The 72,089-nt window shown below is 37.7% G+C and overlaps 2 long non-coding RNA genes across 2 annotated transcripts; both read left to right on the forward strand.

Moving 5' to 3' along the window:
* The first annotated feature begins 2,687 nt into the window (after positions 1–2,687).
* Positions 2,688–6,185, forward strand: LOC131381037 (uncharacterized). The gene is made up of 3 exons (XR_009209451.1): positions 2,688–2,849; positions 4,258–4,346; positions 6,157–6,185. It is a non-coding gene; the product is annotated as an uncharacterized LOC131381037 (long non-coding RNA).
* Positions 6,186–17,135: 10,950 nt separating this feature from the next.
* LOC131381038 (uncharacterized) lies at positions 17,136–38,026 on the forward strand. The gene is made up of 2 exons (XR_009209452.1): positions 17,136–17,214; positions 37,748–38,026. It is a non-coding gene; the product is annotated as an uncharacterized LOC131381038 (long non-coding RNA).
* The last annotated feature ends 34,063 nt before the right edge of the window (positions 38,027–72,089 follow it).

Below are 72,089 nucleotides of genomic sequence, written 5' to 3' on the forward strand. Positions count from 1 at the left end.
CTCCAGTGGCTAGTGGACCAAACAACAAAATTTGACAAATCCGTGTGAGTCATCATGATCACAACTTGGCTTCATTTCTGTTTGTAACTTAGCCTCTAGTTTTAAGTCGATTTTTCCCCCAGATTTTAAGGTGAGCCTGCTGGCAAAGAAGACACGCATACATTTCAGCAGTATTAACTTTTCAGTTATCTCAAAACTCTTACGAATACATACACATACACACACAGCTCCACAATTTCTGTCATGGGAAAGTCTCTCAAAAGTGTTTCTCTTGACATCAAAGTAAACAGCAAGTTTGAAGAATAACACTATTTTGCTACAAATGTGACAAGAACTGCCTTTGCAAATAGTATTGCCTGTTCTCATCTATGGTACGTAATACAAAAGTTTTCTGTATATCACAGAATCACATAATGCTTTTTGTTCAAATGCTACATTAGTATCAAATTACCTGTTTGCCTAAAGTTATCATACCAAATTCTCAAAATTAAGTATGTAAAGATTCATATAGTTTTTTTCTTTTTGGAAGAAGCAAAAACATCCAAAGGAGAAATTTGAATGATACATGCGTGAACGAATATTGTCTTGTTCCTTTGAAGTTACTTTTCAAATAAGTCTTCCATGCTAGGTGTAATAAACAAATGTAAGTGAGCTCTGAGATCTAAAAATTAGGTTGCCCTTTGCTCTTGGAAATCAGTGATGATAATGTGGGAATTATGCCACAGGAAGGTATCATTCCAGTGAACAACCCTGGCTGTCGAATTCTGATCTAGTTGCAACCTGAGCTCAATAGCTAGGAAAATAGCAAACCAGTAATTGTGTGAATCCAATCAGGGAACAAAATCGCAGAATACTTCAGCAAGTAAGAAAATGGAGTTGTAAATATCAGCCTTGTTTATTTCCCATTACCACAGCTGGAGGCAAGGAAAGAACATGGTTTAGTATAATACAGTCAGGTAGGAATTATCACATACAATGAGGTTGAAAATTCTAGAGAAATATTAGAAAAGGAAAGCACAGCACCTTCATGAAACATATTTGGGTGCGGCTACCCTGTCGCATTGCCTCATTTAAAAATCATATCTAGTTTAAAGACAAAATTACTTTGAAGTCTATAACAGTAGCAAACCTGCCCTTTGTTGCCCGGGAGTAACTTCAGAACATCTCTGTGAGCCAATATCATTTTTTAAAGAAGGATCTATTTTTCACACCATATGTTTTGATGATAATTTTTGCAAAACACTCTAATAACCAGATAGTTATTAAACAATGACAGCTGATACTCCATGCATCTTGGAAATAAATTTGGGTAACAACCCATTATCTGTGCACCATTCACAAATGCTGACATGAAGTAGCTTGCATCAGCCAGTATTGGCAGCTCAACTGTGTCTGTAAGGACAGCTGCCAATGAGTGCATCCTGTGCAGCTTAAGGCCTTTCTATGTATACACAGGGCCTACACACTTCATTTCTTCAACCTTCCCCCAAAGCCTGTGTCTCTCTGTACCCTTCCTTTTTCTTTTTTTCCTTTTTCCTTTTTTTTTTTTTTTTTAAGAGACAGAGTCTCACCCTGTTGCCCAGGCTGGAGTGCAGAGGTGCAATCTTGGCTCACTGCAACCTCCGCCTCCCAGGTTCAAGCAATTCTCCTGCCTCAGCATCCCGAGTAGCTGGATCTACAGGTGCACGCTGTTACGCTCCACTTTTTTTTTTTTTTTTGGATTTTAGTAGAGACGGGGTTTCACTGTGCTGCCCAGGCTGGTCTCAAACTCCTGAGCTCAGGCAATCCGCCCACCTTGGCCTCCCAAAGTACCTTTCCTTTTTCTTATTTTTCTTCTGAAATGATCCTCACATTTCCTTTCTGACTTTTACACCACTGACATCTAATACTTCTTATGAAAAAAAGTCTAACTTTCATCTTTCTTACGAATAATGGCAATTAGAAGCCAGTTCAAGGTTTCTTTAAATCTTAATCAGTCAGTCTGACACCAAATGTTAATCTTTTACCGCAAATAAAGCAGTAAGAATAGCAATAGGAAGAATAATAAAGATGTCACTAGAACATTTGGTAAAGAGAGTACAAATTCAACTTATCAAAACCTTAGCAAAAAGTCCCACAGACCTACTTCATATATACCTGGGCTGCAGACATCATCTATTCATTGTAGTAAAGACCAGAAACTAGAAAGAAGAATGATAGTGTCCAAGGACTAGTTCGTTTATGGTTCGATTACAGTGTTTTCATTCCAGAGGATATGAATTGGCTCACAAAACTATATAGAAGACAGTAAGTTAAATTAAATGTAAATGAAAAGGAATAGAATAAAACAAAGATGTGGACATATCAATAACGTAAAACAGAAACCAGTTAGGAAACTTAGTCCTTTTGGGTTGCTATAATAAAGTACCGTAGACCGTGTGGTTTATAAATAACGCATTCATTTCTCAGAGCTCTGGAAGTCCGAGGTCAGGGTGCCAGCATGGTTGGGTTCTGGTGAGGGCCCTCTTCCAGGTTACAGACCGCTGACTTCTTGATGTATCCTCAAATGTTTGAAAGGAGGTGTTAGAGCTCTCTGGGATCTCATTTATAAGGGCACTAATCCCATTCATGACGACTCTACCTTTATGACCTAATTACCTCCCAAAGGTTCCACTTCCTAAGACCATCACATTTTGGGGGGACACATTTAGTCAATAACATTTCACCCCTTGTCCCCTCAAATTTATGTCCTTCTCACAGGCCACACCTTTAACACTTTGCTCAGACCTCTCTCTCTGAGAGAGTATCCAAGTTCATCACTCACAATTTCTACCTTCCACAAAACACCTAGGCCACAATTCAGCTAAGTTGTAAGTTCTTTTTTTTTCTCTCTCTTTTCTTTCTTTTTTTTTATTTTTATTTTTTATTTTTGAGACAGTATCACTCTGTCACCCAGGCTGGAGTGCAGTGGTGCAACCTCAGCTCACTGCAACTTTTGCCTCTAGGTTCAAGCGATTCTCCTGCCTCAGCCTCCCGAGTAGCTGGGACCATAGGCATGCGCCACCATACCCAGCTAATTTTTTGTATTTTTTGTAGAGACGGGGTTTTGCCATGTTTGCCAGGCTGATGTTGAACTCCTGGCCTCAAGTGATCCCCCCACCTCAGCCTCCCAAACTGCTGGGATTACAGGCGTGAACCACAGTGCCCAGCCTTCAGCTAAGTTCTTTGCTGCTTTGTAGCAAGGATCACCTTTCCTCCGGTGTCCAATAACATGTTCTTCATTTCTGTCTTATACTTCATATTTTTACTGATAATCTTTTTAAGGAAATCTGAGTTTCTTCTAACAACCACCTCCAAACTCTTGCATCCTCAACCCGTGATCTAGTTCCAAAGCCACTTCTGCATTTTAAAAATATTTGTTATAGCAGTGCCCTACTTCTCAGCACCAAAAATCTGGATTAGTTTGTTATGGCTAACATAACAAAATACTACAGACTGGGTAGCCTTAAACAAAATAAATTTATTTTATCACAATTCTGGAAGCTGAAAATCCAAGTTCGAAGTGTCATCAGGGTTGGGCTCCTCTGAGGCCCATCTCTGTGGCTTGTAGATGGCTGCCCTCTTGCTGCCTCTTCACGTGGTCTTTTCTCTGCTCATGTATGTGTGTCCCTGGCCTCTTTGCACATATGCTAGTCTCCTTTTATTCTTCTTCTTTTTTTTAAACATTTACCTGTTTAAGAAGTCAGTCAGATGAAGAGATACATAGGGTGAGGTGTGGGGGAAGGGGTGTGGAGTTTCCATGCCCTCCTGGGATGCCACCTTCCAGCAACTTCCACACGTTCAGGTATCTGAAAGCTCTCCAAACCTTTGGGTTTTTATAGAAGCTTCACTAATTTCCTCTTCTTCTAAAGACACCAATCATATTGGATTAAGGCCCAGACTAATAGTCTCATTTTAACTTAATTACCTCTTAAATTTTTAAAAATTTATTTTTATTTTTATTGATATATCATAGGTGTACATATTTTTGAGGTAATGTGATATTTTGATACAATGTGTAATGACTAAATCAGGATAATTAGAATATCCATCACCTCAAACATTTACATTTTCTTTGTATTGGACACATTTGAATTCTTCTCTTCTAGGTACTTTGAGACGTGCAATAAATTATTGTTAACTATAATCACTGTACTGTACTATCAACTGCTAGAACTTATTCCTTCTAACTGTATTTTTTTTTACACATTAACCAATCTTTCTTCATCTCTCCCACAGTCTGCTACCTTCTGCTTTTCCCAGCATCTGGTAACTACTAACTCTCTAACCACCATCATGAGATCCACTTTTTTAGCTACCACATTTGGGTAAGAACATCCAATATTTGTCTTTCCGTGCCTGGCTTATTTCACTGGAACCTCCAGTTCCAACTCCTTCTATGATTCTGCAAATTACAGAATGTCATTCTTTTTGTGGCTGAATAGTACTCTATTGTGTATATATGCCACATTTTCTACATCCATTCATCTGTTAATGGACACACTTATGTTGATTTTATTTCTTGGCTATTGTTAACAGTGCTGTAACAAACATGGGAGTGTAGATATCTCTTCAATATACTGATTTTCTTTCCTTTGGATATATACCCAGCAGTGGTATTGCTGGATCATATGGTAGCTCTATTTGTAGTTTTTTGAGAAATCTCTATACTGTTTTCCATAATGACCTTACTACTTTACATTTCTATCAACAGTGTACAGGTGTTCCCCTTTCTCCACATATTTACCAGCATCTGTTATTTTTTGTCTTTTTTATAAAACTATTCTAACTGGGGTGAGATGATACTTTATTACGGTTTTGACTTGCATTTCTCTGATGATTAGTGATGGTGAGCATTTTTTCATACACCTGTTGGTCATTTGTATGTCTTCTTTTGGGAAGTGTCTATTTAGGTCTTTTGCCTACTTAAAAAAAAAACAGATTATTTGTTTTATTGCTATTTAGTTGTTAATATTTCTTAGATATTCTGGTTACTAGTCCCTTGTTGAATGAATAGTTTGCAAACATTTTCTGCCATTCTGTAGGCTTTCTCTTCACTTTATTGTTTCTTTTGCTGTGCAGAAGCTTTTTTAGCTTGATATAATCCCATTTGTCTATTTTTACGTTTGTTGCCTATGCTTTAGAGGTTTTACTGAAAAAGTCTTTCCCCAGACCAGTCAATGTTCTATGGCATTTCCTCAATGTTTTCTTCTAGTAGTTTCATAGTTTCAGGTTATACATTTAAATATTTAATCCATTTTGAGTTGATTTTTGTATATGGTGAAAGACAGGGATCTAGTTTCATTCTTTTGCATACGGATATTCAGTTTTCCCAGCACCATTTATTAAAGAGACTGTGCTTTCCACAATGTATGTTCTTGGCACCTCTGTCAAAAATGAGTTGGCCGTAAGTGTGTGGATTTACTTCTGGGTTCTTTATTCTGTTCCACATGTCTGTTTTTATGCCAGTACCCTGCTGTTTTGGTTACTATTGCTCTGTAGTATAATTTGAAATCAGGTAGTATGATGCCTCCAGCTTTTGTTTTATTGCCCAGGATTGCTGTGGCTATTTGGGGTCTTTTGTGATTCCACACAAGGTTTAAGACTGTTTTTTCTATTTATGTGGAGAATGTCATTGGTATTTTCATAGGGATTGCATTGAATATGTAGATTGCTTTGGGTAGTATAGGCATTTTAACAATATTATTCTTCCAATCCATGAGGATGGGATATTTTTTCCCTTTTTTTTTTTTGATGTCCAACTCAACTTCTTCATCAGTGTTTTGTAGTTTTCCTTGTAGATATTTTTTTACTCCTTTAGTTAAATTTATTCCTAGGTATTTTAATTTTTTATAGCTAATATAGATGGGATCGTTTTCTTGATTTCTTTTTCAGATTAATCACTTTAGTGCATAGAAACACTACTGATTTTCGTATGTTGATTTTGTATCCTACAACTTTACTAAATTTGTTTATCAGTCTTAAAAGTTTTTTGTGCAGTCTATAGATTTTTCTAAAGATAAGATCATGCCACCTGTTTGGATGCCCTTTCTTTCTTTTTCTTGCCTATTTGCTCTGGCTGGGACTTCCAGTACTGCGGTAAAAGTGACAAAAGTGAGCATCCTTTTCTTCTTCCAGATCTTAGAGAAAAGGCTTTCAGTTTTCACCCATTCCGTATAATATTGGCTGTAGGCTTGTCACATATGACCTTTATCATGTTGAGGTAAGTTCCTTCTATAACCAATTTGTTAGTTTTTCTGATGAAGAGATGTTTAATTTCACTGAATGCTTTTTCAGCATCTATTGAAATTATCATATGGTTTTGTTCTTGATTCTGTTGATATGCTGTATCACGTTTATTGATTTGTGTATGTTGAATCATCTTTGCACCCCTGGAGTGAATCCCACTTGATTATAGTGAATGATCTTTTTAATGTGTTGTTGAATAAGCTCAATTACCTCTTAATGGCCCTATCTTTAAATACAGTCACATTCTGAGGTACTAAGCATTAGGGCTTCAAAATGAATTTTAGGGGAGCACAATTCATCCCGTAACATGGGAGTTGAGGGAAAAATTGGTCTGAGTTTCTCAACACTAAAATGAATAGGGAAAGCTGATCAATTGCACAATTCATGTGTGGGTAAATAAAAAACAGAACAACTCCTGAGGAGAGAACAATGCTCCCTGATTTTAACACTTGACAGTCTTGTGAACAAATGATATGTCTACCTCAGTAGACAGAAGATGGGAGCAACCTGGGGTAATATCACTAGGAGTATTTGTTTGCAGCAAACACTCTAAAAATCACTGTGGTGCCTGGGTGTGTTCAGGGAAATTCGAGTCAGGGGAAAAAGGAATTTTAACTAGATGCAGATGTGCTAATGTTCAGCTAATACCCTCTAAGAAGACATAAGGGTTAGAGACCTAGGAAGGAAATGGGTTTCAACAAGAGGGGATCTCTCTGTGGGAGTAGAACCTCTATATCACGTAGGTGACTGCTGGGGAGAGAGGCAACATTTTAAAGACTGGGGATTTTCAAGAGTGGAGAACCTTGGAGGTGCTGATTGTGACCAAATGTTCAGCTCAGAGGGCCAAGTAAGACACCCACTTGGGGGATTTTTGCTGATGGAGTTTGGGGCCACAATTGAGATGGCAGTTCAGGAGACTGGAGGACTAGCAAGTGCGGCCTGAAGCTGAGACAAAAGTCTTTTAGAAAAGTAATGAAAAAGGATCCTTTTTTCTAGGAAAATGAGTGTGTGTGTGTGTGTGAGAGAGAGAGAGACATAGAGAGAGACATAGAGAGAGAGATAGGAACGGGGAGAGAAAGAGAGACTGACTAGCTGAATCTGGAATCATCCTTCAAATAACAGAGTCCAGAATATTAGATGGCAGGAGAATAAGAGATTGATTAATACTTCAATTTGGAATTTCTAAATAAAACCGCAGAAACTGTGATAACAATACTTTGCGTTTGGCAGTTTCAAGCGTGTAGAATGCTTGTTAGTTCATCTGAGCCTTGCCAAAGTTTTTTGAGGTCTGCTGGGCAAAGCTGTATTCTCTTTAATTCAGACCTGAGACTGAGACTCAAAGGAATTAACTGACTTGCTCAAGATTATGAAATTGATGGTAGGATGGGCCTCCACACAGACTAGGTTTTCCAAGGCCACAGCCAGTGGTTGTTCTTCTGTGCCCAGCGATCATTCTCTTGAATACACTATTGGCCATATTGTGACTTGTATCACAGCAGTATGCTGGAGAGAGCATGCTTTTGGTGTGGCTTTGGGAAGAGCACCAGCTCTTTTACCATCTCTTCCCTCCATCTCCCCCAACCCCCATACCTTCTACTCATACATACATTTTGAGGCAGGATGGCTGCAGAAAATAACCCAAAGCGAGTGGCAGTTGGAAGACAGCTGGAAAGCAACTGTCTGAGGGGGCCTTGCTTCATCAAAATGACCACACTGGAAAATAAATACAATTAATCAAATGATATTTTTGAGGACAGGCAAAAGTAAGTAAGGAAAAACTGATTCAACTGTCTAACAATAAAGTGAAAATGAATAGCATCAGCGATCTTTTAAATCCAGTGTTCTGTTTTCAAATGAAGCTTTTCTGTTAGGGCCCAAGGCCCAGCCACCATGACAAAAGTCCAATGTCAAACAATGAAGAGCAGTACTAAAAGTACAAGGTCTTTAAAAAAATTGTTAGAACTTTTTAATTTAAACCTACAATCGTAATTATCTTGTGCCTTTGGAGAAGAAAAAAAGGCAAACTTTTAAACTATTACTTAATTTAATCAAGACTCAGATAAAGTTATTCCCATTTAAAAGATATGTAGAGATAAGGAATAGTTCAATCATCCAGAATGTCGGGCATGGAGCATAGATTAGATTAATTTTATGGAATTAGCTCTAGGTCCTGCTAATCCTCTTACAGGGTTGGACTTTATATAATCAATGGAGATTTGACAAACCAAGAATGAAATCAGATATCTGGATGAGGAATGCACCATCTTCATTTCACCCATTCTGGTTCACATGAATGAAAATTACTACACTAATTATAAACAGAACTCCCATGGCACTAAAAAAATTGGGAATGTTCCCCGTCTCTACTAAAAATACAGAAAATTTGCCGGGCGTGGTGGCGGGCGCCTGTAGTCCCAGCTACTCGGAGAGGCTGAGGCAGGAGAATGGTGTGAACCCGGGCGGCGGAGCTTGCAGTGAGCCGAGATCGCGCCACTGCACTCCAGCCTGGGCGACAGAGCGAGACTCTGCCTCAAAAACAAAAACAAAAACAGAAACAAAAAATTGAGAATGTCTGTGCTTCATCTCTATTACAGCCATATTTCTCCTCACATTCTGCTACAAAATCATGGTGGGTTAACGTAGTGAGTTAGGGAGCGCTCGAGACCATGTCCTACCTGGTTTTAGGAATGTTTCACTTCTATAAGATTTTCTGGCCTGGTTTACCACATGCTGTCCCCAAAGGAGACAGATGGCTCACTCAAATAGGGAAATTAAGGAGAGTGTAATGAAGGGAGTATTCACAAAGGTATGGACAGAGTGTAGGGAGATCAGCCAGGGATGGTGAAGAATTTGGGCGCTAGCAACAGCAGGGAGCTCTTACCACTCAGCCTGAAGGAGCAAGCGAAGGAAGCAACCCCAGGACTCCAGAGAGACTTGTGGCTACAACTGCAGCCTGTACACACAATCCAGGCACCTTGGCAATAGGAAACATTCCACTTCTATACCTAATGCATACATCTTTAATATATGCATGAAAGTTAAATGCGTAAAATCCAAACAACAGACTTAAATGTTATGAAGATCTCCTTTCTCAAAGAGCTAAAAAATAAATGTGTACACAAACTTCGGTGGTGTAATTTCTAGCATTGCACATATAGCTTGAATTTTGTTCATTTCCTTCACAGTTGAGCGTCTTAACTCAAGTATTCAATTGAAGCCAAAACTCTCTCTGACATGCTGAATGATTTACTTTTTATCTCTTTGACGTGCCTAATGATTTCCATCTTTTTTTGATTGTGCTTATGAAATCTATACATCTTATCACTAGCATCAGCACATTCACTTTTCTATTTTCAGGTATCTGAATGAAATTGTAAGTGCAAAATATTTTGAACATTAAAATAATTGAATAAATTCTGCTATGCAAAGATGTCAATGCAGGGGAAATTCAATTCTTGCTCAGTGGGTTCCATTACCACATGGAAATACTCATTCATTGCCTGAATTATGAAAGTCCAGATTAAGTATATATGGTCAATGTATATTGATAGAAGGTAGCAATTGTACAAATATCAAACATGACAAAACTTGGGAATTACTATATTTGTTTCTCAGCTTCACAGTAGATTAGAAATAAGAAGTAGCAGCTGGCACTCTGACATTACAGGCTGAAAGAGAGATGCTACAAAAATCAAACACTGGCCAGGTGCAGTGGCTCATGCTCATAATCCTAGCATTTTGGGAAGCCGAGGCAGGTGGATTGCTTTAGCCCAGGAGTTCAAGACCAGCCTGGGCAACACAATGAGACCCCATCTATAACAAATAATACAGAAAAAATTAGCCAGGGTGGTTATACCTTTGGTCTCAGCTACTTGGGAGGCTGAAGTGGGAGGATCGCCTGAGTCTGGGAGGTCAAGGATGCAGTGAGCCATGATCACGCCACTGCACTCCAGCCTGGGTGATAGAGTGAAACCCTGTATCAAACACACACACACACACACATGAAAAATCATATCAATCTAGGATTATTTTATAGAGAATATTTCCTTACAGACCTGGGGAGAGCACTAGTAATTAGTTTATAAGAATAATTCTGTTATAGCAAAGCAATTTATTTGTTTTTCTGTTTAAAATGCAGATAAATGTTCAAAGCATTTTAGAAAGATCTCTGTTAAAGAAATAAGATTGGTCACCTAAAAAGGTTAATTCTCCTTCTAAAGGAAATTCATGTAGGCAGCAGAAGAAAGAGAAAGATAAGAAGCAATTTCTAGAACTGCTAATCATACTTTCTGCATAGATACTTCTTTCTAATAAATTGGCTTCCTATACCTCAACTGTCCCAAAGATAGAGGAAAGTCCAGGAAGAAGATGTTGATTTGGGGCCACTTATGCAGGATAGTGAGGGTTAATTCCACCTATCTTTTCCCTACTCACCTTCCAGTGATGCGGGAAGGAGCCTTGGTAAGATCATTTACATCACAGAGGTCAGCAAAGGCTATGAATCAGCACCCCCAACCTTCGAGCTAGTTAAAAACTTACCAGCACATCCCTGATTGGGGCTCCTGTTTCTTTTCCTGATCTTAGCTCCCCTGGTGATTCTTTTAAACAAACTTTTTAATTATAGGAAATTTCAAATACATATACAAAAGTAGGCAAAGTAGGGTAATAAACTCCCAGTATCCATCACCCAGTTTTAATAATTATTAATTCATAAACAATATTATTTCATTTCAACCACACTCACTTCTCTCTTCCCCAGGTTATTTCAAAACATACCCCAGACATTATACCATTTTGTCTGTAAACATTTCTAAAAGATAAAGACCTTTACAAAACTCTAACTACATGCCGTTATCACTCAAAAAATGACGATACATTTTTTTTTTTTTTTTGAGACAGAGTCTCACTGTCGCCCAGGCTGGAGTGCAATGGTGCAATCTCGGCTCACTGCAGGCTCCGCCCCCCGGGTTCACACCATTCTCCTGCCTCAGCCTCCCGAGTAGCTGGGACTACAGGCGCCTGCCACCTCGCCCGGCTAATTTTTTGTATTTTTAGTAGAGACGGGGTTTCACTGTGTTAGCCAGGATGGTCTCGATCTCCTGACCTCGTGATCCTCCCGCCTCGGCCTCCCAAAGTGCTGGGATTACAGGCGTGAGCCACCGCGCCCGGCCGACGATACATTTTAATATGTTCAAATATCCATTCAGTGTTTAACTTCCCAAATGTCTCATAAAATTTTAAAAAATAGTTTCATATTTAATCAGAAACTTAAAATAATGCACACACATTGTAATTGATGTATCTTTCAAGTTTCTTTTAGTCTACAGGTTCCCTCTGTATTTTTTTTAATCTCCTTTGTATTTCTTTGTTGAGGAAACCAGGTTGTTTGTCCTGTAGAATTTCCCTACATTCCAGCACTCAGGATTTTGCCAACTGTATCCACTGCGTTCTTCTGTCATTTGTATTTGCTATAAATTGGTAGTTGGATCTAGAGGCTTGAAACAATTCAGTTTCGATTTTTATAGTAAGGATACTTCAGAGACAGTGGTGTATTATTCTGTCAGGGAGCACATACTGTCCGATTACCTGCCCTTCTGTCACCTTAAAAGGAATTGACATACATTGCTTATATTTGTTAGTTAACTAGAGATTGCAAAAAGAATATTCCAGTTGTCTTATTCCTTCTTCATTTCTTAGCTGAAATATCTCCATATATTGAGAGAAACCCTCTTTTAGTTCACAAGGAGTACAGTTTGTTTAGGAAAGTCAGGATTCTACCAAATACTTGATTCTTCCCAATACTTTGGAAAGTGAATAAGCCACTACCCTTCCCATTTCCTTGTTCAGATCAGAGGTACAACATCCTTATTTTGTTCCTACTATCCCTTAAAAACTTTTTTTAGCCATATAAGTGTTTCCTTTTTGTTTACTATTCTCCAAAACACTTAACAACACTCTTTGTTAGAAGAACATACTGAATTTAGAGGTATATAAGATGGCATGTAAAAAAGAATTGCTGTAAATACCCCAAAGTTAAATCGTTTATCTAAAACTTATGAGAACCAGTTAGTTAGGAAAGAGTACCAAAAATCACATGAGAATGGAGAGAAGTTCTGAATTGATTTGACGTATGTGTGGTTATCACTATATTAAATAACAAATTTTAAATATAATAAGAAACTAATACTTCAACTTAAATAACTACAAATATTCATTATTGGTAGAAATCTGTAAATACAATTCAATATTGGCAGAAAACCTGAAGGCATTTTTGTTTGAACTGGCATTCTAATTTCTAGTTAGGCTTTAGAAACACCTCATCTTTTTAAGAAGGAACAATTGTTCTTGCTCCAATTTCTTCAAAAATTCCTTTGTACCAGATATTGACCTCTTACCAGGTATTGACCAGCTTGCTTACTTGAAACAGTTGTTCTGAATGCTAATTCTCTTTAAACCCATGGCCAGGAAGCAGTGTCCTTGAATTTAAAATTCATGGGTAGCTTACACTAAACATCAACTTCAATTTCAAAGCTTGATAATATTCCTATTACCTTGTAAACTTGTTTATGAAGGAAAAGATATAGTTCATGGTAGAGGTAATTTAATTAATATCATAAATATTCAGCAAACAGTAAAGAGGTTATTTTTGCTGTTGGTCATATCACAATTCATCTTTCTAGTGTTTCTGTGTGTACTTATGTGTATGTGTGTGCCTTTTTCTAAAACAAGTTTTCTCTCCTTAATCTCACCAATCTGCTTATTTTAAGGAATTGTAACTTGTGCAGACCTTTTAATTTTACTGAGACCAGATACCATTTATATAAACCTTTTAAAGATCCACAATTCTCAGGTGAATAAGTCTTATGTGCTAAAAGGAGAGAGATTTGAGCTTTGTAAAGTCATTTTTTGACACAGGATAAATGCTCGAGCAATATTTATTGATTGAATACAATTTAAAATCTGATCGATTTCTTGATATAACATTTGGAGCAACTGTGGCTGCAGAAGTGTCATAATAGACATTTGGTTTTCAAGCAAACAATTCTCTCTTCTCTTCCTCTCTCCACCAACTCCTACCCACCCTCTCTTCTTCCCTATTCTGCCAATCTCAATTTTATCTTTCTTTCTTAATAAAAGATCCACACTTAAAAGAAAAAACCAATAACTAAATGTGATTTCAGTCCTTTCCCACCCCTCCTGTCAGCTTGGCATTTTGTTAAATGTTACTACTTTTCACTTTCAAAAAGATTTAGCCAACAGCATTCAATCTACTTTCTACCGGGTAAAACTTGCCCACCCCCTAACCTTTAGGTCATTTCAATCATGTTATTTCTCCCATAAAGCTAGAAGTAATGGAGTAGACAGGAAGTGAAAGTAGAAGTTATATAGCTCTTTCTTTTGTTTGCTTGTCTCTAACTACTTTAAACTACTTCCTTCTCATCTTTATAACAATAGGACAAAATGGTTCTAAGTGGTCCCAAAGCCAGCCAGACTTCTGTAACCTATTATTATGACCTTTCTCTCACCAGTAATTGTTCAACAATTTGTGCCTAAAGAAGCCTTATGGCCCCCAATGCCTGCATAAGATATGGTGAAACTTGCTTGAAGGCTAGCTCTGGCGATTATCACATACCAAGATCTTACAGGTCACCCAAATGCAAGAGGCTTAAAATACTTTAAAATATTTGAATAGTGAAGTGATGAACATGTTGTTAGAATGATCCTTTAATTTCATTTTAATGAGGATCCACTCATGGCCTCCTGTTCTCAGCTTTGCGTCTATTATGAGGATGTCTTTTTGGTAAGAAACCCAACTAAGAGGTTTTATGTATGCTTGGTGGAAATGAGAAACATCCATTCAAAAAACAAACAGAAGAAGAGTAAGAAGAAAAGAAGTGAAAGAAGAGAAGGAGAAGGTGGAGGAGGAAACACTGACAAGGAAACCCATATTGGTGTTCATCAGTTGCTTGTAAATGACAAGCCGTTAATTGCCTGTGCATGGAGATAGTGGGGGGCCAAGCACCAGAGATGGAGCAGTTATATAAAAGAGACATTAACAGGAAAATCATTTCTTCTTTATGTTCTCTGTGTATATTGTTTTCTTCCCACATACCCCTTTTGCCATTGCCTTCTCTCATGGTCAGAATTTTTAATAATCATTATGCCTTCAGGTAGCTTTATGCAGCCAGTGGACATTGAATAAATATTAATTAATGACTGTGATGTATCATGCATTATGGACTGTTGTATTTTTCTTGGATCACAACGCATTAGCCTAATTTAAGTCTTAGAGACCTTATAGAAAAGTACATTAGTAATGACAGCAAGCCTGTAAAGTGTTGCTTTTGGTTTCATGGTGTTGAACACTTAGGAAATTTCTCATATACTAGTGAAAACACTCAAAAAGCATTTGTTGTGGGTAGTTAAGAAGCAGATGGGTGATTAGCATGGATATCCTTCAAGTTTCACTTCTAGGGAAATTTGAGATTATTCTTTAGTTTGATACAAAGTACTATGCCTCCATTTACCATTTCCCTATGCTTTGCAAGCTCTTTTTTGCTTTTGTTTTGTTTTTTTAGTTTTTCAGAGGCAGGGTCTTGCTCTGTCACCCAGGCTAGAGCATCATCATAGCTCACTGCAGCTTCGAACTCCTGGACTCAAGGAATCCTCCCACGTTGGCCTCCCGAAGGACTGGGATTACAGGTGTGAGCCACTGTGCTCAGCCCCTTTGCAAGCTCTTCTTAATTCATTTTAATTGTGTCTGTTGCTTATGGTTCTCTGCCCCCCTCCCCCACCCCTCTCCACAACTCAGTTAGTGAAAAAGGTAAAAGAAGTCAGAAATTTTTCTTTGAGTCATAAGAGCTCTATCCACCAGTGACTGCTAAAGTGGGCTCTGTGTACCCCAGGGATATTCACAGTGATCAAGTAGTGGTTCTTTCATTTTTAGTTTATTTTAACTTTATTCTTTATATCTATCTTTCATGTGTATTTTCTTTTGCATGTAATATATTAGTATTATATCAGGCAATCAATAGACAAAGGTTTTAAGATGCTAGGACAAGACAACACAACATGATGGAAAGAGAATAGGTAACAGTGATGAGGAGATTCAGGAGATAATGAGGTAAGTTTGTTCGGACCAAGATAAATAATCCTTGCTCTCTTGAAACCCAGGAGAAACTTACATTGTACTAATAATCACAAAAAGAGAGAGAAAAAGGTAGCTGACAGGGACAGTCTTTCTTGCTCTGATTCTGGTTAGTTTTCTATAGACTTTTCTGTTTTCCTCCCAGAGGCTTGGAAGACAGAGATGATTATTATTATAAGCTAAAAAATAAATCTTCAGCAATTAGGTTTGGCCATGGAAGTTACATTATATCTATAAATATAATTTTTTTCAAAGATCCTCAGATGTCTTTGGATATATATAAAGTGCTTTGCTTAAGAATTTCCAATCTAAAAACATTCACAGACAGGAACCAGCCATGCTGCAGATGTGGGGATTTCAACTCTGATGGCATTAATGGCTCTGTGAAAGCAGCATACTGTATCTTAGTCGATGATTCACAATGTTTGTGCACAGCTTTGAGATGTTTTAGCAGAACTATTTACCCCGCAATGTCCAACTAAATGCAAGAGCAATGGGAATGTGGAAAGTGTTCATAAGGTGAGGTTTGAAAATAAAGTAAAGCTAGCCAAACAATTGGAAGTGGAAAGGAAATGTTGGTTGTTGCTTGGACATGGAATGAATTTTGTCCAAATGAATCATTCTACAGGACAAAGAGTGAATTACCTAAAACACAGTACCTATATGAATTACAATAATCATAGAGGAAATAATTATGTGAAGGCAAAATCTTTTGAGGGGGTGCCTGGGTGGTAGGTTTCAAGTCTTTCCAAACAATAAGCAATTGTTAACTGTATATCCCCAATACACTTATATTTATTGATTATATACAACATACATATACAACTATCACTAGCTAATATCTCAGGGCAAAATTCACATTTGGGGCAAGACAATTCATTAATAACAGTGGATATAAATTGATTGGAGGGGCACACTGTCTTGTCAGATATGATAAGATCGTTAATTTTTTCTCTGTAATGTGGTGAACAAAGAGCTTATATTAGGAGTGGGAGAAGTGTCATCTCTGCCATTTTCTTGTTGTTTATATATGCTTGCATAATTAATATTCTCTTTGATTCTCACAGCATCTTTGCAGAAAAAATTAAAAAGCCAGGTGCTCGTTTCGAAAGCATGAGCATAAACTAGAAAATATAGTCTGGAAATGCACTGAACTGGGGACACACTCCAGTAAGTTGTAGTGTGACAAATGAGGAAAGAGAGGCCACCACTGTTGATCCCTTCACACTGTGGGGGATCACACATGCCCTCTTCCCTCAGAGCATGCGGGCCAAGTAACTGTCAACTCCTATATTAAACACTGGTAAATATTAATTCCTTTTGACTTTTAAGATAAACATTTTTTGTTAATAAAAGTGCTGGTAGGCCGGAAGTGGTGGCTCATGCCTCTAATCCCAGCGCTTTAGGAGGCTGAGGCGGGTGGATGACCTGAGGTCAGGAGTTCGAGACCAGCCTGACCAACATGGAGAAACCCTGTTTCTACTAAAAATACAAAATTAGCTGGGTGTGGTGTTGCATGCCTGTAATCCCAGATACTCAGGAGGCTGAGGCAGGAGACTCCCTTGAACCCGGGAGGTGGAGGTTGTAGTGAGCAGAGATTGTGCCATTGCATTTCAGCCTGGACAACAAGAGCAAACTCAATCTCAAAAAAACAAAAAAAGCTAGTAATTTCTTCCTATACCCCAGTGAATCATCTTTTATGCCCCAATAGGTATGCCCATCTCATTTTGGAAACCCTTGATCCAGAAGATCAGCCCAGTTTCAGGCATCTATTAGCTTGATATTAATTCTGAAGAAGGGTAAGTTTGTCCAAATAATTAAAGGCTAAAATGGTGATAAAACCTTTAGTAAGCTTTATTTCAGACGTTCAAAACTTGTTTGAATTTGGGCAACATGGAAGTATCCAGATAATGAATGAATAATAAAGCCACTATGGGATTCCCTGTAACATAAACTGGGGAGAGTGACATCTGCCTTAATACATTTTGATACATTAAGGTAAAAATATTTAACACAGAAGAATTAAGGAAGAGAAGCATGTGACTGGTTTTAAAGTGTTGAAGGACAGATGTAATCTCCTACTTGGTGGATAGTTATTATAACTTCTATGTCTAGTGGCATGGCCAGCTAGAAGCACTGGCTGACTCTCTTGCTAAAGAAAACTGGATGAGTACCATATAATATACATAAATAATCTTCGTAAAGGCACTGATGAGCTGGCAAGAAGATGAGGATTCCTGAGAGGTCAAATACTGAGTGAAAGTAGGAACCCAGAGTGGCAAGCTGAGCACAGTGAAGCATGTTCACACAATGCCCTGAAGCTGGTTGAACGTCAGTGACTTCGAGTGTCAGCTTTCATACTGCTGACAGGAGGTAAAACATAGGTCCTACGTAAGGAGGGGAATTTAATCAGGGGACCTCCAACATAAAGCTAAAGCCCCAAAGGTTCATAGCCTCCAAGCAAGTGTGAAAAAGAAAAACCTGTCTTCCTAGGGGAAATTAGAAAAATGGCCTCTTTCAAGTCTTGCTGGTGGGAAGAGAATAAAAATATTTCCTGAGTATTCTCAGTCATCAGTGTGTCACCTAGGTTTGTGGCCCCAAAACATGCTATCTGGGTATGCTGAAAATCTAAAGCCAATAATTAGGTTGAAAGGGGTCCTAGGTGAGCTATGCTCATGTGTCTAGGACAGAAGACACGAATCTGGAGAAACTCGCTTAAAACTCAGACCAAAATAATTTCTGTGCATATTTAACTTCCAATAAACATGAGCTCATAATCAGGAAATCAAATAATACCTGTGAAAACAATACACCATGAACATGAGCCAACAGAGACAGATCTGCAAAGGCTTTCCAAAATTTAATTGGAAATATTTTTATTCCCATAATTGTATTTCACATACTGTCAAATAAATATGTTTTATGTATTTAAAGGGATAAAGTAAGAGAATATAATTAGGAGTAAATTGCAAGAAACTAAAAATTTTTCAAACAAATTTAAAAAAATTAGACATAATAATTGAAATGACAAATTCAATGGATGGCATTGATAGCAGATTAGACACAGGTGAAGACAGAAATTATGTAGAATGCAACACACAGAGAAATCTTAAAAAAATGAATAGTTAAGAAACATGTAGGTAGAGTTTCAGAAGAAAAGAGAGAGGATGCATGGGAGAAGGAACATATGAAGAAATGATGGCCGAACATTTTCCAGAAAATGAGAAACACACTTCTTAGATATGGGAATTTTAAAGAATCCCAAGAATAATAAGTAAAAATAATTCAGGACCAGGCACAATGCTCCTGCCTGTAATCCCAGCACTTTGGCAGGCCAAAGTGGAAGGATTGCTTGAGCCTAGGAGTTCAGAACCATCCTGGACAACATAGTGAGACCCCATCTCTATAAAAAAAAAGAAAAAAAAATAAGAAAATTGGCTGAGTGTAGCAGTACTCACCTGTAGTCCCAGCTACTTGGAAGGCTGAGGCAGGAGGATCGCTTGAGTCCAGTAGGGTCAAGGCTACCTACAGTGAGCCATCATTGCACCACTGCACTCCAGCCTGAGCAACAGAGTGTGAGCCTATCTCAAAAAAAAAAAAAAAAAAAGTAATTTCTGTCTACACTCATCTTAGTGAAACAGTAGAATAATGAAAACAAAAAGAGGATCTTAAGGTCAGCTAGAGACAAAAGAGGGGTTACCCATACAGGCAAAACAATTAGACTGTGACCAACTTATTAGAAACAACAACGAAAGCCAGAAAAACAGTGGAATGGTACTGTCAAGGCGTTCAGAAAACCAGGAAGTTTATACTCTGTGAAAATAATTTTCCAGAAGAAAAGGATGAAAACAAATTTCTAACAAATACATATTCAATGAGTTTGACATCTAAAGAATATACCTCAGGCAGGAGGAAAGTCATCCTAGGTGGAGAAATTTGGGATGCAATAAAGATTTTTTAGAGGTAGTAAATAATAAGTAAACTTAAGCAAAAGTTGACGATAAGACAAGAATGATAAAATTTATAAGGTTAAAAAGTAGAACTAAAAAGAGGGCAGTAAGAATATTGAGAAGTAGTTACTGGAGATAGCATTCTATGGTTTACATGGTTATCTAGTTGAAGATGAGTATATAACTATATGGTTAGATAGTTTAAGAAGATGATATATTAACTGCAGGCTTTGATAAAAGTTAGCATATGTGTTACTTTATTGGGATAATCCCTAAATGAATAGAAATAAAGTATGCAACATCTAAATTAGTAGAGGAAAAAAATGAAAAGAGAAAAATACCTAACATAAAGGTGTAAAGAAATAATAAAAAGAAACTTTAAAAGCAAGAAAAATAAGCATAAATAATACAGTAGAAATAAACCCAAATATATCAGCAATATGAAATAAATATACCAATCTAAAAATTGTCAATTTGGATTTTAAAAAATTCTTAACTGTATGATGTTTATAAGACATCTTTTAGCATAGGGATACCAAAAAGTTAAAAGTTAAAAGAAGGGATTGAAAATGAAACTCTCTGCAAAACCAAAAGTAAGCGGGGAAAAGAGCAATGTCCAGTAAAATGGACTTTACAGCAAAAATAAAGAGAGAAACTCGAGATAAAGAGGACAACTTCATTATGCTAAATGTTCATAATGTCAATTAACCAGGAAGATATCATATTTTAAAAATTGGATACATTTAATACTATATCCTCAAAATACATAAAATAAAACGATAAAATTGCAAGAAGATATAAATAAATTCATCATCATTAGTTGAAGAAACAATGCACTGTTCTGAGTAATTAATAGATCAATAGATTAAACAGACCAGAAAGAAGACTATGGAAAATTAGAATAGTATAAATAAGAAGCTGTTCCCAATGGGTATATGTAGAACATTATACTCAGCAAATGGGAAATGTGTAGTCTTTTCAATCATATATACTCAAAGTATTGAAGGAAACCAGACATTTTTTCATAAAATTAATTCATCAAATTCTAAAGATTAGTATGATATAGGACATATTCCCTGGGCACAGTAGAATTAAGTAAGCAGTTAAAAATCAGAAAATCCTCATGAATTTTTAAGGTAAGAAACATATTCTACGTATTATCCAGATAAGAGAAGAAATTTTAAGAAAAATTAGAGAAACTTAGAACTAAAGAGTAATAAAAATACAATACAAAATTTTGGTAGTCTAAAGGGAAATTATTAGCATTAAATTATTTATATTGGGGAAAGGAAAAATATTAATAGGTAACTAATTAACTCAGGAAGTTAGAAAAAAAACCATAGAATGAAATCAAAGAAAGCAGAAGGAAATAAATAGTAAGAATAAGAGCAGAAATTTAATGAAATTGTCACTTATTTGTGGGAGCTAAAAATTAAAAATTGAACTCATGGAGATGGAGAGTAGAATGATAATTAACAGAGGCTGAGAAAGGTAGTGGTGGGGAGAGTGGAGATGGTTAATGGGTGTAAAGATATAGTTAGATAGACTGAATAAGATCTAGTATTTTATAGCACAACAGGGTGATTATAGTCAACAATAATTTATAGTACACTTTGAAATAACTAAAAGAGTATAATTTAAATGTTTGTAACACAAAGAAATGCTAAATGCTTGAGGTGATGGATACCCCCATTTACCCTGATGTGGTTATTATGCACTGTATGCCTATATCAAAATATCTCATATATCCTATAAATATATACACACACTATGTACCCATAAAAAGTAAAAATACAGTTTTTAAAAGATTTTTTAAAATTTAATAAAATTAAAAACAAATATACAGTAGAGAGGACTAATAAAAGCTACCTAAAGGAGAACCAATCAAGAAAAAAAGAGGAAGATACAATGTGTGAAATTAAAAAAAAAATAAAGAATGAAAAAGGGGGCTGGGCGCCGTGGCTCACGCCTGCAATCCCAGCACTTTGGGAGGCCGAGGTGGGCAGATCACGAGGTCAGGAGATCGAGACCATCCTGGTAACATGGTGAAACCCTGTCTCTACTAAAAATACAAAAAATTAGCCAGGCGTGGTGGCACGCACCTGTAGTCCCAGCTACTTGGGAGGCTGAGGCAGGAGAATGGTGTGAACCCAGGAGGCAGAGCTTGTAGTGAGCTGAGATCACGCCACTACACTCCAGCCTGGGCAACAGAGTGAGACTCTGTCTCAAAAAAAAAAAAGTAAAAAAAAAGAATTAATAAGGGAACAAAATTATAGTTTCTTCAAAGATTTAAACAATAAGAGACCATTATGAAAATCTTCTCTACTAATTCATTTGGAAATTTATTTAAAGTGGAAAAGCTTTAAGGGAAATATAGTTTCCCTGACTCAAAAGAAACGGATACTGAGTAATCCAACAGAATCAAAGAAACGGAATCAGTAATGAAAATCTTTCCACAAAGAAAACACAGACCAGGTAGTTTTACTGGAAAGTTCTATGAAACATTGTAATGAACATAAATCTAATCTTATGCAAACTATTCCAGAGTAAGAAAAAGCAGGAACATTCATCAACTCATTTTATGACGCTAACATAAATTTATACTAAGACCTAAAAATGGAGAGTTGTAGGCTAACCTCATTCAGAAAGAGGTAAAAATCCTAAATAAAATAATAAGTCCAGCAATATAAAGAGATAATACATTATGATTAAGTTGGTTCTATTCTAGAAATTTAAGGTTGCTTTGTCATTAAGTTAATTAATGATTTTCACCATATTAAAAAATTAAAGAGGAAAAGTATATGATTATCTCAAAAATATTTTATAAAATTTGCAATAAAAATTTTTAGCAAATTAGAAAAAGAAGTTTCTCAACCTAAAAAAGGATATCTATAAAAGTTCTACAGACACTACCACACTTAATGTCAAACTAAAAGCTTTCCTTTTTATATCAGAAATAAGAGAAAGGGGCCTAAATAGCATTGATTTTATTAAAATTATACTGAAGGTCATATAAGCTGTGATAAAGTAAATAATATATAAAAGATGAAAAGGATGAAACAAAACTCTTTTTATTTGCAAATGGTATGACTGTCTAGTAGACCCAGAAGAATCTACAGATAAATAGGAAAAACTGGATTAGACACAGATTTTGGTAGATACAAAAATCAATCTACAAAAAAACACATTTTTATTAATGAGCAGAAAATGTTAAAATATAATTTACAATAAAATCAGAAAACAGAAATAAATGAATACTACTTGATTCAAAGACAGGGAGAAATACACCGAGTTTATATGTAGGAAGACTCAAGGTTTCAAAGATGTCATTTCGCTTTGAATTGATTTGTAAATTCTGATTTCTAGAAATTCAGACAAAAAATTCCAACTATTTTTTCCTGTAAAATTTATCAAACTGTTTTTTAAAATCATATGGAAGAACAAATGTCCAGAATACTCAAGATGCTCCTGAAGAGAAGACTAAGTAAAGTGAAAAGATTTGCCCTACCAAAGGTTCTAGAATTTTTTTAAAGGTATAGCAATCAGGAAGTATGGTATTGACACAGCATTGGACAAATAGATCAATGGTACAGAATAGAGAGCCCAGAAAAAAAAAGAATAACACATTTGGAAACTTGATCTGTTATAAAACTTGTATTACAGCTAAGTAGAAAAATGATGGACTTTTCAATATATGGTGCTGTGACAAATCACATGAAACAAAATTAAATTGAACCATTCTTCATACATACATAAAAAATTGCAAATATACCTACGGGTGAAAAACCTTTCAGAAGAAAATATAGGAGAAATCTCCCTGACCTCAGAATAGGGAAATATTTTTCAAAATTAGACAAATGCCACTAACCACAATAAAGAGATTCAACTGTATGAAAATTAAGGTACTATGTTCATCAAAATGCACAAAAAATAAAGTGAAATAATAAGCCACAAAGTGAGAAAGGATATTAGTAACACATATGACTGACAAAGGATTAATAGTACAAAACACATAGGAACTAGAAATTCATAAGTAAGACAAAAACATAGTATTAATATAAAAATAGATTTGAAGAGGTACCACATAAAAATGGAAATAGAAATGACCAATAGACATTTGAAAAGATGCTCAAACTTCTTAGTAGTTAGAAAATTCAAAATCACAATACATCAAGTGCTACTTGTCACATTTGCAGAATATAAAACATCTAACAACGCCAAAGATTTGTAAGAATCTGGAGCTTCAGGAACTCTTATACCCTGCAGGTGGGAGCCCAAAGTGGTAAAATCATTTTGGAAAACTATTTTGCATTATCTAACAAAATTTAAAATGTGCACACTGTGGAACACTCTCCCTCTGATATCCACATGACTTCTGCCTCATCTCCTTCAAGTTTTTGTTCACATGTCACGTGCTCACCACGTTACTCCTTCTGACTACCTTATGTAAAATTAGAAACTGCCCAGACACTTCCTATTTCCTCCCAACTTCATTTTTCTCCATGAAACTTATCACTTTCCAACAGATATAATTTATATATTTATTTTGCCTCTTTCCCTTTACTAGTACATAAGCACGTGAAGGCAGAGACTTCTGCCTGTTCTTTTTTATGGATGTGTGCTTAGAGTATAAAATACTGCCTGACACAGAAAAAAACTCGTTGAATTAAATACCTTATGGTCCAGCAATTCCGCTCAACACATACATCACGGAATAACACAAAACAGGAGACATGCACAAGAATGCTTGTAGCAGTATAACTTGTAATGGGAAAAAACAAAAACACAACACAACAAAACATTTTTTTAAAAAAAGTCCTTAGCTGTACATCAACAAAAGATTGAATAATACATTGTGGAATATTCACATAAAGGAATATTATATAGCAATTAAAATAGACGATGTATAACATCAATTTGAAAACCTAACACTGAGCCAAAAAAAAGTATCACAAAAATATAAACAGCATGAATCCATTTATTTAAATCATAAAAACTCGCCAAACTAAGTAATGTATTATTTAAAGCTACAAAAAACGTAAAGATGAACAGGGAGTTATAAGTAAGCGATTCAGTGACATTTACTCTTGAATGAAAAGGAATGCCCATAGGTAGTATTGGTCTTCATTCTAGTGATACTCTCCTACTTTACACTCTACATATGCATGCAATTGAAGCAATAAGTTTATCAGAGCCTGTAAGTTCCTACTGGGCTTATTGTGCTGAAATATTTAAAAAGTAGATTTCACCCACAGGTTTTAATGTGTTTGGAAGTAGACTAACTTCTGAACTATGTAAATATTCCTTGTTGAATTGAGCAGCCTTTAAGAAGCAGGGTGGCCACAGGGTTATTTGATTCGTTGGGGTTCCCACAATCTCTATTATCTCTAGACTCCCACAGACCACTGCACTTTGGGATGGAGAGCCTGAATAATTCAAGTCCCAGCTCTGATGATACTAACCAGTTGCTGTCATGTTGGCAAGAAGCACTTTATACAAAGGAGATTTACTAAATTTTACAGTGATCCTACTATGAGAGATAGTATTATTATGTCCATTTTACAGATAAGAAAACTGAAACAGAGAAATTGAGAATCTTGCTCAATATCCATAGCTGATAAATTTTAGAACTAAGATTCATGCCCAGGTCTGCCTGACTCCAGACATATTTTTTTCCTGTCAGTCAGTCTCCTCTTAGCTCCCAGAGCTTTTGCTGTTCCAGCTAATTTGTTCCCTCTGTATCTCTCAGTAATTTTCCATATATAAAGTATTTTACAAATTTGACCCAAAGGAAGAAATTGGGTAGAGAGGAAATTCACTGTTTCTGCAGGAGAAGGGCTGCAGCACACACCCATCTGTTGTTTACTGAGGCTGAGAAGGCTGAACGGCTCCCAATAAGCAGTGTCTGCCTTCTGCATTTTGCTCTTTGGAAGATGTTTCTTGTCCTGCCCCTCACCACCCACTCGCTTCTGTCTGGTTCCTCTTTTGCTGGCCCTCTTCCCATAGCAGTTAATGTTTGCCCTGCAAGTGCCAGAGCATTCATCCTTTCTTCCTTGAATGATGTGCCCATTTGCATATCATGCAAACAGCCCAGCTGCTGAAGTCCCAGTTAGGGTAAATAACGGTCACAGTGTTTATGCTGATTCCTCCTGGGGCCTTCTGGAACCTGCTGCACAGCTCCAGGGGAGAAAACCATTTTGTTGGAATCTCTGCTCTGATCTTGTGACATCATGAATGAATACTTGTGCTAAAAATGCACATGTAACCCTTTCCGTGTAAATATGTGCTTTTGAGCCTGATGACGTAGGAAGGTTTGTAGATGGAGACAAAATGGTCACTATTATTTTTGCTTTGTCTAACTTAATTGATTTTTACTTTGGAATATGTTTTCTAAGTATACATTCATTTTAAAAATTCAGTAAAAACAATAATTTAACATAATTCCACAAACATTTAAATATTGTTTTCAAATGTAATCAGTTATACTCTTTATGTATCTAATATATCAATTTTATAGTAACTTAATGCATGGCAATGATAAAAGAACTTAACAAATGGCAATGAAAAAAGAATCAGTAAACTTATACTGAAACAGATTACAAGGTTTCTACCACCATTGATTTGTTTTTTACTTTCTTTATTATCCTTTCAATTAAGTTTTTTCTCTCTTATTTCTTCCCAGGAGTACAGCTTACACACCAAACCTAGAGTGAGAGTAGTCGTTTCTGGACCAGCTGAAGCTGTAGATTATCTAGTGGGATACACTCCTGGTTACAACTACACTTTTTCTGTTACTGTAGAACCATTCAATTTGTTGGCTTTGAACTAAATACATTTTGTTTTTTGTGATCCCAGTCAGTGCTCACATATGATGCTTATTTTGAATCTCATTTTTGTAATATAGTCTTTTTTGAATTTTTTTCATTTATCAATTAAGATGTACAGTCTCTTAATATTCATTTTTATATGAATGCATAAATATTTCTATTTTATTTTAGGTCACATATACTTTTAAATATACTTATATATTATATATAATTATATATTATACATATATATAATTCATTTAACAAGCTTCTAAAAATCTGATCATTAGTCATTTAGGGTCAGCCTAGGTGAAGCTCTGATTTAAAAAAAAAGTCAACAATAAGATTGTAGAAGCTGCCAAATCTCCAGAGAGCCTAATGAAAATATCTAATTATTTTACATTTTAATGTTCTGGTTTATATAAATGTCGTTGCCCTAGAATGATTTTACCAACAACTGTTTTGAATTCCAGGACTTGAAGTGTAGGAATTTCAGGTAGAAAGAGTGAAAGTTAAGTCACAAATTTATATGTTTATTCCAGCTCATTCATTTCTTTAATTAATGCTTACTGTATCCCTGTGCTGGGCACTGTGGAGGCCGTAGAAATCAGACTAGCTACCTACACTGCAGCACACAGCCTTGCTAACACCTCTGAGAAACACACTAAAATGGGTGCACATGTTGGCCAGCAAACCCACACATGCAAGGAAAATACTTTTCTTTTTTCTTACTCTACAACTTAGTTTTTGACTCTACTCTAATGTTAGTATGTCCTCTTTGGTCATCGTTTCTATCTAAGTTCATTCTTGTGGTGATCTCATCAAGCCCAGTGGCTTTACCTACCATCCATATGTTGTTGGCTCCCAAATGTGTCTGTTCAGTCCTGACCAATCCCCTTGGATTCCAGATCCCTGTGTTCAACTGCCTGATTGAAATCTCCACCTGGATGTCTAACAGGCATCTCACACCAGACTAGCACATAACAGATTCCTGTTCATCCCTTCCAAACCGCCTCCCCCTGTACACATCATCTCAACTAATAGCAACCACATTTCAGTTGTTCAAGATAAAATCTTCAGTGTCATCCCTAACTTCTCTTTTTCTCCCACCCCACATCTGATCTGTCAGCAAATTCTCTTGGTTTGATTTTTAAAAAAGATCCAATGTTCATCTACTTCTTACCACCTCCACTGCCACCATCCTGCACAAGTAAGTCATCGTGATCTCTCACATGGTTTTATTGCAAATAGTCTTCTAACTAGTCTCTCTGCTTCTGCCATCCCCCTTCACATCCAGTTCTCCCTGTCTTAGTCCCTTCCTGCTGCTATCACAAAATGCCTTCGATTGGGTAATTTATAAATAATAGATATTTGTTTCTTACATTTCTGGAGGCTGGGAAATCCAAGATCAAGGTGCCAGGAGATTTGGTTCTGGTAAGGGTTCACTTTCTGCTCCATAGATTTCTGTGTCATCACAGGGTAGAAGGGTAGAAGGGTAAAGAGCAGAAAGGATGAAATCGCTTCCTCAAACCCTTTTATAAGGGCTCTAATGCCATCCATAAGGGCAGAGCCCTCACGGCCTAATCACTTCCTGACAGCCCCACCTCTTTTTTAAATATATTTTAAATTTTATTTTATCTTATTTTTTTAATTTTTAATTTTAATTTTTTATTTTACTTTAAGTTCCAGGATACACGTGCAGAATGTGAGGTTTGTTACATAGGAATACATGTGCCATGGTAGTTTGCTGCACCTATCAACCCATCATCTAGCTTTTAAGCCCTGCATGCATTAGGTATTTGTCCTAATGCTTTCCCTCCCCTTGTCCCCCACCCCTCGAGAGGCCCCAGTGTGTGTTGTTCCCCTCCCTGAGCCCAGGTATTCTCATTGTTCAACTCCCGCTTATGAGTGAGAACACGCAGTGTTTGGTTTTCTGTTCCTGTGTTAATTTGCTGAGAATGATGGCTTCCAGCTTTATCCATGTCCCTGCAAAGGACATGATCTCATTCTTTTTCATAGCTGCATAGTATTTCATGGTGTTTATGTACCACATTTTCTTTATCCAGTCTACCATTGATGGGCATTTGGGTTGGTTCCAAGTCTTTACTATTGTAAATAGTGTTGCAATAAACATACGTGTGCATGTGTCTTTATAGTGTAATGATTTAAATTCCTTTGAGTATATACCTAGTAATGGGATTGCTGGGTCAAATGGTATTTCCGGTTCTAGATCTTTGAGGAATCACCACACTGTCTTCCTCAATGGTTGAACTAATTTACATTCCCACCAACAGCGTAAAACTATTCCTATTTCTCCACAGCATCGCCAGCATTTGTTGTTTCTTGACTTTTTAATAATTGTCATTGACTGGTCTGACATGGTATCTCATTGTGGTTTTGATTTGCATTCCTCTAATGATCAGTGATGTGAGCTTTTTCCATATGTTTGTTGGCCACATAAATGTCTTCTTTTGAGAAGTGTCTGTTCATATCCTTTGCCCACTTTTTGATGGGGTTGTTTTTTCTTGTAAATTTGTTTACATTCCTTGTACATTCTGGATATTAGACCTTTGTCAAATGAGTAGATTATTCCACCTCTTAATACCATCACCTTGAGGTTTAATTTCCAACATATGAATTTTGAATAACACCCATATTCAAGTCATAGCCTTCCCCCTTCCACCCTTGCCAATTCTCCTGTCAATTCTCAAAACAGAGTGTTACTGTTACAGTGTAAGTCAAATGATGTTACACCTCTACCTGAAAGCTTGTAACTTCTCCACTCAAAATTCTGTAGTTCATTTAGAGTAAAACTCAAAACTTTATTTATTGTTTGTTTGTTTGTTTTGAGACAAAGACTCACTTTGTTGCCTGAGCTGGAATGCAGTGGCCCAATCACAGCTCACTGCAGCCTTGATCTCCTGGGCTCAAGTGATCCTCCTACCTCAGCTGGAACCACAGGTGTGTGCCATCACACTTGGCTAAATTTTTTATAATAGAGATGAGATCTCCCTGTGTTGCCCAGGCTGGTCTCAAACTCCTGGGCTCAAGTGATGCAGGAGGCCTGACTAGGCCTCCCAAAGTATTGGGATTACAGGCATGAGCCACCACACCTGGCTCCAAAACCTCTTTCTGATGGCCTAGAAAACTACCTCATCTCTCCCTACCACACCAGACTCCTGATGATTCTTCTAACACCCAGGAACAATCCTGCCCCAGGAAATTTGCTCTTTCCATGTCCTCTTCCTGAAATACTCTTCCCCCAGGTATCCATATTGCTAGGTCCACTTTCTTCAGGTATTTGCTCATAAGTCATTTTCTCAGTGGAATCTTCCCTGGAAATGCTACTACGATTTCAATCTCCATTTTTAATATTCTTCTTCCATGCTTACTTTTTTTCTCCCTCAGCACTTATCACTAACATTTTAAAGATTTTACTTAATTTATTTTGCTTGTAATCCATCTCCCCCACTAGAAGCAGTTATTTTGTCTGCTTTGTTCATTCCTGCTCCTGTTACCTGGAACAGTGTCTGGAACCCAGTTGGTCCTCAATAAATATTTGTTGAGGGAAAGAAGGAATGAATACCAAATGAGTAATTGATGTCATTTGTACCATTGTGTCATTGTCATTTTTGTGACTGCAGCTATTTAATAGAAGATCTTTCTCCCATTAACTGGTTTCATCAAGCACTATGTCTCATTTACCCTCATTCCATTTTACTAATCTTTCTGATCCTGGGTGATACCTCATCTAGATCTTTCTGTGACAGTTTGTAGAATCCCATCTCCAGCAATTGGCAAAACGATGTGAGTGACAAGTCTCCAGTGCAGCCGGTTCAGGGCAGATCCAAGATTCCTTCATGTTCTATCAGAAGAAGCAGAGGGAGGGAGGGAGAGCGAATGGACATGTGAGAGAGCAGCTCGAGTCACTTTGCTGTTCTAAGGCAAGATTGCTATTTCTATTTGCACAGATTTTAGCACAAACACCTGAATTTTGTCTCTTTTAGTCATAATTTCTCAGACACAGCAAGGAGAGGGTGGCTTTTAGCACTTTGGTTTTGCAGGTCATTTCCATTAAATTGGTCCTCAATTCTCTGTAACTATTACTAAATTCTTAAAATGGGGTTGGGGGGGTTTTTTGAAGAATGAGTGTTACTTTAAAACATCATGACTAACTTTAGGACCTCTATCCTAAGGCAATAATGACCAAAGATCCATAAATGGGGGTATTAATCACAACTCTATTTGTCATAGTGAAAATTAAAAGGCTAATTGATTATAATAGGGAAATGTTAATTAGAATCTTTTACAGCAATTAAAATGGGTTTTTTGCAGAACTTTTGATGGCAGAGTGCTTAGAAAATTTCTTAAAATTTGGTTTATCTTCCTGGGAGTGATGAGGAAAAGAGAGCACATCTTAACCTGCTTACAAACTGCAAGTGCTTTGAGAAAAAAGGCAAAACAATAGTCTTTAACTGGTCAGGAAGTCCTCACCACGAGGACGGTTTGGTTCCCATGTTTATTGAATATTGTCCCTTACAAGAGAGAAGTTGATTCATCACTAAGATCTCTATTTGGAAGAACAAAGTCTTAGACATGAAGGAGCCAGTAAGAAATATGCTCCATTTCTGATCCATGGATCAGAGAGGAGGGTGGAAGTAACACTACAAGTACATGCCCATATAATTTATTGTCCAAAATGGAGTACTTCTGTGAGTGAAACAAGGTGTTATTAATAACATCCCCCGGAAAAACACTTATAGACTAGGACTGAACAGCAAACCAACATGAATGGTCACTGCTATAGGTGGAATGTTTGTGTTCCCCTCAAATTCATACAGTGAAATCCTAACCCCCAAGTTATTAGTACTACAAGGTAGGGCCTTTGGTAGGTTATTAGGTCATAAGGGCAGAATTCTCATGATTGGGATTAGTGCCTGTATCAAACAGACCCTAGAGAGCCAGCTCCACCCTTTCACCACCTAAGGATGCAACCAGAAGTCACCTTCTATGAATGAGAAAGTAAGCGCTCAAAAGTCACAAATCTGCTGATGCCTTGATCTTGGACTTCCCAGCCTCTAGAACTGCAAGAAAGACATTTTTGTTGTTTATAATCCTCCAGGTTCATGGTAATTTGTTATAGCAATCTGGATGGACTAAGACTGTCACCTAGAGAGATGATCTTGCCCAGAGAAGCCCTGGAAGGTCTCAGGAGTGTGGTTTCAGGGGACATTATCTCTGGCCCACCTATCTTCGTGGAGAATGTCTGGATCACTAGAGAATTCGGCCTCAGGCCACAGGTTCAATACTGAGGAGAGTTGGGTGGTTGGAAACACTTCCTTGCTTACCCAGTGCACTCAATTTTTCCGTTTTTAAGGTGCCTGCATTTGATCCACACAACTGACAGGGTTAGGGAAGTTAGATTAAACTGTTATTCCTCTGTTCAGAAATCACTTGAACACCTGAAAACATGTCTATTAAATCAGTGTTTCTCAAACCTGTTTGAGCACAAAAATCATATGGCGGTGTGTGCGTGTGTGCGTGTGTGTGTGTGTGTGTGTGTGTGTGTGTGTGTGTAGGTAGGGGTGCTATTAAAAATGCCAATTGTTGGGCCTACCTCAGACTTTCTGAGTTGATTCTCTGAAGGAGGATTCTGAAAGATCCATATTTTAAACATATTCTTCAGGTTATTTTATTCCATAGGCAAGTTTGAGAAACACTATATCATATTAAGTTTTTAAAAAGTAGGTTGGGGAGCAGATAATCAAGTATTAAGATATATATATACACATACTCACACATACATATATATATATACACATATATATATGCATATATATGTGTGTGTGTATATATATATATATATATATAAATACTTGATTATCTGCTCAGATAAGATGTGGTCTTGCTCTGTCACCCAGGCTGGAGTGCAGTGGTGCGATCTTGGCTCACTGCAACCTCAACCTCCCAGGTTCAAGTGATTCTCCTGCCTCAGCCTCCTGAGTAGCTGGGATTACAGGCACGTGCCACCACACCCAGCTAGTTTTTGTATTTTTAGTAAAGATGGGGTTTCACCATGTTGGTCAGGCTGGTCTCAAACTCCTGATCTCATGATCTGCCCACCTCAGCCCCTCAAAGTGCTGGGATTACAGACATGAGCCACCGCGCCTGGCTAAAATATACATATATATGTGTGTGTGTGTGTGTATATATATATATGTGTATATATATATGTATATATTTTTTTATATGTGCATATACATGGACCAGGAGGAAGTGTTAACATTAACAGGGTGATAATCTCTGATATGTTCTACCCACTTATTTGTACTTTCTACAATGTTTACAATGAGTTACATCAAACACAACAAAAGCATTATTTTAAAATTATCAAATCATTTCTTAAATGTAATTATAAGCCTGGTTTATTCTTTTTCCTCTTTATATGAGTGAAGTACTCTGTATTATATGGAGTAGGGTTATTCCCCTGAGATTTCTCATACTCAATGACTTTCACGCAGCTGTGCAGGTTGTGCACTGCACAACTCCAGGTGGTGTCAATTACACTGTGTTCTATTGGATGGAACCTTCTAATGTTGTGCAGTGTGCACCTCTGCCTCATTACCTGAAAAGTCATTTATCTTGGATTGATTCTTGAATTAGAGATTATATGTAGAAAAGCAAGGCAATTTGTCAAGGCTTATGATTATTTAGCTACAGGCATACCTCAGAGATATTCAGGGTTCAGTTCCTGACCACCACCATAAAAAAAAAATCACAATAAAGTGAGTTACACTAATTTCCTTTTGTTTCCCAGTGCATATAAAAGTTACATCTGCACTATTATCTATTAATTATGCAATAGAATGATGTCTTAAAAATGTAAATACCTTAATTAAAAAATAGGTTTTTTTGCTAAAATGTGCTTACAATCATCTGAGCCATCAATGAGTCATACTCTTTTTTTGTTGACCCATGGTCTTGACTTGATGTTGATGGCTGCTGAAAGTTGGGGTGGCTGCAGCAGTTTCTTAAAATAAGACAGCAATGAAGTTTGCCATATTGATTGACTCTTCCTTTCAGAAAAAATTTCTCTGTTAGATGTGATGCTGTTTGATAGCATTTTACCCACAGTAAAACTTCAAAATGGGGGTAAGACCTCTCAAAGCCTGCCTCTGCCTCAGCTAAGTTTATGTAATATTCTAAATCCTTTTCTGTCATTTCAACAATGTTCACAGCATCTTTACCAGGAATAGATCTCATCTCAAGAAACCACTTTTTTGGTTCATCTTCAAGAAGCAACTCCTTGCGTTAAAGTTTTATTATTAGATTGTAGCAATTCAGTCATGTAGTCAGGCTCCACTTCTCATCCTAGTTCTCTTGCTGTTTCCATGGCATCTGCAGGGACTTCCTCCACTGAAGTCCTGAGCCCCTCAAAGTCGTTCATGAGGGTTAGAATAAACTTCTTTCAAACTCCTGTTAATGTTGATATTTTGACCTCCTCTCATGTTCTTAATAGCATCTAGAATGTTCTTAATAGCATCTTGAATGTTCTTAATAACATCTAGAATGGCAACACCTTTCAGAAGGTTTTAAATTTACTTCACCCTGATCCATTGGAAGAATTCCTATCGATAACACTTATAGTCTTTTGCAATGTATTTCTTAAAGAATAAGACTTGAAAGTCAAAATTATTCCTTGATCTGCATGGATGCAAAATGAATGTTACATTAGTAGGCATAAAAATAATGTTAATATCCTTGTATATCTTCATCAAAGCTCTCAGGTGTATTGTCAATGAGCAGTAACATTTTGAATTTTTTTTTTTTTTTTTCCTGAGCAGTAGGTCTCAACAGTGGGCTTAAAATATTCAGTAAACCATGCTATAAACAGACATGCTGTCATCCAGGCTTTGTTGTTTCATTTATAGAGCCCAGGCAGAGTAGACTTAGCATAATTCTTAAAGACTCTAGGAGTTTTTAAATGGTAAATGAGCACTGGCTTCAACTTAAAGTCATCAACTGCATTAGCCCCTAATAAGAGAGTCAGCCTGTGCTTTGAAACTTTGAAACCAAGTATTGACTTTTCTTTAGCTACGAAAAGTCCTAGTTGGCATCTTCCTCCAATATAAGGCTGTTTAATATACATTAAAAATCTGTTGTTTAGTTAGCCACTTTTATCAATTATCTTAGCTAGATCTTCTGGATAACTTGCTATAGCTTCTACATCAGCACTTGCTGCTTCACTTTGCATTTTTATGTTATGGAGATGGCTTCTTTCCTACTTCTGTTGGCTCCTAACTTTTCTTCTGTAGCTTCCTCACCTGTCTGAGCCTTTATAGAATTGAAGAGAGTTAAGCCTCGGTCTGGATTAGGCTTTGGCTTAAGGGAATGTTGTGGCTGGTTTGCTCATCTATTCAGATCATTAAAACTTTGTCCATGTCTGTAAGAAGAGGCTGTTTCACTTTCATCATTTGTGTGTTCACTGGAACAGCACTTTTAATTTCCTTCAGGAACTTTTCCTTAGCATTCACAACTTGGCTGTTTGGCACCAGAAGCCTATCTTTTGGCCTATTTTTGTTTTGATATGCCTTCCTTACTACGTTTAATAATTTCTAGCTTTTCATTAAAAATGAGAGACATGCAACTCTTCCTGTCACTTGAACACTTAGAGGCCATCGTAGGGTCATTAATTGTCCTTGTTTAAATATTGTTGGGTCTCAGGGAATAAGGAGGCCTAAGGAGAGGGAGAGACATGAGAGATGGGGGAGCGGCCGGTGAGTGGAACAGTTAGACCACACACAACATTTCTCAATTAAATTTGCCATCTTATCTGGGCTTGGTAGGTAGTGCCTGAAAACAATTACAATAGCAACATCAAAGACCACTGATAATAGATCATAATAAAAGATACAATAATAATAATGGAAAACTTTGAAATATTGTGAGAATTACCAAAATGTGACACAGAGGCACACAGTGAGCACATGCTGTTCAGAAAATGGTGCCAGTAGACTTGATTGACACAGGGTTTCCTCAAACCTTCAATTTGTAAAAAATGCATTACCTGCAAAATGTAGTAAAATAAAGCACAGTAAAATGAGGAACAGCTGTACTCTTACATGAGTAATTAGTAAAGATATTACTAATGTGAAAGAGTCTTAATAATTATACTGGGAAGATTCTTTTACACCCTAGTTATTTTAATAACAGAATTTGTTAAAGCAAATGTCTTGCTGCCAACCATATTTTCAAGCTGCCCAGGGCCTAGGGGAAAAATGAGGTTGATATTAAAAAAGTACTTTAGCCCCATCTGTTAAATCATCACCATATTCACCACAACCCTTTACTTCTCATGGATGTACTGTGCATTTTGGTTTTGTTTATTTCAGCATATGCAGTGTTGCTCTTTTCATGCTCTCAAAAGAGCACCCAGCTAATTCCAAGAAGCAGGCCTTATGGTCACAGCTCAGCTGCATACCTCACCTCTCAGAGGACAAAGCCCCGTTGCCTTCTTAGTCATTGGATGGCTAAAGATTTTATATTAGAGAGCGAATGTGACATGAAGAAGTGACCAGACAAAGCTCTGTTGCACAGGATTATTTATTTTTTCTATACAATTGGTAGAGGTAAGATTTTAAAATAACATATTATTGATATAGGCCATTGGCTGAAACAGAAATGCCTTTTGCACAGAATAGTTCTCTGTGGTGTATTTGTTGTCAAAGTATCTTTGTTACCTGTCTATCAGGGAAAAGTTTTTTCTATGTTGTCCTCATATTTCCAAAGAGCAAGATGATTAAATTCAAGTGCATGTGCATTTGTGTTGGTGGTGGTGTTGGTGGTGGTACTGATGGTGATATGGAGAGTGTTGCTGCCGCCTCAGTTTAGTCACCTTTATAATAGGCCTAGGAATATGAGAAGACTGATGAGGTTGATTCATCAAATTTTGGAGTCTGAGTGAAAAAATTAAATGAAGAGGGTTTTAGTTGTTTGCTCATCTGACAAAGGGGCATTGGAAAGGTGAATATCACCTTGGTCTCAGACCGGAAGATGGCAACATAATCTCAATCCCTGGGCTTAATTATAACTCCATACTCACTGGCCCTCTGTTTTACCACACTGAGCACTATTTTTTCCTTCATAATGTGGTCATCATATTTTCCTTCACAGAATTAATAAGAGGATAACATGAGATAATTAGTCTAAAAATAAAAATGCTCTATAATACAAGGTAGTAATAATAATTCTTGCTATAATCTATGGAATACCTAATGTATGTTGGGCATTGAACTGAGTGCTTTAAATACATTTTCTTAAATCTTCAAATTCTCTTGTTAAGGTAGGTATTACTAACTATTTTACAGAGAAGGAAACAGGTTTAGAGAGGTTAAGTGACTTGTCCAAGCTCACAAAGCCTGGTAAATGTCTGAACAAGGGTTCATATTCAGGTCTGTTTGACTCCCAAGCCTATTTGGCATTTGAACTGTTTTTGATATATTTCCTTGCTTTCATTAATCATTGAAGACTCTCCTTGGACATGAACCATCAATAATAATGATGATGCTAGTAATAAATTAAAATATGTATTGGCTGGTTACTGTGTGATGTGCCAGGCACTTTACATGTCCTGGGCACTTTACATGTAACAATCCATTTAATCCTTATAACTATATGTGGTAGGTGCTGTTATTGTCTTCATTTTATAGATGAGAAAATTGAGGTACAGAGAGGTTAACTAACCTGTCCATCCCAGTAAGTGGCCAAGCTAAAATTCAAACCTAGACAGTCAAGTGATTAAATTATTTAGAAGATAAATAAATCACTGGAAAGCAACAAGGGACTTCCTGACTTTTCATTAATAGAATGCATAATGTAAGTTTTCCTTAATAGGTACAATTTACAAAGAGATGAATATACAGTATGCATTTATGTCCCAAAGCCTTGCCAAAATTGTTTCTATTTGGAGAATATTTTGTCTCTCATGAAGTGAAGTTCAAAAATAAGCCACATCTATGTGCATATGTATTCTTTTAACTCTGTAAAAATTACTTTCCTGAAGATCATATAAATTCTTAGTCATATAAACGGTACATTAACAAAATGTCTCCTTTTATTTTGGTCTCAACCTAGGAAGCTATACAAATAAGGGTTTCTTATTTTTCTTATTAATTTTCCAGAAGAGTTTAAGATTTGGAGGCTTGTTGAAACAAATCTTTTTAGCAAGATTAGTTTTAAAGTTAGACATTATGAGTATCAAATTAAGCTGTCAGCCTGTGAAATGATACAGAGAAAGATGTGTTACAACAATCCCCTCCTCTCCAACCTCTGTAGAGATGGGTAAGTCTGAACAGGAAAACCAGAGGCCAGGAATCACATTTTAGTAATTCTTTTCTAGTTATGTCAGATTTCTAGCATGCTATTAGAGACACATGTGTCATCTTCACCATCAACCAACATATCATTGCTGTTTCAAACTGTTACTAGAGCTGTTGACACAGAATATTGTGTCTGTCGACAGCTCCAATTAGCTGGCGTGTCTGACTGGTGACAGCACGGTCTACTTTTGTTTACAGGGACGGTGGGAGCTGTATCTCCGTCTCCCAACCTCCAGTGGCAGACAGATGGATAGAGCTATATAATCATCAATGGAAGCGTGTGATATTCTGTCTTCACAAACCATCGTGCAAAGCAGAACCAACGGCCTTTGTCTGCTTTTAGAAATGACTGCAAGAATCCCTCCCATCTGTCAAGTTATGGGGGTGAATATGTATAAAATGCATCATGTATGTGTACCTGTAGAAAACACTGGATTGGGATGTGCAGAGGAAATAAAGCAAACATTTTTTTAAATAGCCAATGTGATATTTAATTTGTATTGTGGCAACATTAAATATATGTTTGCCTCAGCACTGCTTCTAAAAACATCTTTCATTTTTTTAAAAAAATCAACCAATTAATGTTTTATTATCATTTACTAGTAAAATTACTAGTAAAAATTATTAAACTGCATTTTGTAATTTTTGACATTCTCTACTGTGTATGGCCTTACTTTGACATACAATGGTTACACTGGCTTGGAATTCTCTATGATATGTGATCTTCTCTACTAATTTTCATCCTTTCATCAATGGAGACACATGTCAGAGGTTGATGTTCACAGGCAAAAAAAAAAAAACAAAAAACCAAAAAAACAAAAAAACCACCTTAGTAAATGTATCTGAGGATGTGTGCAGTTCAGAGTACATGGCTTGTAACTCCATTATTTCCAACAGAAAGAAGTGAAATGTGATACAAGTAATTGAGAATGATATAATTATATGGATAGTCTGGAATTATTTTTAAAATGTAAACTGTTCTTAAACTTCTTTAGTTTTTTCTAATTAGTTTTATTATGGCATGACTCAAGACTAACCATTATATGGCTGGAAACCACTAACTCCATTCATTTCCTGTTCTCCGTTAACTGTGACTCATCCCTCAGGTTTCAGCTCAAATGCCATTTCCTGAGAAAACATTCCCAGAATCCTCGCCATACACACTTACAACACTATTCCTTTTATTTATGATATTTATTGCAATTTGGAATGTCCATTTGTGTAATTATTTGACTAACATTTGCCTCTTCACTGAGTCCTATGAGAGCAGAGAACAGGTTGGTGTGGCTCACCACTGAATCTCTGGTGCCCAGTATAATGCCTGGTACTCAGCTGGGACTCAATACAGATCGGTTAGATGAGTGCTATTCAGGTGGATTCATAATAGAACTTCCCATATAAAAGGAATACTACTCTTCTGGTTTCCTAAGACTGGAGCTTCTTGTGAGAAAGTGTGTGGTGTGTGTGTGTGTGTGTGTGTGTGCGCGCGCGCGTGTGTCTAATTACACCTCCCAAATTAGCACAGAACTAGATGTAGGTAGGTGATAGTGGTGGCCAGGGGCTATGTTCCAGGTAGAGGGAGTCGCATGTATGAGGCTACATGTGAGCTTCCAAGAGCCCAGCTCTACACATGGCAGGATTGAAGGGGAGGCCTAAGAAGAGTAAGACTGAGAAAGAGGCCATCAAACAACAGACCATCTACAGCTGTTGGAGGTCAACCTGAAACTCTGTCTTGGAAGACCTTGAGGAAGATTTCTTTTTATCTTCTATTAATGGATAGTAAATATATTAATATTGGTCTTATTAATACTATGTTCTAGCAAACATGGGAATAAGACTCACTTTTCTGAAGCCTGGTTTGATAATCGTATCCTATATATCAAGTGGATAGGTAGCACGAAGGAGAAACAAACATTTGTTTTTTCGTGTGACTGAAATTTTGGAGTTATTTGTCATGGCAGCATAGCCTAGTCTGTCATGACTGATGTGGAAATCTTTGCAACATACTGAGTTATTTATGTATTTCTACATATCAGAGTATATGGTGAACAAAAACCATGTTTTCATTTTTACTGTTCTACATTCAACAAATTGGCTGCCCTTTAGTGAGAGCTTAAAACCCTTTTCTGAATAAATGTTTGGAATTTGAAAATCAGTATTTACTGGACTAATGGTTCATTGAGAGCAGAGGCCATGTCGTTTACATTTTTATACCTCCCATCAAGACCTACACACTTAGCAAATAGGAAGCATTAACTAAGTGTTAGTTGCGTGCATGGATCACCTTATAAACATTTCTTTTCCTGGCTGAAGCCTGCCAGTTAGTTTCCTTTTTTTTCTTTTTTTTTTTTTTTGCTTGGGTTTCACTTCCCAACACTTGAATCCCTTTCTCCAAGTTCTCCTTATTTTTTCTGAATTGTAGATCTCACAAAAGGTTATGGTATGAATACCTACAAGCTGTTAAGTAAGTTAAATCTGTTAAGTCTGGCCTATTCTGACTCCTGGATCCATTTTGTTGCTTTCACTCATCTAGACAGTTACTACTATTTGGGCAGTTCTTTCTCGTATACTTTGGTCCGTGAGAGAGTCATTCAAGACCGTGTTTATTTAGCTTTCATTTCACAAGACATTTTTACGTTATTATTATTTGAAGCTCTCTAGAAACCCTGGGAAAAGTGGATACGGTAAGTATTTCCCCCACTTGATAAATGGAGAAAATAAGGTTCACAGAAGTCACCCAACTAGCAATGGAATATGTACCATTGAGTGGTTGGCAGGATGCTTTATTTAGCTAATATGGGAAAACCAGATAAATACTTAATCTTGCTGTGCTTAACCACAAATTTGATCTATCAGGTAGAGGCTATTGCTGTGCTGGACTTAATTCTCATGAGCAAGGCGATGCTTGTGGAGGTGATGAAGACTGTGGGGGAAAAATGACTATATTTTTTAGAGTTGAGAATAGTTGAAGGAGGGAAGATTGAATGTAGCCAAATGTGTTCTTTGGGCTTTCAGAATGTATTTTTCCCCCAAATCAAAGAAATGACTCCCAAGAAATGGCGTCATTCTATGGACAGAGACTTTAAAAGAGAACATAGCTCAAAGGAGATAGGAAACTCTGAAAAATGTAATTCTGATCATATATTCATGAATAATTCCCATGTGAATAAAGGTAGGCACATCTAAAGAAGCTTTTGTGACTGCCAACGGGGCTCTCTGATGAGCTTATATTCAAAAGGACTCATAGGAGGGATAGAAGAAGGAAGGCATAATGATGGATAAGATTGGCCAGGCACTGCATGGATGAGCCCTGAGAGCAAGCAGACTGGATCCCATAGGCTACTCAGCCATGTGTGACCTTGGGTGGGCTACTGCTTGCTTATGGGAGCCCTGGAGTAGACATTCTCTGTCCCCATTTCTCACTTCAAGATTCACAAATATTAAATATGCAAAAGAGAGATGCTAAACAGAAGTGTATTCAGATGAGATCAGCCCATAATGAGATGCAGCTGGTAAAACTGCTAAAGGAGTATAAAGCTGCTTTCAAGCAAAGAAAATAAGAAAGGGAACTGTGAGGATGAAAGTGAATGGCATGGGTAAACACAACCTACAAACTGTGGGGAGACATATAATGTGAGGATCCCTAGCTCTGATTCTGTTAGGCCCCTTGCTTGGAGAATCTTTTGCTCTGTTAGTAGAAACCACTTTTGTTTGTCTGAACTGATCTAACAAGAATTACCATCTTTAAACTGAGAGGGCAGAACAAGCAATGCAAACAGAAAACAGAGCCAAGAGAGCTGAAGAGAGAGAGCATCAGGTGTTCTTAATGAGAAAACTTCTGTGTTCAGGAGAACTGTATCCCAAGATGCCGAAACACCTTAAAGATATGATCAAAGACCTATCTTGATGCTTTTAAGAAACCACAGAGAAAAAGAGAAGAGCCTTCCGCACTGAAGGGCAAACACTATCTCAGTTTTCAAGAGAGATAGAAGCATGAAGCATTAGTCTAATTAATGAACATAGTGTTGATCTCTAAAAAATATAGAGTAGGTTTTTGAATTAGAAAGTTTGTGAGCACATGGTGAGAAAAGCAGCACACAGAAGAGTCATTATGATTCTTTAAGAACATCTGGATGTTACACACACACACACACACACCCCCCAAAACTGGGTTGGTAGATGTGGCAGAATAATAGCTCCAAAAGATGTCCTTATCCTCATCCCTGAAATTGTGAATATATTAGGTTACATGACAAAGGGGAATTAAGATTATAGATGGGATTAAAGTTAATAGTCAGTTCGATTTGAGATAAGCAGATTATCCTGGATTATCTGGGTGGTCCCAATATAATAAAAAGCCTCCTTAAATGTGAAAGAGGGAGGCAGAAGAGTCACTGTCAGAGTAATGTAATGTATGAAAGACTCCATCAGTCATTGCTGGCTTTAAAAATGGAAGGGACCATGAGCCAAGGAATGCTGGCAACCTCTACAAGCTCAGAAATGCCTTTGGACTCAACTGGGACTTGAACCATCAGCTCCAGTGGTTCTCAGGCCTTTGAGTTACACTGCTGATTTTCCTGGTTCTCCAGGAAAACCTGGAGATGGCAGTTTGTAGGACTTCTCAGCCTCTATAACCAAGAGAGACAATTTTTAGAATAAATCTCCTCTTATTACCACAAACATAGCACTTAAAATGACACATTTATTATCTCACAGTTTCTGTGGATCAGAATCCAGTCATGGCTTAGCTAGGTCATTTGCTTCTGGGTATCACAGGATACAATCAGCATGTTGGCCAGGGCTGCAGTCTCATCTGAGGCTTGACTTAAGAACATCTGCTTCCAAGCCCACATGGCTATCAGCAGCATCCAGTTCCTTGTAGGTTGCTGGAATGAGGACTTCAATTTCTTTTTGACTATTGACCCAAGGCTACCCTAAGCTCCTTGAGCATGGACTCCTCCAGCATAGAGGCTCAAACCATGGCAACTTGCTTCTTCAAAAGTAACAAGGGAGCGAGTCACATACATGCAATTACATATATCTTGTCACCTTTGTTATTATATTCTCTTAGCCAGAAGCTAGTCACAGGTTCTTCCTACACTCAAGGAAAGGAAACCACACGAGGTTATGAATGCCAGATCATGGGGGCCATGGTAGGGTCTGTCTTCCATGTTACCCTATTTTCTCAATTTACTAATGAATTGGGAAGACATATCAAATGCTCAGCTGCTCCTCTAGGAAGTACTGAGAACTTGATCCAACTATTTCACTGAAATTGTGGTTATCAAAGGTGCTAAAGCACTTTGCTAAACTTTTGTCCCATCCCATCATGAGTTCTTCAAGGGCAATAAGCCTTTAATTGATATTGACATTATTTAAATATCACCAACTTGCTTTTGTCATATATGGCATATGATGTAGACTCATGGTAGGAGAATCCTAATTACCCTCCCTCACCCAGGAGTTCATAGTTTGGTTGTTACTTTACAAGTGATTAAAATAAATTTATCCGGTTGTATAATTTGGTATTTATTATATGTACAAAGAGGTAGATAAAGGAAGAGAGAAATAAAGGCTCACATTTAGAGGGAATCCTTATCTTTCCTCTAAGTTAAGAGAATTCATGGATGAGGAGTCCTTGATTATTTGTTCTTCATGAACATGAGCTGACCTCACATGACTCTTGCTTTTTTCCCAGACACTTACAGACTATCGCCTTCATGATAGGCCCTTGCCTGCCTCATTAACATCATCTCATGACACTCTTCCCCTTTTTTTTAATCACATTCCAGCCACATTTGTCTTCTTCCTGTGTCTCAAACTCACCAAGCTTTTTTTGCCTCAAAAGTCTTTTCAGTGTTGTTCTCTCTGCGTGGAAAATGCCTCCACAAGTTGCTTTGGACTTCTTGTGCTGCCACAAATCCACCCATCACAGGAGTTCCTAATCTTTGCCGTGCATCAAATCCCCTGGAGAACTTGTTTGAAAACAAATTGCTGTGTCAGTTTCTGATTCAGTAGGTCTACAGTGGGGAACAAGAATTTGTGTTTTCAACAGATTCCTAGGTGATGGTTCAAGGACCACACTTCAAGAACCAGTGATTTCTCATATTATCCTATTTTATTTTCCTCATTGCTTTCATCACTTATTTTCTATGTATTTTCTTATTTATTTTTTAGATGTAAGTTCCAAGAACATCAAGGACTGTGTAACAAATTACTGGAGCAATGTGTGGCTGTCTGGCATAGTTTTTATTGGATGAGTGAACAAATGATAAATAGATTGAAATATGAAAAAAAAATTCTACTAGAATGCATATTAGTTTTTGGAGCTGAATTGGAGGATCCATTTTTATTTGTGGTTTCACAAATAGATACTAAAGATTGCTTAGAAAATATATACTTTAAGCTGTAAATTACAGTAATTATAATAACACTTCTGTGACTCTATCTACAAGTAACACTGGGTTGCCACAATGCTCATATTAGAGCTTAGGACAAATACAACATTAAGCAGTCTAATTTTATAAGTAGCACGTAGTAATGAACACATTTCCATGAAAGTCTTAAGCTTAATGTATTTTAAACTAAAGAGGATAGCTTTTAATTTTATCTGGAAAGTATCTCTTTCTTTCATTTTCTGCTTTTTCTCTTTCCTTCTCACAAGAATACCAATAATTATGTTTTTTTTTTTTCTTTTTGCCGCAACAGTAGATTGACTACATATCTATCTTTACAGTCCTGGAGTGTTTCTGTCATTTTCCCTCATTATATTATAACTGTGACACTTTTGTTAACGTACATTCATTACCAATTACCTGAGACACCTGTGGATACCACATGCAGAATGGAAATCTTTTTAAATGAGCAGTCTGATTAAATAGAGTTGGTGTATGCTAATTATGAAGCATATGTCTTCAAAAGAGGAGAAGCAAGAAAAACTTACAATTAAAAAATATATTTACAGACACCCACAGTCTATAAAATTGGCTTTTGCCAAAGGGTGTGAAAGATTGTAATGTAGGTTGTACACATATGCCATCAAATAAAGTGAAGATTTGGTATTTATCACCCTGAATTTAACGCTGACTACCCAGTACCAACTCATAATTTCAGTAGCCAAAATTGGCTGCAGTAACAAGACGAACCTGACACCTTCCAGACCTTGCCTCCATGTTGCACTGCAGATGCATTGATGTTGGGCAAGACACAAATATTTCATGCTCAGATCTAAGCAATTTCAGCATGTAGCCAGTGCTTATAGTCTTACTCATCTTTGAATGAATGGCATTTGATTAACTAAATTTCAAAATGAAGTCACAAAATCATAGGTGTTATAGTTAGAAGTGGCCCTAAAGATTATTATTTTTAAATCTTCTCCTTCAAGAGCTAAGGATATTGACAATAGATAAGTAATTTTCTCAAGGTCCCACAAGAAGTTCGACAGAACTGGGACCACAGCTCATGTATCCACAGTGATCTTCGCCACTAGTATGTTTTTCTCCTAGTGTTCCATACTCAGTTTATTGTAAGGTGACTTAGAGGAAACCCATTTGACATTATTAGCTACCACAATTTTCTTATAGTGAAAGAAATTATATCTAATACTTCCATAATTTCCTATTTCCATTTAAATTGTATTAGAGCTTGTGAGGGGATCAACAGTTTCTCCCCAAAATTCATATGCTAAGGTCATAACTCCTAATGTGACTGGATTTGGAGACAGGGGCTTTCAAAAGGTAATTAAGGTTAAGTGGGGTCGTAAGGATGAAGCCTTAATCCAATAGAACTAGCATCCTTACAAGAAGACAAAGGGACAGCCAGAGTGTGCATGCACAGAACGAAGGCCTTATGAGAAGCCAGTGAGAAAGCGGTCATCTGCAAGCCAAGTCAAGAAAAACCAAACTGGCCAGCACCTTGATCCTGGACTTCCAGCCTCCAAAGCCGTGAGAAAATAAATTTCTGTTGTGTAAGCCACCTAGATGGTGATATTTTGTTCTGGTAGCCCGAGGAGAAAAGTACCAGGCTGGTTCACATCGAGTGTTGTACCTAGACAGAGCTTTAGAAATGAGCCCATTATATTTTTTTTCTTGTTTCTGCCACTAAATGCTAGAAATAAAACTATCACATCTTTTTCTCATAGTAGGTCTGTTTCTTTAGCACATATTTAAATGTCCTTTTCAGCAAGAAATGGAATTCTGTTTGGCTGGACTCACATATCACTAGTGAATTGCTGCTACCACAGTTGGAAAGCAGGACTCAACAGTTCATCTCTTGGGAACAATCTCTTCTTCCTTCACCTTCTCTCTCTAGTCTCCATCATACTGAATTTGTTTTTAAAGTCATAGTTTTATTTTGAGTGTAGAAAAGTTAGGGGCAGATATAGACTTAGAGGTTAGTGTCTGTCAAGGAAAAATTGTAGTCATGGACAAAAATGAGTGGATAGAATTCTACTCCAAGTCTAGTCTGGAAGATGATCACCAATTTCAGCAACTCAGTGTGTGGAATATTGGATTTGTAACATTATCCCTTTTTCACCCTCATCATCATGAGCACAGCTCATACCTTAAATCCATGAGTGATTCACCAGAATGAGTTTGATGGGAGAAAGTTTTAAGATGGGGCACCAGCTGGCTGCAATCTTCCCTCTTGGCCTTGAATAAAAAGAAACACTATAATGACCGAGGCTGCTTTGAGTTAAGAGTCTCCGTGTGATACTGGCTCCCCGTTTCCTACCCATAATGCCTAGCTGTTTGCCCTGATTTTTGATGTTCCTCTGCTTGTCTACCCCATCCAATTCACCCAGACTGATGCCACAGGCCTTCTCAGCATTAATTCCACTCATTGAGCTCACCCCTGCCAATCTTCTTCCCAGAAATGTCCCCCTCACCCCTTATTTAAATTCTACCAGTTTTCAAAGACACCATAAGTCCCATCTCATCTGTTAAACCCATGAAAATACTCAATCATCTTGATCTTTGTTTTTCCCAAACTGCCTTAGCAATTTGTCATCACCACACAACTAGTATCTTATTATACCCTCTTTGATCCACAAATTTTTACTCTATGCAATGCTGGTGGGTATGTATGCAAACAGTCCACATAGCAGAAAAATTATGGATTTTAGAAATAGATCTGGGTTGAAATCCCAAACATGCCATTCATGAGCTGAGTGACTTCTGCGAATTACTTAACCTTCCCAAGTCTTAATAGCTTTGCTACTAACAGGGGTAATAGTAACTATTTTCTAGTGTTCTTGTAAGAACTAAGTTAAGTGAGACCCTGTATATATGGTGTACTTCTTTCATGTACACTAATCTTTTTTTTTTCTGCACTGTTTGTAATATTAAGAGTTATAAAGATTTTTCCATTTACAAAGCGCTTTTCTTATATATTCTAAGATTTATAAGCTCTTTCCTTTGTGGGATGGCTCTAAGACTCTCTGTGGATGGGAGTTATGTCATCTATGTTTTTTATACTGAAATAGCCCAAGACATCCAGGAAACATTGTCCTAACTTGAGTAGTTTGAAGCACAAGGAGTGTTGGAACTTTACTCTCTACAAAAGAGAGAAGTAGCAAAGCTAGCAGCAGTGGGGAAAAAAAAAACTAAGAAAGCTAATGGGCTTTAAGACTTGCTCCTACAGGAACCCCCATTTGTTCAATATATAGTGTGTACAAAGTCACCATATTGTCACCATATTGACTAGGAGCCAATATGCCAGCTGAATTAATCTGGTGAGTGGAAATCAGAAATTAAAGTCTTAAGGACAGTTGTCACACAAAATCAGTTGAGTGACATCACATATTCAGGAAATCAGCCCACTTTAAGTAAGATACCATGAAGAGAAGACCCAAGCATCAGAGTCCTTAGGGAGAAGCCCTGGAAGGTTTAGGAGGAGAATTATCTGGGCTCCAGCCAAGGGCTCTGGGATCCAGTACAGAGTTCCATTTCTAAGAGAATAGAAGCGAAGGCTTGGCCAAGGTGATAAAGACCAGAAAAGGCTAGAACTCAAAAGCCAGATGTGTATCCAGGCTCTTGGGAGGCAAACCAAACAGTAGATCCATAGTAACAAGACTAATTTCAGATCCCACCAGCTGGTCACCTGGGCACTGTTCTCTCCCTTCTGCCTATGTCCCTTTGAAAGCAGTTGACCACCTGGTAACCTTGGCCTGAAGTCAAGGTAATAGGCAGTAGCTCCTGACTCAGGAATGTACCAAACTTCTCTCTCACTTATCCTTTTATTCTCCCTGTTTCTGCATGTCTTAGAGCTCCAGCTCTGCATATCTATTTCTCCTCCATCTTTTCATAACTTATTAAAACTGCCTTTTTGGATGAACTTAGTTTAAAGCAGTGTCTGACACTCTTGGAAAAGGTGCCTGTAGCATTTGCTTTCAGCCCTGGCCAAGGTGCCCTCGCCCTCTAAATTAGAGCCAACCTCTGGGCAGGCCAAGGCTTGCCTTGCTCTGGGTTGGCCCAGGGACTGGACAGAGGGTGGGATGTGGACTGGCTGATCCTGTTATAGAGAACATTAGTGACTCCAACTGGGAGAGCCAGGGCAAGGTCACAACTGACAGACACATAAAAAGCCATCTTGACTCATTTGTTGGGAGACAATCATGAACTTAGGAACATTCTGCCCTTGAGAATGGTGATTTAATTTTCAACTTCAGGCTCTTGCCTTGGCTGACTTCCTTGGTAACTAAAATAGGCCATCTGCTTGACTTCCTATGCCCACTTGCTTGTTGGAGGAATTGTTTGTCTACCCTCCCATCTGGCTAAAGCTCAGAGAGGAAAGGACTAAAGATGCCTGAGGTTTTTCCAAATCTCTCTTCAAAGGATCAAAAGATTCCATTGTGTGGAAATTTAGTTCCTGTCTTATCCCTTAGTCACTTTTCGGTAACTTTTCAACATTTTCATTGGCTTTATTTTACATTCAGTAACATGGAGATGGTCTCCTCAGTGGCCTCCTTTACCACACACGCACACATGCACATACACACACACACACACACACAAATCCCCTGAACATTACCTTGAGCCCTAAAGTGGGCTGGCCATCAGGAGGTCAATGTTAATGAGGGGTATGTATTCTTAAAGATAGGAAGAATTTTAAAATAATAGCTCCCCCACTGGTCAGTACTGCAAGTGGGCTACGTCTATGCCTCCTAGCTAAACATATCACTCATTTCATAGAGAGTACTTTCAGCACATTTGAACTGTGTCTCAATCTTTACTTCCAACACTTCTCAATAAAATCCAGCCCAGCTGGAGTAGGACAAGAAAAAGGGGGTGATTCTTTAGCATAAAATATCTGCAGTGGCTCCTCATTGCTCGTAGCACAGAATCAGAATTTCCTCATCAAGTACATGGTATCCTTCCCAGTTTTTTCCCAAAGTAACTTTCTAGCCTTATCTCCTTCCACTCTTTTCTGGATGATTTTGTATTAACACGTACTCATTGGAATTTGTAAAATATGCCAACATCCCACAGAAAGAAAAGTACCCTCCCTGACCCTCCCACCCCTAAATCACACATTTAAGTGTAGTGGCTCATTTCTTGTTCAGGAGATCTTAACGTATCTATACAAACACGATAAACTTCACTCAGAAACCAAGAATTGCTCAAGTGAGAAGTTCTGGCACAGAGAACATTCTAAGACGGTCTGCACTGAGGGAAAGTCTTGCCCTGGAGCAGAAAGGCAGCTACTCATGAAACTCTACAAAAGTAGTTTTCGCAGAGAAAACTCTGTGAAAACTCTTATTTGGGAATTCTCATGGAGCTGCTCCTTCTGCCACCAACCTCCTTCCCCACCCTCCACCCACCTCAAGCTCCAGACTCAGAGTTAAAATATAAAGTATTTAATGAGTTTTTAAGGCCCTTATAATATGTGGTTTTTGGAATGTGGTTCCGCCTTTCTCAAAGTACACAAGTGTGTGTATGTGTATTAATGTGTGTGTATTCGTGTGTGTGTATTCTGTGTATGTGTATTCTTGTGTGTGTATTTGTGTGTGTGTGTATTCGTGTGTGTGTTTGAATGGTTTGGGGGTAGGTTTTCACACACTTGGCCAAACCCTCATGATCTGTATATGCCATATTGCCTGCTGTTACTAATTCTGGGACCTATCCTAATTCTCAGAGTTCTTGCCCCATTTTTCATCGTAGGATAACAAGTATCTTGACTGTAATCTATTAATTGAATAATTGAATAAACTTGTTTCCCTCCAGCGTGAGCATATTGTTTGCACACAGTGTCATCCTGGGCCCTCCAGCTACGGAAGGCCTGCCAGATATGTTTATTAAACCCCTGTGCTTGGAAAGAACACAGAAAACTGTCATCTAGAGCAATACAAAAGTGCCTATCTCAGCTGGAGATCTCGCTGTTATGAATAAAGGAAGAGTTTGTGGTACAGTTTTGAGATGTAAAGAGAAAAAGCTTCCCCATGGTGCAAATGTGTTGTAACCCTCAGGCGAGAAAAAAATATTGAATTGTTGCTGGCAGTACAATGTAATTATTGAGTTAGCAGCAGCTATGTTTCTAAGCTTCTTAAGGTAAAAATCACACTAATTTGGCCTTCTCCAAAGAACATTCCAGGTTGTTAAATGGAACTGTTGAAACATTTTTCACTAATGAACCTAGCCTATGAACAGCCATTTCCACATAAGTCAAATATTGGACAAGTTGCCAGTGAAAGAGGAGATGTGCTACCGTGGAGGCTGTCTTTGTTTGCTTGCGGCCACACTGCCTCAGGATGTGTTTTCCAAACTCCTGAGGTGCAGGCATTTGACCTAGGTGGTAACCGAGTGGGAGACATGATGGAAACCACAGTGCTGTACTAAGAAAAAATTGAGTGAGTCAGAGCTTGGCCTTTTCCTTTAGGACAGAACAACACACACTGTATAACCCTGGGATGGAGGGCGTGAGGCTCTAAGATTTCCAAGATGCTATCTTCTAGACAAACGAAACGCTTGGCTCCTGAAAATTGGTGGCTTTTGCCGGGCGCAGTGGCTCACGCCTGTAATCCCAGCACTTTGGGAAGCCGAGGTGCGTGGATCACCTGAGGACGGGAGTTCGAGACCAGCCTGACCAACATGGAGAAATCCCGTCTCTACTAAAAATACAAAATTAGCTGGGCATGGTGGGGCATGCCTCTAATCCCAGCTACTTGGGAGGCTGAGGCAGGAGAATCGCTTGAACCCGGGAGACGGAGGTTGCAGCATGCTGAGCTCATGCCACTGCACTCCAGCTTGGGCAACAAGAGTGAAACTCCGTCTCAAAAAAAAAGAAAGAAAAAGAAAAGAAAAATGATGGCTTTCATCCCTTCACTTTGATTCCTCAGGTCTTATGTCACTTCTCAGAGTCATTGTAGACCCCAATCTTAAGTGGCAATATCTCTGCCAGGCTAGAAAAGGAGCCAATGATGCTCTGTGGTTCAAACTCAGATTTGGGGACAACCTGTAGTGGTGACTATATACTGTGCTACAACCCAGATTCCTGCAGTGGGGTCCTCCTTGAAATATTAGTGGGGAAAAAGTATGTGCTGCCTAACTCGGGGCTCAGCTATAGAAATCTGGGAGGTTCATTTGGCATGCTTTGTCTCTTGGATACAGAGAAGATAATTTTCAAAGGTTAAACTCCTCTGTTACTTCCTCCTCCTTTCTCTACTGGTGGGGTCAGGACAATGGACTCAACAAAGAGTATGAGTGGGTAAGGAAGTAAGGTTTAGGATCCTTTGACTTATTATGCTTCCATATCAACTAACTGATACAAGTAGATAGTGTAGTGAAGTGGAAAGAGCAGACTTTGAAGCCAGACTGAACTGGATTTATTTTCCTTAGTCTTGCAGACTAAGGTAAAGTGAACAAGTCACTTAACCTCTCTGAGCCTCAATTTCAACATTTATAAGACTGAATTTAGAAATATCTACTTTGTGTCAATGATTGACAGTCTTTGAACAATCCCTTAAAAGGCCAATCAGATTTCAAAATGATTAATCATGGCATGAGGCAAACCTGTAAGGTGAACTTAGCCTTTTAAATTAAATGATATGTTACTATCAATATAAGAATATCCATTATATGTGTCTAAATTTTGGGTACAGGCTAGAAAATAATAGGTAGCAAAAGCTTTTAAGAAATACACATTTATACAAGTTTCATTTTCTTTTCTCGTTATCTATTGATACTGTATCTCCTGCTCTACTACAGGAGTTGTTTTGATGATACAAATTACACCAAAACTCACTATCTCCCCTATCTCCCTGCAATCTTACATATCAAATTCCAGAATAAAAAGTCCCTTCAAGTGAGTTTTAAAGCTTCTTTCTCCCTTTTGTTAATTTTCTTAAAAAACAATAGGCCTTAACAAGAGAAAAGCACATTCTCTCCATTCCATAGTTATTTGAAAATACTGTGCTAGTGAAAAATCCAGAGGGTGCTGTTTTTTAAGTCTAGATCAATAAATATCACCCAGTGTAAAAACCACACCACCATATCTGTAATTCATGGACTCAAGGAGCTAGCAAAAGATTTGTACAGAAAAAAACTCCACAAAGGATATTACTCTGCGTGAGATTTGGTATATATGAGTTGATAATTTTTTTGTCAACTGGCAAAAAAAAAAAAAAAAAAAGAAGTAATTTGTAAGGATTAGACGTAATATCTGTAAAGAGACTAGAATTGTATCTGGCAAATTGCAAAACCAATACATTTAGCTATGGATTTTTTTAAGTTGATTAAAAGAAAAGCACCTGAAAGATCCAAAAGAGTGAATCCAGAAATACCTTGCAAGGGTATTTACCTGGCAAGGAGGCTCACAGCCATGTGTTTTGGGGAGCATATGAGGTTCTGCCTCGGTTTGAGCAATTAGGACCTTGTTTTAATGTTCTCTTTGCAACCTAGCATGCTTCTTACACTTAACCTAAGCATGTATCAGCAGGATGACTATTCAACAGACCTTGAACCTCAAAGCCAAGTGTAAATCCTATGTCACATACCAGATCCTTCTGTGGCTTTTGGTATGAGGTTGCCCACTTGGTCTCATCTCCAATTTTATAGCTGAAAAAAAAAGCTTAGTGATAGGTTTTTAAAAGTGCTTTAAAAATACAAAGTCTTTAACACCTATTTGGACTGCGTGGTTAGCAGCTTTATTGGGGAGATGCCCCATAAATTCAGGAATTTCCTCTGGGCAGGAGGAAGGAGACACCCAGAGTTCTTTGAGTTCTTTTTTTTTTTTTTTTTTTTTTTGAGACGGAGTCTCGCTCTGTCGCCCAGGCTGGAGTGCAGTGGCGCAATCTCGGCTCACTGCAAGCTCCGCCTCCCGGGTTCACGCCATTCTCCTGCCTCAGCCTCTCCGAGTAGCTGGGACTACAGGCGCCCGCCACCACGCCTGGCTAATTTTTTTTTTTTTTTTTTTTTTTTTTTTTTTTTTTTTTTTTTTTTGGTAGAGACGGGGTTTCACCGTGGTCTCTATCTCCTGACCTCGTAATCCACCCGCCTCGGCCTCCCAAAGTGCTGGGATTACAAGCGTGAGCCACCGCGCCCAGCCCGAGACACCCAGAGTTCTAAGAGATAATAGAAGAAAGACAGTGAGAATGGCAAATGAATTAATATTTCATTTGTGAAACCAACGCCTTCAGAAAATTGTATTTCTACACTTAGTCCATTTTCTTAAAGCAAGAGAGAAGCTCTGTAACACTTTTCCTGTGACTGATGCAATACTTGGTGTTTCAGTACTATATGATGCGTTCTTAGAAGGCAGCACCTTAAATAACATTAGCTGACTGTCCATCATGTGGCAGACCATCTAGAGAAATTGCCTATTTATTGAACTCAACAGCCCTGCAGGGAGGTAGAGGAACATCCTTTTTAAACTATGGACAAACTGAGTTTGTATGAAAGTGACCACCTCTCTGAGTCACACAGCTTATGATAGCTGACTCCAAATTATGACCTTGCAGCTATATTGTACTGTTTCTATTAGAGCACAGAGACAAGTATTTTTCCTCCTTACATCTTGGTTGGAGCTTCCCAGCATGCTTTGCAGCACAGAGTGTAACAATAGGCCACTCTCAAGGGAACAAAAGCTGGGATAACTGTGTTGTGTACCTTGGTATTATTTGCGTAGCCAAATAAAGCTATCTTGCTACAGATGTAACCTTCGATAATTTATTGATGTAAAAGTGGCCTCAGGTACCAGGATTTTGGCAGCTGTTACACTGTCAGAGTACACTGTAGAACATGGCATCCATGAATATTTTATGCAGAGAAGAAATGGAAAAATACACCTTTCAATATATCAGTTCCCAACCCTGATCTTCGTTACCGAAATATGAATCTAATCCCATCTCTGAATTTGATCAAACAAAACTGTGCAAACTGAGAGCTTCCTAAATTGGATTTTAGTAGTGAATTGATTTGAGCCCTACTTTTTGTTTAGCACATCAGCTGCTTATGTCAGCCTGTACTGTAGTGGTGGGTTAGTGACCTCAGTGATATGTTGGAAGCTACAGACTTAACTGTCAATAGGATTGGCTTGGCCCTTTATCCTTCAGCGGCAGATAAATAGAGCCCCATTCAGTAGGTTCATTGTGTAGGGATTTGTTGGAGTTTTATTTATGCAGATTTGGAAGCAGTTGGAGATCATCAACATCCAACACACCCTCTGTCAAATATTTCTCTTCCATTGTTGGGTTATTAAAATATGGGTTGGGAGGTTGGGGGATTCTGTCCTTTTTAGAAGCAAATACTTTTTTAAAAATAATCAAAAGAGCATTTTTTTTTATTTTGTATTTTTTGGTATCTAGGGTATCTCTGAGTAGTCGATTTTTGATCTCTACCCATCCTCAAAACTGAAAACCAGTCCTCCATTTCTCCAGGGCTTACCTTTTCATCACTTGAAGACCAGTGGTTACGTGATTTGGACCCACTGAGGAACGTAGAATGATATCAGTTCAAAAGTATTGGATACCTGTGGAGCACTTTGCAAGATATTGCAGGATTTTCGGGGCTTTCTATAGAACTACACAGAAGTATTGCTGAGTACTTTGCAATATGAATTCCTGCAATTTGCAGGAATTTGCCACGCTTTTCAGGTGATCATGCTTGGTAAGTGCTTCATTTTTATCTCAATTGGTTTGATTTTGTGCTTTCATTATATTATTGCATTTAGGTTTTGCATACTTCGGGGTTGACTTTTTTTTTTAATAACTTATCTTTAATCCCATCTTCTCTGATGAGCACCTGACTCAGCCTGTCTATATCTTTAATTGATGCTGTCTTCAACTCTATATGCTAAATTGCAGTTCTATGATCTACCTAAGAGATAGACAGTTTAATCAATGTACAAGTTACTCTACTTATTTTAAATAAGTGCCTTTCAGACTTAGTAAACACCATTAGGGGAAACATGGATGGTTTAAAATAAGGTAAGTGATTTATATTTCTTCAAATGAAGCCTTTAAACTCATTTAAGTAATGAAACACTTCGATGTCCCTTAAAAATTTCTTTTTAGAAGTGTGCTTTTGTATTTAGAATCATGTAATTGAGCAAGATTCCTTCAACACAGATTGAAAGATATATTCTCGTTGGTGGCTGTTAAATCTTCTGGTAATATTCTAGGGTTCTAAATTTAGGATGTCAGGATAGCACCTCTCTCACAATATTTACTATATCAAAAATATGTTCATTAAAAGAAAATAGTTTAATTAATATTACACATGACATTTGAGAATCAAAGCTCGATAGCTTTTATTTTTCTTAAACATATAAGTAAATGAAGTGCCAAATAATTATTGAGTTTTAGGGATAAGCCTAAAAGCTTTCACTAAACTTCCAGAGTTGCTTAACTTGTAACCATAAATAAATGCAAGTGCTGGGTACATCACATTTTGTTTCTAAGTGGTAAGACCCCTGCTGACTCCCACTGCTCTATTCCATTCCAATGACAGTGTGATAACTTTTTGTTTTACTCTTTTTTGCCATATTCTTATAGCTAGCTGGGACTGAGTCACAATTAAAACTCAAGTCTTTTGATTCTTAGCCCAGAGCTCTTTCCATTATTGTGCCTTTCTTGAATGTCCTGCTTCAGCACTGATACATAACTGAATAAATCAAGCACAAATATCTGGTTTACTCAGTTTTAAGCGAGTAAAAGCATGCCCTCTTTTCTACCAATTGGTGAGTTTCGTTTCTAGCCCTGGAGTACTAGAGTACCTAGTTAATCAGGAACAATAAAGCTTCAAGGTATTACAAAAGATCATTAATTACCAGGGGCTCTTTTCCTGAAAATTGTGGATATAGGTATGGACACCATATATATTAAATTTTTCTTGGTGGTCCCAATTTCAAATATTTTTTTCTCTTTTTCTCACAAATTTACTAATACCAATCAGATAGCGTGTCTAAATTTCTTGGCTCAGACATATTGATATTTAACTATAGAATTCCTTTAAAGGACAAGAGTCTTTGGTGAATTTAAACTATTTTTTGATTTATAAAATAATCAATAATCAAAAACAACTATCTCCAGCAGCCCCCAACTCCCACCATTAGTCAAAATTTGAGTTAAGTCATGGAAAAATTATCCTTTAAATGTCAATATAACCATAATAATAATTACCATTTATTGAATGCCTATAGAGGGCCAGACTAGGTGCTTTACATACATTACATTCTAATCCCCTAGCTGGTCATTCAAAATCTACATTATTATCCTTATTGTAAAGATAAGGATAAGCAACTTGCCCAAGGCCACACAGCTAGTAAGTCCTAGGGCTAAGGCTTGAATCCAGGTCTGTGTGTTTCTGAAGGCTTTTTATTTCTCCCTGTAAGATAAAGTAATGAATGCCTGAAACTATACTGCTCAATGAGATTGAGTCCACATTACTTTGAAACTAATGAAGGTCCAGAAATAATGGCCCCAGGGAAAGTGCCACAAGAAAGATGTTTATGGTAGACTGTAAAGATTTGACTTCACCTCCTTCATGGTTTTGCCTCAAATCCTATGCCTTTGCCTTCCCACTCTCTATTTGTGCACCCTTTGGCCTGCCAAGACAGAACTGGCTCTTTTTGGTTACTCAATCTGTTCCCCTTCATTAAAATGTAGGCTTTTGATGTAGAACCAAAGTCTGAGAATTTCAGCAACATCTGGTGACAAAGACAGAACAGCCAATCACCACCTGTCAGGCAGTTACAGACAGAAGAATGACCACAGCTGAGCCCACACTGACCATGTGCTAACGTGCCCTCTTCCAAGACTGCGCCACCCTAGGGTGACCGGAATTCCAGGCTTGTGCAGTGATTCAGTGTAGGGAATAGGGTTTCCTACCAACAATGAATCCAATTTTACAAGCATGACCAGGGTCTTCATGTGCCCTCATGCCACATCCCAGCAGAGGTGAGGTCATTTGGATGAAAGCCTTTTGCAACTTATGCTACATGGTGGCTGGATGGTTACAGATGATCACGGCCCCTGTATTGCAGTTCCCCAGACCTGCCTCTGGACCTTTGCACATACTTTATCTTCTTCCTGGATGGTCCTTCTTCCCATTGTACTAGGTTAATGCCTGTATATCCTTCAGGGCTTAGCTTAGATGTTGCCTCCTATGACCCTCAAAATTGACTTTAATGGTTTTCCATGTGTCCCATTATTAACCTAGTGCCTGCTCCTCTTACGGTAGTTATCACTAATCCAAAAATGACATTTTAATTTTTCTTTCTTTCCCAGAAGACTAAAAGCACTGAAGGCAGGGACTTAGAGACAATATTGCATTTATTTGAGAACATGGACTCTGAAATTAGACAAAACTAGTTTGAAATGCTGACTTCAGCATTTACATACTTACCTTACCTTGGGTAAGTTTAACCTTGGATTAAAGAACCACCTTGAGCTTCAGTTTCCACATCATCAAGACTGGGATAATAATGAAAACTGTCTTGTTGAGTTATATTGAAGATTAGCAGCAATAATGAACATAAAGCACTTGAGATAGTACCTTGTAAATAATACATATGCAATTAAGGATATAGATATTCTTCATTGTTGTACCACATTTCCTACTGTAGTAGAGGCTTAACAAACATATTTAAAATACAAATTGTATTAGAGAGCTTGAAAAAGAGCAGTTCACCACATTTAATATATACTTCCACCACTGCATCTTAGAGCAGTCTCAGGTAATGTGTGGTCTTTTTCTGTGCTACTGTGAATAGTTGATAATTGCTTGTTTAATTGTTAAAACCCCAAACTCAACTTCAACAGTTCCCCACTTTTTAACTCCAAATTAGCAGAAGAAGGAAGAAAAAACATATAGAAGCTGCAACTGAACATCAGATGCAAGATCTGTCCAGGGCACAAAGGACATATCAGTGAGCCCATCATACTCACACATGTCAACTAGGCTGCAAGTACTGAAGGACTTGCAATTATAATTTTTGTTCGCTATGTCAATGCTAGTATTTGTACAGGTTTGGCACAGTATACACTCAATAAATACTTGCTGAATGAAGTAGTAAACACATTTGAAAGATTGGAATGAGGCCAGTTTCTCTTAGGAATGATTTAGCCATATAATTGATCACTTTCGTCTTACATTAGTAACAGCTGAAGTGATGCAGAGAGGACATATTTTGCAGAGTCTGTGTTCATCTCACTTAACTTCCTAGATTCCCTCTTGTTCTACTATTTTCAAGATTTAATGAACACGTTTACATTAACCACGTTACTTGTGATTTACAAATTTTATTTGTATGTTTCTGTGTTGGTCTTTTTAAGCTGAAATGAGCAAAACATTTAGGCCTCCCCAGGCAAAGCATACCTGTATTCATTTCCATTACATTAGTTCAGTCCTAAACTTATAGGGTGCTTCTGTGCCTCCAGTGTGAGGCACTGTGCAAGGTGCTGGGAACCCTGAGATCATTTTTTTGGTCCAATCACATCTTCCTTGGGATTGGGTAGAGACCCAGCTTCCCTCCAGGTACAGAACATTTTAGAATTAGGTCTTGGCTTTGTTTTTGATATTGTTTCTAATCACTTTCTTGGAGATAGCAGATTTGTCCTGGCCTCTTGGATGCATCTCTCTTGCTTTCTTGTTCTGGTGCTTCTTGCCTCCTCCACTTCAATGCTCAAGATTGTCACTGTCATCTCCCAAATCCCTACAAGGGGAGGCAGTATTATCTCAAGAGTTTTATTCTATTATCAACCAGAGTGGTTGTACAGCCCCTGGTTTTTTCTTTTCAAGAGGCCAGGGGCCCAGTCTTTGCTCTATTTCTGCATGAGGCTTTGGGGAGCACTGGATTAGGAGTCAAAAGATTTGGGTTCAACTTCATTCTGCTGCATTCTAGGTATATAACTTTTGGCAAGGCATTTAAAATAATGTGTTTCTTTACCTGAAAAATGAGGCCAAAATCTACTCCATGAGTTTTCTGTGAAGGCTAAAGAATACTGCATATGAAAACATCTTATAAACAGTAAATTGTTCATATTTGTGTAAGCTATTATCCATTGTCATCTGCAATGACCTGTAAAGGATTCACATGAATACATTGGACTATACAATCTTCTAAAAGCTCAAAGAGTTGAGTTGCCAGAACTTAAACTTCTCAATTTCTCAGTGTGAACTTGACTTAATGATGGGTATTTGTTTAACGACAAAAAAAACTGTCTATGCAAAAGCAATGGCACTTTCTAGAATATAAGAAATCATTTTTTATGGGCTTACAGTTGGCAATGATAAAATATTAAAGAAACAAGGAAGATGCCCTAATCAACAGTTTTCTTTAGTCGCCTCTATCTTAGGCTATAGCTGAACTAGAAAAGAATAAACAATGTGCTCTTTTGACAATTCATTCTGTAAATGGCAACGTATTTCAGTCAACATTTCAATCAACAAACATTTATTGGTTATTTGCTTTGTGGGTATTATGCTATTTATCTAGCTGTCATTTTTCCTGTTGTTAAATTAAGACTTCCATATTTATTAATTCAAAAGCATAAAATTCTTAGCCTTTAAAGCCAAAATACAGAGTTAAAATACAACTCTGGATATGGAAAACTGAATAAGAAATGATCCCTGTCTTTAAGGCACCTATTTATTTGAGGAGAGATAAGTAAACAACTCACTATCATACAAGACAGAATAAAACAAGAAGCTACATAAAACTTCACAGCCACACTCTGATATCAGATAGTAAGAAGTGACTCTTACTGGAGGTCTTGGGAGGCGGGAAAGGATGTAAGGAGACTGTTGAAGAACAGCATGTCTTGGGAGAGAATTAAAGCAATTCTCAATTTAGTAGACTCTCCTTAGTTCGTGATTTTAATCTTATGATTTAGAAAGAACAAGATTATTTTATTCAGAACAGCATGAGGAGGAGAATTGCTGGCTATGAGAGCCTGTTGGTTGGTGCAAAAGATGTGCTTGGTGGAATGATTGGAGGCATGTTACAGGAGTGGTGAACAGTGCCGTGTGAAGGTACTTTGAGGCTAACTTAAGGAATAGTCCCACTGCACAGAGAGACTTTATTTCATGAGTGATAGGAACACAAGGAGTTTTGCAGGAAGAATTGTGGCATAATTTAAAGGAAGGCAATGCTGGTGGCAATTCGAAGACTGGTTCTAAGATGCAAGATAAAATGTCCATGGCATGAAATCATGAGCGGTTGTGTCTACCGTGGTTGAAGAAAATGAATAAAGATTGGCACAGTAAGAGTAAAGTGGTAGGGATGCTATGTGGTGCTCAGATTGATGGTCATCACATCAGCATTTGATTCCTGTGCCTCAATTTTGGATCAGCTCAGACTATGTTGTGCTTTAAAAAGAGGCTTAGGAAGTACAAATTCGCTGAAAAATATAAATTGGTGGCTCCTGCTTGTAATCCCAGCACTTTGGGAGGCCAAGGTGGGCAGATTGCTTGAGCCCAGGAGTTCAAGACCAGTCTGGACAACATGGCAAAACCCTGTCTCTACAAAAAACACAAAAAGTAGCTAGACATAGTTGTGCACACCTGTGGTCCCAGATACTCAGGAGGCTGAGATGGGAGGATCTCTTGAGCCAGGGAGGTGGATGTTGCAGTGAGCTGAGATTGCACCACTGCACTCCAGCCTGGGTGAAAGTGAGACCCTGTCTCAAAACCAAACCAAACCAAACCAAACAAAAACAAAACAAAACAAAACAAAACAAAATATAAATAATCAATTTTATAGCCTCATGTTTATTTTTTTTAACTTTTATTTTCAGTTCAGGGTTAGATGCACAGGTTTGCACGTGGCTAAACTTGAGTTGTGAGGGTTAGTTGTACAGATTATTTCATCACACATAGTCTCATCTTTAAATCCAGTAATATTTAAATCTTTAAATAAAATAATATTTAAATAAAACAATTGATAGTTGGTCTTCACTTGTAAAGGTCAGGAGTGTGTTTTCTTATTTGCAAACTGTATTTTCTATACTTCAAATCCCAATTCAAATCCCACTTGCTCCAAGAAGCCTTCCCACTGCCAAAAAGCCAAAATAAACCTCTCTGTCTTCTGGACTTCCAGAGCAAACCTCTGGGCTTTAACTTTAGCTGGGGCCACATCTACTCTGGGACAGAAAGAAGAAGACACAAATATCTACAATTAGTTCACTATTCCGGCAATGCCATGGATCAATGGATCATACTCAATAATATCACATGTAAAATAAGACTGTCATGAGGAAAATCAGGTGGTCCATCCAGCACCAAGGCATGGCAGCCTCTGGTGGGGGCTTGGCAGGTATGGAATATGTATAGAAAGATACTGCAGCACCTTATTTTTTTATGACAAGAGAAGATTGTAGATATTCTTGATAAATTGTATTTTTAAATGTTTTAATCCCACTCAGTGTGACTTAATAATAATGGTCATTAGTACAAGAGTGCATAGGAAGAGAAGAAGGGGGCTCTAGGTCTGCCAGTTACTGACATAGTGATCTTGAGAGAGTAACCTGCACCTCCATTTTCCCTCCTGTGAAGTGGAAATGACGATGTCTATCTCTCAAAGTTGTGAATAATCCAGTGGAATAGCCCACGTAAAGCATTAAGGATGTGCCCAACAGTAAATTCCAAAACATTTAATAAGCATGCATTATGGGAAAGTGCCCTAAAAATGGTATAAAAATATATATAAATCAAACTATTACCTTTATTAAATAAGACGACTATTCTGTATAAATACTAGAATTGGCATTGGAGTAAGGTAGCTCAAGATAAAATAATTAGAATCTGTATATGACTGTAATAATGTTGTTTTTACTGGATTATTTCTTTACAATATTGATAGTCTATTCTCTAAATCTTTATTTTTTCTATTAGATACGTCACAAATTTTAAGTATTTAAAAAGTAATACAATTCATAAGTAATTGTTTTTCAAGGTATCCTTCAAATAGGAATTTTCTCTGAAAAATGTAGAATAGGTTTTTTATTTTTAAATGTCAAATGACAAGATGTTCTCCTTACTGCTTCTTGACACCCTGCTCAGTTGCTAGGCTATGGTGTCCCTGGATCACCACACTGGAGACGCGCAGCCCCCATGTCACGAGCCCCCGCTGCCCTACTCACCTGTCAGCGTCCACGTGTTTCGCTTAGTCCTGTCAGGTGGGCCGTGCTGCTCTGGTGGTGTCAACCTGTTGTAGCCTCCAGGCCAAATGAGCTAGGCTCACTTTCACATTCTGTCTATTGTTTCATCTGAAAAATGTAAATGGGGAAGGAGCGGGGGGTGCAGTGGGAATTTAGGGGAGGGTGAGGAGGGAGGATAAGCGGCATCAGCAAAGTAATTGGCCTAAATTACACTCTGCTAAACAGCCATGAGGAAGGACTTAAGTGAAGACTGAGCCGGGGGTGCTGAAGCATTTCCTGGGCATGAGAGACAGGAGGAAGGGACTCACCAGCTCTGTAACTACTGTACAAAAGTATTTCCCGAATATCCACAGGGTTCTTTCCCTCAGAGGTTCTTTCTCTAACTCTAACGTGTATTGTTTTGAAGGGCGGTAGATCGAGATCTTTCTGTATAGAGAAGAAGAGGAATTAATTTGACAGACTTAAACCCTCTACCTGATACTAATTAAAAAAAAAATTGACACCTTTTACGTATCTTGGTTATGAATGTTAACACACAAAAAAATATTTTCAAATAATCTGAACTTGTACTAAATTCCATTAAGCTTCCCCCCTTATTGTATCTGGGAAAAAAAAAGTCTTCATTTACAAAACATCTTCTTTTATTTTTGCTCTGAGTCCACGATATCTGCCAAAGCCATGAATTTCCAGTTGTCAAGGGGAAATCGTGGTTGGTCTCTGTTCAAGTTAATTCTGGAATATGGGATTAAGTTTTATCACAAAATGAAACTATTTAATCCCAATAAACTCCCCAATCTGAGAGGCATCAAGAAATATTGGGGATGCCAGGGGTTTTAAGACTGATAAACTTGGGTTACTTTGCCTTTAAAATGGGGATAACCGTAGTATTAACCTTAAGAATTAGATAATATAAAGCCCTGTGCTTGTGTCTGGTCTGGCCCATAGGATGCATTTAATAAATAATCCTAACTATCTAAATGGTAAAGCTGGCATGAATTCAGTTGAAATAAATATGTCGCCATTATTAGAATTTCAAACATAATGCAGATATTTTTTAAAATGTGAAAACTCATGCTGTAATCGAGTTAGGGGAGCTTTGAACACATAGGTCATGATTCCTTTACAACCTGTTTAACTTTATTTGATTTGGTTGTGGTTTATTTGAGTTTGAATGATGAGAGGGATATATTTGGTCAATTTTGACAACTTGAGAAGCATAGTCCTTTGTTTCAGCTCCCCAGTTTGGATTCCTGAAGAGATGATCCCAGTTAAAAACTTCTGAAAGCAGCACAAAGCAGGCTCTGAATCTGAAGAAACCTTGCAGTCCCTTTAACCTGCACAAAAATATTTCAAGGGTAACTAGAAAGTGCATAAGAGGATTCAGACATTCTGTGACATACATTTTAAATTCTTCCATTTCCAAATGAGAGCACCATAATATGCAGAAGCAAAGTGCATCAAAAAGATGAAGGCCCTTTGAGGCAGGCGTTTGCAGAACTAAGTATTATTCAAAAAATAATCCTCAAAGAAGTAAGTGAGCTGCACAGAGACTGAGGCTCTATATTTGCAAATGAGACTACGAATAGGAACTTGACCTGTTCAGGTAATTTTACCAAGTTCTAAACTGCGAGTGGACTTCCCAGTAACCCAAGCCTCTTACTAAATGTCTGTGAAAGCATGCTCACCTCCACACAGCACAAACACAGGGAGTCATGAACCTGCTTTCTGTCTGCTTGGGTTGTGAATAGAGAATTAGGAGCTTACTGCAGGCACTGCTGTAATGGAGCATTCTGCAGAAAGACCTTGAGAGGTGGTCTCAGTTCACTCAGAAAGTAAAATGCCAGCAAGCTTGCAGCTGAATCAGTAGTAGCAGCTCTGCCAAGCTACAAGTCGAAGAAAGACAATAACAACTGTCTTTCAAGGAGAGCCTGCAATGTACCAAGCACACTTGAACTTCTGTATTATTTTGATTTTTACAACTCTGTGAGGAAATATATATTATTATTTCCCTTTTATAGATGAGGAAACTGAGACTCACTGACTGAGTAACTTGCCCACCATCGTAGCTAGTCTATGGTGAAACTACCATATGAACTCAAGTTTACCCAGCTACAAAGCCTCTCACTGTATAGGCATAAGAATATGATAACAAAATAAAATGTACAATCATACATTTTCCCTCTGACATCCAAGACTCTTCTTTGTGTTGCCAGGCTCAACTAACCTAAGGGCTGCCCCTAACTTTAAAGAGATCCTTAAATGGACTTTGTCATTTCTTTTTTCCTAGTTGTTCTGACACCCCCACTCACTCTCTTCAGCATATTCTTGAAATGCATTATAATCTATCATCCCTTTACCTTCCTCCTTAAGTGCTATTTTTTAATTTTTAATTTTTATTTTTTATTTCCATAGGTTTGTGGGGAACAGGTGGTGTTTGGTGACATGAGTAAGTTCTTTAGTGGTGATTTCTGAGATTTTGATGCACCCATCACCTGAGCAGTATACCCTGTACCCAAGTTGTAGCCTTTTATCCCTCACCCCTTCCCGCCCTTTTCCCCCAAGTCCCCAAAGCCCATTGAATATTTCTTATGCCTTTGCATCCTCACAGCTTAGCTCTCACTTATAAGTGAGAACATATGATATTTGGTTTTCCATTCCTGAGTTATTTCATTACTTCACTTAGAATAATGGTCTCCAATTCCATCCAGGTTGCTGCAAATGCCATTATTTTATTCCTTTTTATGGCTGAGTTTTATATATATATATGTATATATATATACATATATACTCATGTATATATATACATATATACACATGTATATATATACATATATACACATATATACACACACACATATACATATACACCACAATTTTAAGTGCTATTTTAAAATATTTAATATTTTTTGCCTCTTAAAACTATTTTCCTTTGAATCCAGAACTAAGGGTATATTAGTTTATAAACTAAGCTGTTGTAACAAAGTATCTGTGATAAATAAGGGCGTATGTAAGATAGAAGTTTTTCTGTCTGTCCTAAGAGGACAGTGGTTCATGCCTGGTGGGCAGCTCTGGCACCCTTAATACTTGTTGCCAAGGTTGTTCAGCAGTGGCAATTTCTCATGCAGCAGGAAGAATGAAAGGGAAAATGCATGGCAAGTGGATTCGTCATTGAAGAGATGATCCAGAAGGGACACACATCACTTCAGCTCTCATCCTATTGGCTCAAATGCAGGCTCATGGGCATACCTACTTACAAGGGAGTCTGGGAAATGCAGACTTTAGCTGCTCAGTTAAATGCTTATATAAAACCCAGAGTCTTCTATTATTAAACAGAAAAGCAGGATAGCGAACACTGGGACCAGTAATCAAGTCTGACACAGTCTGTTTCTAGTCTGGCCACCAGTCTAGTTTGGACTATTACTGGTGCTATGGAAGTGGTAACTACTAAGTCTTAAGTGCACTACTTCTAAGCAGTAAGCTCAATGCCAGGAATCTTTGAATAATAAACAAATAAAACTAAACCAATCTTCAAAACAAATTTGCCTTATTGGCTTCTGGAACACTTAGATTTCTTCAATGGCAAAATTTTCATGGTCAGACCTGCATCAGGTTAATTAGTTAGGTTGCCAGTTAATAAAAGTAAAGATTTTTGGGCAAGTTGTTTACAAAGAGCTAAGAGATGTTATATTTGTTTCTGAACTTGGATAAATATTATATTGATATCAAGATCCATGCCATTAATTTAGGGTTTGTTCAGAAATCATAGAATAAAGTTGCTAGAAGGGATCCCAACTAATCTCATATTTTAACAGGTGAGGAAACTGAAGCTCAGATTAGTTAAAGGACTTTCCCAAAGTAACAGAGCTGATTAATGGAAATGTACATTGCAAAATATCATATTCGCAGCAGTGCCTATTCAATGCTAATTGAGTGAATGAATTAATGTTTGAATATTGAATAAACATGATGGGCAGAACAAGAAGTCATTGAGAAGAAAGAAGTTGTCATTGACCAGTAATAGGACAGATAGCAGATTTCAAAAGTAACATGGCAATCATACTTAAATTTTCTGAGATTGAACTTTTAAAATGGGCCATCCTGAATGAAACATTTATATTTAATTTTCCCTGGGAACTGTTTTGCCTTTGCTTCTAAACACATCATGGTGATATGGCATGCGATTTCTCTCTGCTGAAGCAGAATCCAATCAGGTCAGGTCAGATACCTTGAAAACCATGAGCAGAGTCTTCAAAAGAAACCTAGCACAACTCTTTGAAAATGTATTTTTCCTATTATTAAGACAGGGCACTGTCTTGCTGAGCTGTTTTTTCCTATACCTCGACAAGTGTTTCATGAGTCACCTTTGCTCAGCCTGACAGCAGAGCAGTTCAGAAGGTCACAGCCTTCTTTCCGGTTCTAAAAGCCTACACATCCCTGGAACGAGGGGTATTGTTTTACTGGAAGAAAAACTAATTAGGGCAAGAAATACATTAATGAGCATTGTAGTAGTCTATATACAATAAATAAAGAAGAGGAGAAAGGATAACAAGGAGAAGGAAGTCAAAACACATAATGAAAGCCTTAGAAAGTTGAGTTTCCACACATAAAACTATCTGAAGAAAACCAGAGAGAAAAATTAATTTGCTTCTTCGGTCCTTAGAGCACTGATTCCCAGCCTTGGTTTTGTGACACTCCAGGATGTCCCCAATTATCTCAACAAATGTCATGAAATGTTCCAAAGAATTCTCAAAATGAAATTAGTTTTATTTCATTTAAAAATAGATGGCCAGTAGCTCTTTCAAGAGCAAGGGAATCGAATGAGCGATTGGCTGCCACCAGCCTCAAAAGGTTGCAGAACACCAGCTTAGGGCTGATGAAAGCCACACTGCCATTTTGGAATAAAAATTTGTAATACTTTTCTAGACATTTTTGTCATCCAAATCCCTTGAGATTTATTCTTAAAAAATACAATAATAATAATGATAGATGTTTGAGATACTTACTCCACCAATTGACCATACAGTGGGCAGTGGGATTAACTAGAAAGAACGAGAGGTTGGGAGTCAGATGGCCCTGCCTTGAAAACTGGCTTGGCTACTTAATTGTAAAGGAATCTGAGTGTCTTCCTGTACACAATGCTTTCCTGTTATTAGGAAAGCATGCATATGCATCCTAATAATAGTAATAGTAACTACTGACTTCTTAGGGGTGTTGTGGCATGAAACAAGATGTCTATGAAACATGTAGTACAGTAGCCTCATAGTAGCTACTGCAATGGAGATGCCTTTCTTACTACCTTCTGACTTTTAAGATGAAAATGCAAGCTGATGTAAATACTCCTGGTGGTGGCCGTGGTGGTGGTGGCCCCGGGGGATGGTGCTGGCTTCCAGTATGGGGAATGGACATGTCTGTCACCCTTGGAGACAAGCAGAGGATAGAGATTGGGCAAGAGCAATAGAGGCGTGGCTGATGCTGTTTTCTGCTCATTTCCCATTAGTGCATCTGGGATAGCAGCCTCCCTATGCCTCAGAGATATTTCTAGTATACTTTTTTTTTTAAAAGGGGAGAAAAGCCAGTGATCTCCAAGTGTATACTGAGATTAAGCAGCAACAAAGGAAGAATGAGAAGTACTTGCTCTTGGCAGGAGATTCTTAGAATGTGAAAGTATCAGGAGGGACATTAGAGATCAATCTTATTTCACTCCCTCCCTTAAGGAACAATGAAAGTGAGGCTAGGAGAGATGAGGTGGCTCATCTAGAACCCCCAGCAAGTTGGGACCATGGTTTCCACTCAGACTTGTAGAATGTGCAGGACTCAAAATCAGGAGAATAATTGAATTTTGCCAGCCTTAACCATTTTCCCTGCTTTGTTTTTCACTGAGTGAGACACCTCTCAAAGATTTCATTCTCAAATAAACAGGTTCAGGGGAGTAAAGTTTTCCACCTAACAGCACAGAAACTTTAAGAAAATGGATTTTGGTTTTTGACATCATGTTGAGTGGAAGGTTGTAATGAGACATGAGCATAAAGAAAAATCATAAATACAACCTACGATTTAAGGCACGATGAAGCAATCAGAAATACATGGCACTCCATTCAGTCTGTACCTGAAATCTGACTACGCTGAGAAGAGTCCATGGTGGCTCTTTAACAGTACATAGAAATCCAAGCTCATGGCAGAAACTGAGTGTCTGGAGCACTAATAAACACTACTAGTAAATTATTTGCTTAGAAAAAATTTGTAATTCTGTTTCATACTATTTTATACACCTTTGCCAAAGCAATCTGTTTTAGAATTATTTAAGTGGCATAAATATTTGCCCTTCTCTCCCTTCCCGTAGAATCATAGAATCTCGGAATTTAAAAGGGCCTTTTGGTCCAACCTCTGACTCAAAGCAAAAATCCCTTCTCCAGCATCCCATCCAGCTAGCCTCTGCTTGGCCGCATTCAATACAAGATAGTGTCTGAACTTAGAACTCTGCTGGAAAAGAAAGCACAGAAACAGGGCTTGGAAAAGGAAAGCATGCATATGCATCCTAAAGATTGGTTTTGCTGAATCAGGGTCTAGTGAATAATAATAAAAATAACACTCCCTCTTGAAGTCTACACACTAGGCAGCACTCTGGAGGATTTTCCCCTCCCAGATGCTGTTTACATGTCAAACAAGAGGCCATGATCATGGTGAAGTCTCAGCTGTGTTCAGTGCAAATACAGTGATGTGGGCAAAATAAACAACAGAATCACAGAGGAGGGTGCAAACAAACAGTGTGGCTGCACATTTCTAAGTAAAATGCCCCAGTTATGGAAGTGCCTGAGAGGTTAAAAGACCATGTATCAGCCACCTTTGTTCGCTCCCCTTAAAAGCATAATTGTGACAGGGTTAAAGTAAATTCGCTTTTCAAGGAAGAAGCTGTAACTTTCCTTTATGTATATGTTATATTAGTCAAGATCAAGATGAATCCAGGCCATCCTATTGCTAAGGTGGAATATTTGATTAACTTAAACGTCTTACTAAGCCTCGGTCACAAATGTGACCCAATAGTCTTACTGTTGGGTATCACGGAGTAGCCTCCCAAAGACCTAGGAGTTTTGTTTATCTTGCAGTGTATGGCTAAAGTAGATAGTAAGAACTGACAACCAAAGAGAGCACTCAGGTCTATAGTTTGAACCTCTTGAACACTGGAAAAAATTTTTTAATATTGTTTTTAGTTAATTTCTCCCTCATCACTCTAAGTTATATTTGAATTTTTAGCAGTACCGCAGGGAGTAGTATAGCAATATTTGTGGGTTTTAGTTAGAGCCAATTCAGAATTCATGACATGGCCCCATTATGAGAATCAGTGAATTCCACATTTGTCCCTTTATTATGCACCAGGTACTAGCATAAATACAAATAAAAAACATCTGTGCTTTAGAGACTGTGGAGAAGATAGAAATAAAGAGATAAAAACAATTCTTTCTTTTTTTATTAAAAAAAACATATGCTCACAATCAGATTAGAAGTGTATTTGCCATAGCACTCCATGTTCCTTCAGATACACTGGATGGTTTTACGTATTGCATTAACTGCTTTTATTTATATTTATAAAAGAAAATAAACTTGAGATTGAAATGTGACTTTGCTGTTTACTATTTATAACCCTGAATGAAGTAATGTCTCCGAATCTGTAAAATGGAGTTAGTAACATTATCTCTGGAGGCTTACAAGACTGTAAAATGCATGAAGCATCTACGATTGTATCGGATACAAGTAGCTGTTCAATAAGTAGTAACTATTATTAATTGCTTGCTTTATGTTCTAATAGTTCTGAGACTTGTCCAGTTTCAGGTGCAAAGCATTTAAACAATATTTTAGGGCCGGGCGCGGTGGCTCACACCTGTAATCCCAACACTTTGGGAGGCCGAGGCCGGCGGATCACAAGGTCAGGAGATGGAGACCATCCTGGCTGACATGGTGAAACCCCGTTTCTACTAAAAATACAAAAAAATTAGCTGGGCGCGGTGGCGGGCACCTGTAGTCCCAGCTACTCAGGAGGCTGAGGCAGGAGAATGGCGTGAACCCAGGAGGCAGAGCTTGCAGTGAGCCGAGATCATGCAGCCTGGGTGACAGAGCAAGACTCTGTCTCAAAAAAAAAAAAAAAAATAGCAATATTTTAAATAACTTTTGGTCATGAAAATATGTCCATACATAATTTTTTGAGTGTTTCTTATATTTGCCACTTTGCATTTTTAAATCTTCTAAACATACAAAGGGACATAGATAACAAACGTTTTAAGACCTATAAAACATGTGAACCAACCATCCAATTAAAGGATTAGAACATCACCAATAGCATTGCACCTTTTTTGAGAGTTCTTAATATTAAGATAATTATCAACACTTGCTATACAATTTTTATTTATTTTATTGCTAAATTCTTATATCCAACTTATAATAGCAGATAATGGTTTTCATACAGTATTTGTGAGAATGCTAAAAGTAGTGGCAGGAAGAGTGGTACACCTGGGTATTGAGGTAGAGGATGGAAAAGGAGGGAGGTTGTTGCTTTTCCACAACATTCACACTTAAATGCATCCTGGCTGCCATTCAGTGTGAGTTCAGGCTGACCCATTGTCTCTGTGGGAGCCATTTTTGCTCTATGGTTTCATAAAACATAAGAAAACTGCATTTTATTAGCACTTTGTAAATTTAAGTGCACCAGGGAAAATTGCCTTATTAAGCATTACTGAGTTACCTGAAAAACACAATGTTAAGAAACTAATATTTTTACAGAAGACTGACATTAATGGTTGATTATACTTCCCTTGAGAGCTTAATAATCTTTGATGAATAAAAAGTTCTCTTCTGAAGAGGAAACAAGAAAACATTTTAGAAAGTAAACAATAGTTAACAGAGGACTCCTCTTTCCCTGTCTGGTAACCCAAAACGGCCATCATAAATCACCAGTTAATGTCTGTATAAGTATCTGTCACAGAAGAGAGTTCTAGGTAATGATATAGACTTGCTATGTTCAAGGAAAACAAGTTTCCTGGCAATGGTACACCATGCAACCTTTTTATATAAGATTTGCAAGTGCTGACGTAAAAAGTATGAAGTAAAAAAAATGCTCAAGTAAAAATCATGAATGTTGGAAAGGAGGCTTACATCTTATTTAATTTTGATGTTATGAATGCAGAGAAAGTCACTTTTGAGTAAAAGTAATGTGTTTGTTAAAAACCAATATACACCAATATTGAATACTTTCGGTAAAATTTCTGTGTTCACTTTTTGCTTACATATTGTGGCCAATTATAATTTTTGCATGTGTACGTCCTCCTGACTCCCTCAAAGCTTTCCTGAAAACAGTTTTTTGTTTGCTTTTTGAGATTTCAACACACGCAGAAATAGCCATTAAAATGATTCTTTACTGTTGATAGCACAAAAGGGTGACTATAGGCAATAACTTAATTGTACATTTTATTTATTTATTTATTTATTTTTATGTATTTTGAGATGGAGTTTCGCTCTTGTTGCCCAGGCTGGAGTGCAATGGCACGATCTCAGCTCACAGAAGCCTCCACCTCCCAGATTCAAGCAATTCTCCTGCCTCAGCCTCCTGAGTGGCTGGGATTACAGGCATGCGCCACCACACCCAGCTAATTTTGTATTTTTAGTAGAGATGGAGTTTCTCCATTTTGGTCAGGCTGGTTTCGAACTCCCGAACACAGGTGATCTGCCTGCCTAGGCCTCCCAAAATGCTGGGATTACAGGCATGAGCCATTGCGCCCAGCCCTTAATTGTACATTTTTAAATAAAGAGTGTAATTAAGAGTGTAATTGGATTGTTTCTAACTCAAAGGAGGGGATGTTTGAGGGGATAGATACCCCATTCTTCATGATGTGCTTATTTCACATTCTGTGTCTTTATCAAAACATCTCATGTACCTCATAAATATACACACCTACG

This window comes from Hylobates moloch, unplaced genomic scaffold (genome assembly GCF_009828535.3).
Source record: "Hylobates moloch isolate HMO894 unplaced genomic scaffold, HMol_V3 SCAFFOLD_13, whole genome shotgun sequence".
In the NCBI taxonomy this organism is placed as follows: domain Eukaryota; kingdom Metazoa; phylum Chordata; class Mammalia; order Primates; family Hylobatidae; genus Hylobates; species Hylobates moloch.